At 43.4% G+C, this 72089-nt stretch overlaps 4 protein-coding genes across 4 annotated transcripts in view; 3 read left to right on the forward strand and 1 right to left on the reverse strand.

Annotated features, from left to right (window-relative positions):
- plxnb1b (plexin b1b) overlaps positions 1-10158 on the forward strand; it is an 89823-nt gene extending 79665 nt beyond the window's left edge. The window contains exons 30-39 of the mRNA XM_080786030.1: positions 743-908; positions 1373-1476; positions 2502-2586; positions 3127-3293; positions 4372-4532; positions 5391-5538; positions 5699-5763; positions 6134-6209; positions 6309-6383; positions 7166-10158. Of these exons, the coding sequence (XP_080642156.1) occupies positions 743-908; positions 1373-1476; positions 2502-2586; positions 3127-3293; positions 4372-4532; positions 5391-5538; positions 5699-5763; positions 6134-6209; positions 6309-6383; positions 7166-7270 (1152 nt within the window). The 3' untranslated portion in view covers positions 7271-10158. The remainder of the gene's footprint in view (positions 1-742; positions 909-1372; positions 1477-2501; positions 2587-3126; positions 3294-4371; positions 4533-5390; positions 5539-5698; positions 5764-6133; positions 6210-6308; positions 6384-7165) is intronic.
- Positions 10159-10357: 199 nt separating this feature from the next.
- LOC308336371 (putative peptidyl-tRNA hydrolase 2) lies at positions 10358-16262 on the forward strand. The gene is made up of 7 exons (XM_080793733.1): positions 10358-10545; positions 12479-12592; positions 13461-13532; positions 13673-13747; positions 14138-14235; positions 14460-14574; positions 14763-16262. The coding sequence occupies exons 2-7, from the start codon at positions 12485-12487 to the stop codon at positions 14847-14849; spliced, it is 555 nt and encodes a 184-aa protein (XP_080649859.1). The 5' UTR covers positions 10358-10545; positions 12479-12484; the 3' UTR covers positions 14850-16262.
- A 1864-nt stretch (positions 16263-18126) lies between these two features.
- setd5 (SET domain containing 5) lies at positions 18127-52802 on the forward strand. The gene is given in 26 exon segments (XM_080788761.1): positions 18127-18143; positions 29960-30085; positions 30087-30215; positions 31928-32030; positions 33190-33455; positions 33995-34053; positions 35517-35704; positions 37173-37211; positions 37375-37701; positions 38220-38368; positions 38527-38644; positions 38746-38855; positions 39002-39266; positions 39501-39584; positions 39708-39875; positions 39985-40368; positions 40520-40783; positions 41242-41359; positions 41465-41697; positions 41861-41917; positions 42036-42527; positions 42963-43055; positions 47870-48126; positions 49351-49481; positions 49661-49749; positions 50057-52802. Coding segments are annotated over 26 exon segments (4836 nt in total). The 5' UTR covers positions 18127-18141; the 3' UTR covers positions 50642-52802.
- Positions 52803-58704: 5902 nt separating this feature from the next.
- Positions 58705-72089, reverse strand: part of lhfpl4a (LHFPL tetraspan subfamily member 4a) — a 39077-nt gene continuing 25692 nt past the window's right edge. Inside the window, exons 2-5 of the mRNA XM_080781285.1 lie at positions 68162-68407; positions 64788-64816; positions 62584-62616; positions 58705-59110 (exon numbers count right to left, since the gene is read on the reverse strand). Coding sequence (XP_080637411.1) covers positions 59057-59110; positions 62584-62616; positions 64788-64816; positions 68162-68407 — 362 coding nt within the window. The 3' untranslated portion in view covers positions 58705-59056. The remainder of the gene's footprint in view (positions 59111-62583; positions 62617-64787; positions 64817-68161; positions 68408-72089) is intronic.

The raw sequence follows: 72089 nt of genomic DNA on the forward strand, positions 1-72089 counted from the left end.
CTCGGTTACATTTAGTTCATTGGTTCTCAAACTTTTTTTATTTTCAAGGACCCCTATAACTCTGAGAGTGTACAAATGTCCTGAATCTGTACACTCACAAAGTTACAGACCTGCATGGGGCCATTTGGAACCCACTAAAGGACACTTTGAGACCCACTGGTGTAGCAGAGTGTTTCCAGTGAGCCAACATGCACAATAGCAGCACTCTGACTCTGTTTGACCAGAATGGAACAGAGCCTTCATTAGTATCATCGATACCACCTGTGAAGGAAGTAGCTAGGGAAGGGGCCCAAGTTCTTTCCAAAATGGCATGTGTGCACTGTGCATAGAGCCCATTCTGTGGCGAGTCTGGTGACCCGACTGAATGGTTAGGGCACATGCCACATGGGCTCTAATGCCTGACAGCGTGTCCCAGGCTCAAAGGTTCTGAAAAAGCCCAGAATTGTATTTATAAAAGTGAAAGAGTGACATCATGGATGGCCAACGGGCTTCAAGGACCTATAATTCTGTGAAAACTCATGTTATAAATTATTATTACCCAGTACAGTAGAGAAACAGTCAGATAGAGACATTGGAACACGCACGCACGCTGTCACAAACGGAAAGCATGGTAGCCTATGTTTGACCTCTACAAGAATAAGTTTTATTAAAATGAGACCAAGTACAGGTACATGGACCTACAGTACATGATTGACATTAGTGCAACATGATATGTTCTAACATATCTCCTTCTTTGCCCTAGAATCTGAATGTGTTGATGCAGGGCGGTGGGGTAAACGAGACCCAGCCTGCGCCCTGCAAGGTTCTGGACTGTGACACCATCACCCAGGTTAAAGAGAAGCTGCTGGATCAAGTCTACAAGGGAACCTCCTTCTCTAACCGGCCACATACGGATTCCCTAGACCTCGGTGAGCACGCCTTTAGATAATATGAATAGTTTCTTCTCAAAAGGCCCAAACATGAGTCCAGAGACTAGTACCAACACTGTTTATACATACAACACACATCCATCCATATACCGGTAGGTACAATACATCGCCACCAGCCGACCACTCGTACATTACAAAAATCACACTGAGTGTGAGGCACGTTCTTATAATCATACATCACATTCCGTGCTCAGCCAATGAAATCATCACAAATGTCATTCCGGCCAATCACTTTTGGCGTCTTCACTGCTGCCCTCACTTTTTCCTCAATATGTACTTTGATCAGCCAATCAAATCATCGCTGTGGGGTGATCAGCCAATCAAATCATCGTGTTTGAGTTCACGCACACAGACAGACAAATCTGGGCATAGGATGCCTCAAAAACATACACGTACGCCAAGCACGTAACGTCTTGTCTTTCATCTGTCTTCTCTTACTTAAGAATGGAGGTCTGGTGTGGCCGGCCACCTCATCCTGTCTGACGAGGACCTGACGTCAGTGGTCCAGGGCAACTGGAAACGCCTCAACACACTGCAGCACTACAAGGTCACAACACAAACCTCTTCAACGATGCTTTAACCACTTTAACCCATTCTGGACGGGAACCCCTTTTGGTGTTTTAAGCATTATGTTATACTTATACTTACTGTATACTAGCTATTGAAAAATAGCTGATCTACAAGCTCATAGCGCATTTTTGAAAGATCGTGAAAATGTGGCACAAATCTTTGAATATATATCCTTTCGGAGCGAACGTTTTTAACTCAAATCTTTGCTTCAGGGTGGTCCCTGTCTGTGGCTAAATACAGATAATTCTGGGGGTCCTTGACATGAAAAAGGTTGAGCAATACTGACATAGAAACATAGGTTTTTCAGAAAACTTTTAGCATTTTGGAGGAGGACTTTTGTTTTTTAATCGGCCTCAGTAATCAAACCAACCACGTTGCTAATCTATACTCAATGGGAATATAAAAAATGGGATTTTTTTTTAACTTCTGGAACACTGTTGAGCTCTATAGGGACGCTACACTATTGTTCAAGTCATTAATTATTTTCTTTTAATTAACTCAGAGGTCTGTTATGGATAACCCAGGGATGGGAAAGGGTTGGGTTAACATTTAATGAAAATAATGCTTTGGATTTCTGCCATGGTTCCAAAATGAGGCAAGAGTGTTCTGAATTAAAAAAGCCTTTTAAACCCTTGAGGTGCAATGTAGTTGAAGTGACACGGGATCAATGGTCCTCTATTCACTGTGGGCCTTGACCCACTGGAACTTACTTGAATCACTGTTTATTTTCCATGATGTACTGCACCAGCACCACATATTACACATTTGGCTGTTTGGAGGGGCCGGTTAGAGGGAGTTCCTGGATAAAGCCTCATTTATACTGTATATGGATAATGCCTATTTTGGCTTATCCCAGCATACAGGAATTAATGGGCTCACCGTGTTTGGAACTAAGTTCACTAGTTTTTATTATAATGCATATTGCCATTTGCCACTCCACAATCAAATACATGTTTTGATGTCGTGTGTTTATGCTTATGGGTTATGTCTGTTGTTCCTCAGGTCCCAGACGGAGCGACCGTAGCACTGGTCCCACGCAATTCCAAACACATTCACCATGACAACCATGACTATGTGGCAGGAGAGAGTGAGTGTCTTTTCACAGTCAATACATTACCTGTACATTTCCAGTGGCTTCTGCTGTACATGAATGAACCTCCTACTCATTATTATTTATTGGCAATTACCGAACTGTTTTATAACCAAGGTTGTTAGATTAGAGAGTCACTTTATGCATGTGGTGGATATCTCCTTTTGGAATGGTACCTGGTCATGTGTGCTCAGTCAACAACACTGAACTGAACTTGAAAGTGTGGCCTTCAACATTATCTCTTTATATTTGTTGTAGGGCTAATGCTTCATTAGCCGTCATCAATAGCCATGCCATTGTCCTTGTTCACTGAGTTACTGCAAAATTGCCTTCAGAAAATATGGAGGAAATTGATGTAATGGCAGCCATAGACCACATGGGAAGGGTTCTTGCCTTCAAAAGGCATCATAGGATCACCAAAAACTTTAAAATACTGAAAATGTGTAAATATTGTTATCATATATGGTGTACCTTAAGTTCAAATGTGTCATTTTAACCTTCAAATGTGCATTTATTTTGGTCCGTCTGTCTGTGCAGAGACACCCATGCTGGAGGATGCGGATGAGGGTGGGGTGAGGTTGTGGCACCTTGTGAAGGCCAACGAGGAGCCAGAGCTGCCCAAACACCGCAGAGGCAGTCTGAGGGAGAGGGAGAGGGCTAAGGCCATACCAGAGATCTACCTCACACGCCTGCTCTCCATGAAGGTAGGGAAACACATACACAAACATGAAATGCACAGCTTAGATTATACACAGACACACATTTGCTTCACACGTTGTTCACTTTGTTTAGCAAGTAAGTGCTTAGCCTCCATATTATAACGGTGATAACTTGCTGCTATGCTAGGTTTTGGTTAGTAACATTACATTTTTGGTTTAGGGTAATTGCTCGTAACCATGATTTAAATGCCTGAGCAGTAATACACAAGAAGCCATGGTATTAAATTAAATTGTATTTGCATTGTGCCAACACAGTTGGAATGATATAATAACAATATACCATGTCCTCTTGTGTATTATTGCTGAACTACCACTTGATATGCATTAATATATCAATTATACATTTACATGGATGAACAGTTAATTAAACAATTGTATATATTGTCAAGGTCTGGTGGAAATCTATGAATAAAACTTTGTCCAAAACCATTATTTTTCACTTTTAACAAACGACCTGTGTTCCAGTTGATCCAATGTAGTTATTATTTCGTCACAAGCTCTTGTTCATACTCTTCATTGGTTAAATATGAATAAAACCCATAGACAGACTTAACCACTTAAACGATTCAAAATCTTTAAAAAATAGTAGCTGCTCACAATGCATCTACAGTCTATTTGTACAATTTGTACGACGAACGAAAACAAGCGGCCGAAATGAGTTGTCTCCGACGGGTGGCTGGCATCTCCCTTAGAGATAGGGTGAAAAGTTCAGTCACGCGAGAGAGACTCTGAATAGAGTCGCTGCTTCTTCACCTGGTAGGTGGTTCCCTTCGGGCATCTGGTTAGGATGCCTCTCGAGAGTCTCCCTATAGGGAGGTCCTCGATGCACCTCCCACTGGGAGGAGAACCTGGGGCAGACCAAGGATCAGATGGAGGGATTACAACGACTCACTGGCCTTGGAACGCCTTGGGATGCCCCAGGAGGAAGTCACTAATGTTGCTCTGGAGAGGGAAGTCTGGAGCTCTCTGGTGGAACTGCGGCCCTGTGACCTGATTACGGATATGCGGTTGAAGTTGGATGGATGGATGTTTGTATATTCTAACATTTTCTTTCTGTGTACAGGGGACGCTGCAGAAGTTTGTGGATGACCTGTTCACAGTGATCCTGAGCACCAGCCGTCCCGTCCCGCTGGCCGTCAAATACTTCTTTGATCTGCTGGATGACCAGGCGGCACACCACGGCATTTCCGACCCAGAGACCATCCACATCTGGAAGACTAACAGGTATGCAGTGCACACACATATGCACACACACACACACGCACACACGCACGCACGCACGCACGCACGCACGCACACACACACACACACACACACACACACACACACACACACACACACACACTCTCTCTTACTTTACTTAGTCATCCTCTTCGTCCCAGTTGGGCCATAAGGCCGCAATCTTACACTGCCAGTGAATCCTGTCTCGTGCTTTGGTCTGCGCTTCGTTCCAGGAAAGACCCATCTCCTTCAGCTCCATCATCACTGTCCTTCGCCAGGTGTTCTTTGGTTGCCTCTCTTTCTCTTCCCAATTGGGGTTCATCTCAAGGCACCTTTGGGCATCCTCAACACATGACCGAGCCATCTTTACCTTAAGCCATCTAACGTTAATCTTTATCTCAAGGGACATATGCAAGCTGCCCGTCTTCTTATAAAGTTTATCATTTGAGATTTTATTCGGCCAAAGGATGTTGCAGATTTGACGTAATCAGCTATTGTGGAAGACATCAACCTTTCTCATATCCTGTTTTGTTACTCTCCAGCACTCGGAGCAATATAGCAGGACAGCCTTAACGTTGCTGTTGTGTAGAGCCTGAGCTTGGTTTTGAGGCTATATTGTTTGGACTTTCAGATGTTGTGAAGTTGGCTGAAAGCACCTCCTGCTTTGTTGAGACGCGTCTTCGTGTCTTTTTGCGTTCCACTTTCACTGCTTATAAGTGATAAACACGAAAGTATTTCTCCACATATGTCTCCTGAACACATACAGTACATACTGATCACTCTCCTTGTCTCTCCCTCACTTTTTTAACCTCTTGTGCTCTCTCTCTTCTCTTCATCTCTCTCATTTTCTCTAATCCCCAGCCTCCCGCTGCGCTTCTGGATCAACATAGTGAAAAACCCCCAGTTCATCTTTGACGTGCAGGCCTCGGACCACGTGGATGCCGTGCTTTCGGTTATTTCCCAGACCTTCATGGACTCCTGCACCATTGCAGAGCACAAGCTGGGACGGGTAAGGTGACCCACAAATGGGTCCCAAGACTCCCAACCCAGTGTCTGGGAACCAGTGTCCTTTACCACCCCCTTTCTGGATAAATATTCAAAATAAATCAGAAATAGATATATAGATATATATTGATATTTTATATATATATTTTGATATATTTCACTAGGATTCACCCATCAACAAGCTGCTGTATGCCCGAGACATTCCCCGTTACAAGCAGATGGTAGAAAGGTAATGTCTAATTATTCATCCAAGAAAATAATGTTGAAGATTCCCTTCTTCCCTACATTAACTTAAATTATTCACTTGGTGTGCTGTAACATTGTTGTGTGTGTCTGTGCGAGTGCTGTAACATTGTTGTACGTGTCTGTGTGAGTGCTGTAACATTGTTGTGCGTGTCTGAGTGTGACTGTGCATGTATGCTGTAACATTATTGTGTGTGTGTGTGTGTGTGTGTGTGTGTGTGTGTGTGTGTGTGTGTGTGTGTGTGTGTGTGTGTGTCAGAGTGTGTGCAATGCATTAATGCTGTATCAGTGTTGCGAGTGTGTGCATGTGTGCTGTAAGAAGAAATTTGAGCTGTAACCTTGTGTGTGTTGTGTAGGTACTATGCAGACATCAGGCAGACCATCTCTGCCAGTGATCAGGAGATGAACTCTGCTTTGGCTGAACTGTCCAGGGTAAGTAGGGACAGAATGCCGTCCAGTTAGATTTGCTGAGGCTCAAAGACATTGGGAATTGGAATGATGGGTGAACTCTAACCCGACTCTCTGTTTCAGAATTATTCAGGAGAGCTCAATTACCTTGTTGCACTGCACGAGTTGTACAAGTACATCAACAAATACTATGACCAGGTGAGTTTGTCATCGTCTTTGTGTGTGTATGTGAGAGACTTTGTGCCAGCACATTATCACTCTTTCTCCCTCTCGCTCCAAACTTTTCTTTCTTTTTTCTTCTTCTTCTTTTTACAAATATGTATGATGCATCATGCATATGCCTTCCAGCTACAAGGTTAAACACCTCTAGTTTGTGGGCGGTAGTGTTAATGTTTATTGACAATGCAATTGATGGGTGCACAAGTGTGACACATACAGGTTCTCCAAATAAAGGGGAAGAGAGATGTAATATTTGTTTTGGCTCACTTGACAATCTTGGCTCTGAAGGTGCCAACAAGGAAATTATCAGCAATGTGTGCCAGTTTACGTCCCTCACTGGGTAGTTCTCGGCCAAATGCACCAGTTTATCTCCCTCAATCTAGCAGCCTACGTGTTAATGGGAATCTAGAGCTATTCCAACTGACTTCAGTTCAGTTGACATTCGACCAGCGGAGGCGGGCGCTAATGCTGCCTCTCTGGCTGAAACTTCTGACAAAAACTTCATAAGCTATGTAAAGCGGCTAAAAATGTTCTGTGCCTGTCGTAGCTTGCCTTCTATACCTTTACTTTTTGGAAACGAGACTGCAAAAAGGGTTTTTTCCACTGTTTTTGGACGGCTCAACCCCTACCCCAACTAAGAGCGTAGAGTGAGGTTCCAAACGGAGCTAAAGGGAATTCTAATATTTTTTGTGTTCTCTTTTTTGTCAATCTTCTTCTCTCCTAAACTCTTCTGTGTACCCTTCTGTCTCCTCCACCTTCAGATCATCGGAGCGCTGGAGGAGGACCCCACAGCGCAGAAGATGCAGCTGGGCTACCGGCTCCAGCAGATCGCTGCCGCTGTGGAGAACAAGGTCACAGACTTGTGACAGCGGGATCGCCCACCGACACCTTAACAGACGGGCGGGGGTGGTTGGGGGGGGTTGGGGGTGACCGACTTCAGAGACATGCACATCGTAGGAAGTGGCCAGATGGAGGGAATAAAATGAAGGATGGACTCTTCTTGTGAGGAGCTGATGGTGGGGGGTTAAAGATGAATTCATTCTTTGAAAGCACGCTTTTGTTGCCTCCCGATGTTGGTTGATGGATCAACTGTATACTTGGTGTGGAACATTAAAAGGCACTTGTATTCCATGGACCCAGGATAAGTACATGGTTAACAAAGTGATGTCTAACATATGCTTCTCTTGGAACACAATTGGAGGAACACAAAAACACAAAGAAAGGTCTCGCCTTTGGATGCATTTGGTTGGTCTTTTTATGCCAGCTGCCTCCCCTTGTGGATGACCTGTTCACAGTGATCCTGATTTTCTTGGGGCATGTAATCTTAGAACATGTGCTGGCAAAAACTCTGTTGTCTCATTAAAACTCTGTTGTCTCAGAAAGGAAACAGGCAGTCCATGGCTAATTAGCATGGAATTGAAGACTGATCAACTCGGAAGGGGGGCAAGTTGGGTCTATATTCTGCGGTGGACTTTTGTGATGATGACACTTTGTGTACCTGTCGTTGTTGTGGGGTCAAAAGTATTTCCCTGTCGTCGAGTGTGTGTATGGTATTGTATGTATCTGTGTGCGCGTACACACAATAATCCATAAAGCTCTAGATTTCATCTTCCACTGGTATTATTGTCCACACTGTCTATTTAGATGTAATTTTCATCATACATTTCTTTTACTATCATAGCATACCAATTTAAGAATTCACTCTTCTAGTACACATGAAGAATAAAAGGCTTATCACACGGAAAGCGACATATGCGGAAAGTAATTCATTTTCAATGAGAGGCGACCAGGCAGGTAGGGAGATGCGGGAAATCTGACAAGGCAAAGTGACAAGTGTGCATGTTCCAAGGGAGAAGGCAGGTGTGCCGCCGTGTAAAAAGACCTTTATGGTACAAGCTCCCCCTTCCCCGGATGTTTCTGCCATTTAATTATTTTGATCAGTTTTCTTACAAAATCTGGCCATTTAACATGTGATGTTGAGTACTATACCTTGCAGAATTATATTTTATTGGATGATGAGTGATCATGTGCATCAGAATTTAAGAGGGAAAAGAAATTCCACCAAAATGTTTGTGTGTTGAAATTATATCCTTCAAATGATAAAGACCACCCTTGGCAAAAGCGACAGTTTTAACATCCAAAAGACTGATGGGAGTTTCATAAGTTATTTCCACTCTCTACCTCAACTTGTGGTGTAGAGTCAACAAACTCTACCGTTGCGATACTTTCTTTGTTGTTGACCACCACCATTACCACAACTTACATCTTAGCAAACCACCATCTGTTAGCTTGCCAAGCACATGTCCGTCCTATTAAACAAGGATAAATGACTATAACTAATAACAGTGCTCAATAGACGTACCCACTTGACCCTATAGGCCTATGACGTATATGTGTGTGCACACACCTGCAAAGAGACATACAAACATACACACTTTGCATCAGTCCAAAATGTTTATAGTTTCTAAATTATATAGATACTTGTGTTCCTTTATTTACAAAATAGGGATGACTGAAAATGTGGTACTCACCATAGCATTGAAGGTACTTCAAACTGTGTGATCGTTTACTTCTACTTTTATTTCTGCCATTGTTTCTTCTTTTTATACTATTCATGTTGATGTTCCTATATGGTAAAAGGCACTGGAGAGACATTAGAAAGAGAAAGCAAACATTCTTAACTGTAAAACACTTGTAGATACATTTTAGAGAAATATGTAGCGATATTCTAGTGTGCCCCAAAGTGTATTTTATTTTGTGTGTATTTTTTTACATTTATTTTTTTCCCAATTTGTAACATTCCTTTGTTTTCAGTAAGGAAGAGTGCATTGAACCACAGTTCACTTTGCTATTTTCTAAGCCTCTGAATCTACTGTACTTGATTGAGATTTCTTTCCTTGTCACTTCATTTGCATCATTAATGCCGTTCAAATAGTAGACACAAGGTGGCGTATTTTCCAAATGTCCATTCAGAGACATTTGTTCATGTAGGCCTATCTATATGTGTGTACCTTGAATTCATTATATTTTGAGCACACTACAGTATAGTTTATATTTCCTGATGAATTGTTTTCTCACTTGTTGGTTAAGTAGATTTATTCTTGCCACAGCCATGTTCTCATACCAATTGAAATAGGGAGCATTTTGTAAACATTTGATTTGATAACCAAAAGTTCTCTCACCGATCTGATTCACTTGATAGGCTAGCTAGCTATATATGACTGATCTTAAAGGACAGCGACTGTTACACTCTGGGCTTTCTAATAATGTTGACCAAAAGGAGGCATACTGTGTGAACTCCTATAAATGTCTGAATTGTCTATGCAGAAGAAACTATAGGCGCTCAAATAGGCTAAATGGGCCGTTTGTGTGCATTCCCAGGTGGTCTATATAGGGCTCAGTTCAGTATGTATAATAGAATTAGCTCATGTTGCTACATTATTTCATTAACACACAAGCAACTTATGACTAGTTGTTGGATGGGGTGGTGCGGGTTGAGTCACTTGCTTCCAATGTACATGGTAGCCCAGTGATGAATGAGGAAGGCCGTTGAGGGAAAATTATGTAAATGTTATTAGGCTGTATAAATTCCGATATGTAGAGCAGGCTCTGCAAGGGGCAATTTTAAGGATTTTTATTATCTGTTAATATCATTGTACATAATGATTTAATAATGTAACTGTAGCGAATTAACCTGTTTATTAAGAGAGAGTGCAAATTGTTGCAGATGGCAAAGTAATAAAGTATTCATAAAATGATACCCAAATTGCATCTGAGTTTTAACATCAATATAATTCATACATACTGAAATGTAAGTGTGTGTGTGTCTCTTTTGTACTAGTGTATATTTTAAACTTGGAACATAATTCAGTTGCTGTCACGTCGTTGCTGTATAAACAACACGGTAGATAAGCATCGACGGACCGGATACAAGTGACTGTATCCGGTGAGAACCTTAATTGGTGACCAAAATGGAGTAAAATCGCTGAAACATAGCACGCCCATCTCCCATTAAGCGTTCTTTAAAAATAAGAATTCGTATTATCGCAGTTGGAAAAACAAATACGAGGGGATTATTCACAGAAATCGCTGGGGAAACCGAATCCGGGATTGTTCCTACCAACATAGCTGCGCAGCACAGGTAGCCAACATCATCAACTTGTGTTCTATTAGCTAGCATAGCCAGTCATAGCTAACGTTGTTAGCATCTCTAGGTAGTTATTAAAGAGGACTTCATTCGTTTTCAAGAATGTAGATTTATGCAATTCTTTGCGCCTGAGGACGAGTCTGAGGAGCAGTATTACTGGCCTTATTTTAGTTCTGAATGTAATGGCCTTGGTAGCACATTTGGCATCCCCAATAAACTGAAAGGGAGCGTTATGCAATTTGGAGGAGTTTGTAATATAACATCTTTGGTGTAGAAATGTGCTATGAAAGGTTATATAATTTGGTAATGCTAATATTGCTCTCGAGTGTTATAGTCAGTAGGAACGCCACCATCGCTTTGATTTTACGGGCATTTTGTGATTAGAGGGGACATTTTGCCACTGTTAAAGCTGCAATTCATATCCTTTGTTTTGCGTGAATAAAACGTTATTTTAAACAACAGTTAATACAATACAATAACGAATTGGTTGGTGGTGGTCTCTCGGCTCATCTAGGGTAGGGCCACTACTGCTTGAGGTAATAATGCACGAGGAAATAACTCTCCTTAAGTTCCAATACATGCTGTCCGTTATAGCTGAATGTTACTGACTGTACGTTCTACTTCTAACACTATTAATAGTATTTGTTTACCATTCTTGGATGTGAAGTAAGTAAACAGTTCGTGAGATGCCATTATGCCACTTATCAGCATAACGGTACCCCCTGTTGTTGTTACACTTAAAAGTAACAAGTGTGAACCGTGAAAAAACAGATTATATTGGTAATGCACATTTACCTATCATTTTATAATGATTTACCTTTTGGGCAAATGGTGCATGATCTTTGGGCAAGTAGAACATGATCTGTACTTGCACAATGGGCAAGTGCCTCTGAGACCTTAGTGTCTGACACTCTTATTATAAATACTGTATGATCATTACAAATAAGTGGATGGTGGAGTCCACAGCAAGTATGACGCCAATGATCACTTTCAGAGCAAGTTGATGAACAAACTGACAGCCAATGACTTTCAACACATACAGAACGTTATTGTTCATCTGTGGAGGCTGAGGCTCACATGATGGATAGATAGATTTTATTTCGGTTAATAAAAGGAGTACATACAGACGTACAGTACATACAATAATTTCCACTAGTGGTACCGAAAAGGTGAAGGCTGAAGCCGAGGCTTATTGTGCCTACCCTTGTTTGAACAAGATTCAGAATACACTAAGCAGAGTATAGTGTCAGATTTAGATTCCATGAAAAAAGAAAAAGAAAAAACTATAAAGTTCTGGCCATAGATTCAGAGAAAAATAAATCTAAGCAGGGCTTAGATTTGGCCTATATAGTAATAATAATAGTACTTATTATAATAATAATAATAATAAGTTGTCATTCTTGGTGGACAGCCTTACTCTCAATGTATCGTCTATATTGTATACCAATTAGTTCCAAATTGGCTGGTTTACTGATGTTAGACTATCATTCGTAATTTCATTTGACTTGGCTTAAAATGATACTTTCAGCCATGTTGACATTTGTTTCGATAGATCAATCTTCATATGACCACCGTGCTCTGACTATAGGTGCACCACCCGTTCAAAACATATCAAAATAAAGGGTAGTGGGTCGCACACACCAAGACTTCAGTTCAAATATAGACCCACTACCCTTTATTTTGACATTTGTTTCAACACATCAGAAAATTGTTAACCTCTGAGTTCATGCAGGTCTTACTCCCTAATCACTACTCCTGATGTACAATTGTACATGAATTAACATAAGTGGGTAGTTGCAGTATGGGAGGAGTGGATTGGACTTAATCTAGCATAATATACTGCATTTTCAAGTTTTATTGGTTTTTGAAAATATTGTGTATGGGCGTTGTATGCATGTTTTGAAATGTTTTCATTGTACTATTACAGCTTAGAATGGAGTCCTCGCAGCAGTCAGGTCCTGATGCGGGCTCTCAGGAAGTCAACCCTGTATACTTGCAGCAGCTTAGAGAGCTGGACATCCCAGAGGAGGCTGCCAAGCAGGTACAACAAAAGCTGTCTTCTATATACCATCCAAAACATAGCTGGTCTGCATCTAACAATAATAGCCTGACCTGTACATATTTTATGAATCTGTTAATTATTTGTTTTGATTAATTTGCATAACCATAATAAACCCTAACCAGTATGCACAAGTCTTTTGTTTTGTTTGTTGAGATTTTTCTTCTTCCCATTTGTATCTTTTTGTGCGCTATTATTTTCTTACAGGTGAAGCACCATGTAACAGTATTCTTAGAAATGTACACAAGTTTAAAGTTGTGAAACACACTACCACTGCACCTTAAAAGGGCGACCTCCCTTGGCATTTGTTTAGATTTATCTTGTGTTCATATTCAATGTTCTTTACCATTTTTTCTTTTTGTATTGCTATTTTTATTTGCTAATTTGTATATACTTTGTATATACTTTTTCGGCATTCCGCTGCTTGTCATTTGTTTTATGTGAAGCACTTTGGGTTGCATTTTATGTATGAAAGGTACTATATAAATAAAGTTTATTATTATTATTATTGCCCCGACCCCATCATTTAATTACGAATTTGGAAGTAGACCGCAAAGTAAGGGCAGAGGGACAAAGTTGAACCAGTGTATGTCATTGTTGCAACTAGGGCACTACATCTTCACCACCTATCCGTCTCAATAACTCAATTAAATTGCTCAGAAACTAAGGCGTTTCCTACATTATTTTTGGTACACACAGACGCACAAAGTTTTTGTGCATCTGTGTGTACCAAATTTGAGATGATTTGATTGAATGAGCACGGAATGTGATGTATGATGAACACGACACGACTGTGATTTTCATTTATTTATAACTTTTTATAAATTTCTGTCTTGTCTCACCACTCCAGGCACTCCTGCACACTCGCAATGTGTCTGCTGAGGAAGCGGCCATGTACTACTTCAACAAGCTGGAGAATGAGGTGCCCATAAGCTCCACACTACAGCACTATTTCCCCTTGAAAATACATCATTTTTGTCAAGTAACTATGTTGCAGATGCACAAATTAGGCTTTAAACCTTCACCTTGGCATATAAGCTCTCCTGGTCTGTGTCCATGCAGGAGGAGGGAGACGATGATCTCATGTTCAAGATGGTGTTTGTGGTGAACATGGACCTTGCCATGGGTGTTGGGAAGGTCAGTCTGATGGCACTGTATTATCATTCATATATATGTCTGTAGTGTGCTTATTGCTTAAATAAAATAACCATGTGTTGTTCCAGTTACATTGAGTAGAGTGAAAATAAGCCAAAACTATTTTCAAGGGTTTCTCCTTTTATCATAGGCTCTGTAATTTTGGGCTGGGATTCAACTTGTAGGAATTTTTTCAACCCACCTTTTCATTGTGAACTCATCTGGTGCATTTATTTCACCACTTCATTTACTTTAAGTTGAAAGGTGAAAGGTCTGTCAAACGCAGGAGGTTATACATACTGAATTTGAACATTGCTATTTTGGAAGCTGTGTATTGGACGGGCTTGCAAGTAGTGTGTGCCATGTTTCACAATGTATACGGTATGTCTATAGGTGGCTGCCCAGGTGGGCCATGCTGCTGTGGGTCTGTACCAGGCTCTGCAGGAAAAGAACAGCTGGAGAGAGATGGCCTGGAAATGGGACCATGGCGGGTAAGTCTGTGCCACTAGAGAGTAGATGGTTGTTTACAGGTGGCATCAATTTATTGGCCTAACCTTTCATTTGGTGGTTTCCACTGAAAACTGTTTTTAGTTAGTTTACTTTGTTAATTGACTGCAACATACCACATATTCAATAGAACACAATCACAGCTTTACTTTAAAGAAGTAGATTAACAACGGCAACATTGATAAAAGTGAAAATGTGTTTCTTGCAGAGCAAAGAAGGTGGTTGTACAGGGGACCAATATGGCTCACCTCCTAGAGCTACAGGCTCTGGCCATGAGCCTCAGCCTGCCTACATACCTGGTCCAGGATGCAGGCCTCACCCAGGTAAATGCAATATGCTGTCATTATAGCAATGACGTTATTGGAGCATCATATTATACAGGGCATGTCACTTTGACCGTGTTTATCTGTATGATAAAAAGGTAAGAGGTAGAAAAACGGTTCAAAGAAAATGTATCGTAATATTTAACAAACAATTTATTCATCCGTGCACTACGGCGGGTCTTTGGCAGGTGGAGGCGGGGTCACGCACTGTCCTGGCCATCATGGGCGAGGAAGAGATGGTGAACAATGTCACTGGAAGTCTAAAGCTGCTCTGACAGACTGTTACCCAACAATGCACATCCATGCAGTGCCAACAGGCAACCAGCAGAGGACAGCATTCCTCAGCAACAAGAGGGTCTTGGCATGCAAGTGTGCAACAACAACCTTAGAAAAAACAGAAAAAAGGGGGGAAACAAGACATGACACAACACCAGATGCTAAATACGCTCAGCCATTTTTTATTTTTTTTCACCCTTGGTTCCCAATCTGAGCTGGAAACATTGGGAGAGCAGTGGGGAAAGTGAACTGGAGCCTCATCTAGGAACTCGAAAGCATTTAAAATGATTTCTAAAGTTCATATTTATCTTTTCAAACAGGGACTTAGTTTTTGTTTAGATATAGAACAGAGCCATTGCTATAGCAAAAGGTTAGAAATAAAAAATAAATAAAATAATCTGAAGATTTAATCTGAAGATTTAAAACAAAAGCCCAAATCTGCTTTCAAATATGGAGGGGAGAATAGGCCATAGCATTTTAGTGGTTGTCCAATGTTGCTTTTATTGATATTCAAAGAGTACATAATAATTGTAATGAAATCCTGAATAGATATAGGATCTCCCTGTGGAAGTTACTACTCCTCAGTGAAGACTACTTTACTGATGAAACTTTAAAATCCATTTCAGACATTTAAATGATATTGTGTATGTATGCAACTTTTCTCCCAAAGATCCCTGCCCTATAGAAACAATAACATCACATATTGTCAGCAGGCCCTCTTTTGTGTTTACATACTGTATGTCTGTGAAGGCCATATACTGTATAATCTGTGGTGTGCCATCCTTAACGTTCTGCGCAATTACTGAACTTTACATATTGTTTTTCTTTATACAAAAGAAAAACCTTGATGCTATTCCCAGTTATAATTCCTGGAGTTTGTGAAGTTAAAGGTGAGGATCTCTAATGGAATGAAAACTGCTACTTGGTCAATGCTTGTGCTGGGCCCAACTTTATGCACTAATTGTGATTGATAACAGTTGGTTTACACTAGTTTGTATACTTTAGTTTAAAACTTTGGCAAGCGCAAATGTATTTTAAGAATGTGCGTATGACAATTGTGAAAGAGTAGGTAAAGATGGTCTTAAAGATAAATATTCTTAAACGCATTGTATGATGTGATGTACTGTTTGTTCCACTATGTTACTGCAAAGAGTACTACTATGTTGTGGGCATAAGGTGCCACACTAACTTTTATTTTTAATGGTTCTTTCAGAAAAGAAAGAAAGGAAAAAAGGCTATGTCACGCATGCAATATGAAATGTGTATATGCTCTGAGACCATGAAAATAACATAACCATATCCATTTTAATAATGTGTGCGCACATTGATACCTCCTGTGTTATAAACATTTGTTTTGTGTTTTACATACTATGGAGACTATTAAAAAATGCCTCCAGACCAACTGTTAAATATACGGATTTGTCTTTTCCTTGTGGGTTACTGGGGAAAAATAGCTCTTTGCACTTAAAGAGAAACAAACTAAAATAACAAATTAAACTGCTTTGTTTTATCCTAAACGTTGTGGTTGTGCCACGTTTATCACGGGGTGGTGGAGGTTGTTACGATCCTCCTTGGTTAGGGGGTCATGTGACATGGTAATTATGTGCTTTTTCGCCGCAGTAACAAAAGCACTGTTGTGAAACACGTCCTTTCTCTGTTTAGTTGCAGGGAAACTTGTAAATTGCTCTTTAATAAGAAATCGTATCACATGTCAATGTTAATGTGATAGGCAAAGCTGCAAGTGTTAGCAAGTTTTTATTTATTTAATAGTGCAATATCATAGAAAAATGAAAACGTCTGCATACCTATTTTGTGCTGTTGGGTTCAAATGTGAAGGGTCATAACTACGTATTAAATCCAACGGACCATTATAAATCGATGTTCGACCAACCGAGAACGTTTCACTATACACATGTAGATATGTCTAAATTGGCATGTTCATGGGAATGTAAACACTACCACAGCCTTGTGTGATAAACATGTCTATGGCCAACGTCACGGTGTTTTCACTATTCTTTTTTTTTTTTAACTACGCTGCTGCCGCTGCAATATCACCATTGTATGCGGCTTTCTAATCTTGTCAGATGTTGTCAATCTTGCCAGACCACTGCAACAAATGACGTGGGCATTTATCACCTCAGCCAATCCAAAGTCGTCCCCAAGTCCCATGGTATGGGAAATAACCAATGGCATGTCACTATGCCTATTCTTTAGGCACAGTGACAGACATTTAGTATTTTCTTCTATGTCCCAGTTTACTTTGCGTATTCATATTACTTTCTCGGTTTTACACAACCTTGTTAATCCAATGGTAGGCTAGTCGCACAGGTCGACTTGAAACGAATAGTACTGTGACTGTGAGTCTCTCAGCCTCCTGCTCTATGAACTAGGGGGGGAAAAATCACATGATAAACCATGATCACATTATTCCTGTAAAACTCACTGGAATAGAAAACCATTGATGATAAGGTTTTCGCTTGTGTCAGTCCTTAAATTGTGTAAGCCTTCAGCTTCAAGTGTATGAAAACGGAAAAGACTTATTTCTACAGCAGGGCATTAAGAGTAGGAGGGACCAGTAATACATAGACGCAACCAAAGAGCACTGGTCAATTTCCCTGTCCAATCCCTTACCAGATCCTACAAGAGCGACACCTCATATTCCATTCATTTCACTTAGGTGGGGCTGACCCAGTGGGCTGACCCTACCTCTGTTGTCCCTGGTGCTGGGCCCCAGAGACCCCGTGTAGCTAAGGTTTGCTACTATGTTTCGCTATGAACCGAAGGATTTTCCACGAAAGATACCCTCAAATACAAAAAAAGCAACATAATCCCACTATAGAATGAAAATCAATTCCACGGCATTTGCATTTAATATCGACCATTTCCCCAAATATGAAGGCACATATCCGATCTTTGTGTCATATTATTCCCCGAATCCATCCACACTCGCTGTCTTGCCTGTGTGCCACCACCGGTACACATTGCATGATTGAACTGACTATCTGCACCCCTCCTAGGCACAAATTCACGCCCCTGGTTGCGTCGAGGGGCAAAGAAAAAAAACGATGGTCCAATCACATTCTTACAAATCTATTTCGCATCTCGACTGACACTTTTCTGACCAATCATTTGAAAGAGGCTGGACTTCAACTCAAGGCCCGCCTAGAGCCCGCCCAACGAAGGAGCCCCTGCATGGTCGCCTAGGAAACCCCGTGGCTTGGTTGTGTGTCAGTTTCGCTGCCTGGGACCCGCGGTCGATGCCGGTGAGGAGGGGGATGGGCGCCTCTGCGAATGTAAGGACCCGAGACAGAATCAGAGCCCTATATCACATAGAGCAGCATATACCCCATTTATAAATATCGACTGTATATATATATAAAAACAACACTACAATAAATGGATTAAATCACGATGGATCTGTTTTAGACACTCAATGGAAGTGCTGTGCCCGACCAGAACAGGGAATTTAACTTTACGCCCGTGCGTGGGGGACACTGAGAAGTTTGTTTCCTACCCCTGGAGAGGGAGCTACTTTTAAGGGCAAAGGATACAGGACAGACCGAGGCCGAGGTACAGGCCTTGTCATCTGGTTGGATTTGATGTTGGATTATTCGAGAGACTGCCTATCACACATGAAAATATATTATTTGTACCGGGTTGGAATGTCTCTTTAGGTGAGTGTTTCAACTTACATATTTGTACGTGTTAATGTGTTTAATAACGGTATCTTGTCTGCAGGCTAAAACATAAATACAACACGCTGACCATATATTCCCAACCAAGCCAACATAGCCAGCGAGCTAACAACTTAGCCACTTAACTACTACACGTACATTTTAGTTATTTGACCGACTTGGTGGCTCTGACTGTAATTTCTCACAGTTCCAAGTGGATTGCTAGCTGACTGATAATGTTCCCATGTCAGGGTCTGCTTAGCAGGGCTACAGTTGACTGTCTCTGGCCTGATCTCCCATGGTTTTCGATTAGGTCCCCATATCAATGCTTGTCACCTGCCTTGTTTGCCAACGTATCCTGATACCAATGTCATGCAACCGTGTTTCATAAAGTCTTTGACACCATACTGCAACAGTTTCCAGGAGTTTTGAGTTTGACTCAACTAACGTTAGTTCAAGTAATTCAGTTGATGTTATTCACCTCAAACAACTCCCAACTACAGCTAATATTATTACAAGTAGATATATTGCATTCGTTTGGTTTCAAGACTGTTACCAAGCTACAAATGACGAGTAGATTGTATTTGACTCTAGTAAATACCACCTGGTTGGTAGTTAGGACTCTAGGTTTGGCCACGTTTTGATAATGTTGCTGCAATGGCCTAACATACCCTACCTCCACTGTCAAAACAACACGAGCAACACATCTTGTATTTTATTCACCTCAAGCTTCACTTGTTTGATCTGAGCATGATAGACATGCACCCCCAGGCTTGTTGCATTGGCATACTGGGTTAGATAATATGAAAACTTAGGTTACAAGTTATATATATATATATATATACACACATTATATACATATATATCAAAATTCAAAATAGATGAATTGTTTACTGCTAGTTATTATTTTGACCCTAAGAAACTGTCGAATTTAGGTGGTTTCTAGTGCATTCGGACATCGACATGCCAGGAAAGTTGCGTTTGTTTATTGGCGTGTCCATCTCAGGCTGTTAGCAGACATGGTTAACAATGCTACGCTAGCCGGTTAGCTAACTTTTTGGATGTTTTCCAATTGATTGTGTCCTTACTTAGAGCCAGTATTTCACAATACAACGAATGTGATCACATTCGTCTATAGGTGACATTGAGAAATCCCATTTAGCACCGTAGGGTTTAGATGTTGTATGCTATTTGTGATTTTTTTTTACACATGTAGTCGTTTTAATCATTTGGATCGTGTTCATTTGGTGATTGTAATATTCTTGACTTCACTGAGGATCCTGGTGGTGGTGGTGGTGGTGTGTTTTAGGGGTTTTCTTTCTGTGTGGGACTCAGTCTCAAATGAGCAGATATGTGGAGTGGTGACTTGCTTTTCTCATTCGTCTTCACCTCCCCCACCTTCCAACCCCCAACCTCTGTGGTGGTTCAACAGAAATGGGTGGTATGTTACTTTGAGGGGAGCTCGCGTTTCCTTTTTTAGACTCCATTTTTTTTTAAATTCAACATGTGAGTAGCTGGTAGTGGTGGCATGATTACGGCTTAGTTTCGGCTGAAACCTCTAATCGCCGTGTACCCGACCCGACTCTCGTTTTTTCTCTTCATATAAAGCATAACGCTGTTTGATAAATCACGGGGTAACTATGTTGACTGAAGTAGCTTTCTTTTAGATCACCCTGGTTGTCCTGATTTGGGTCTCTTCTCTTAAGGGCCGTTCACCCCACTGACTGAGTGAGCTCTAGAGTAGTAGAGACTAACTATACATCTATTGTTTTATAAGTATTGAGTTTGTGCTTGAAATGTACTGTAATTCTGCAAACTGTTAATACATATTCAATCAATCAATCAAAAGTCAAGTGGATGGTGGAGTATATGTAGTTATAGTTCTTCTTTACCATACTTTAATCAATGCATCATGGCCATGGCCCATGACTGCTTTTTTTCTCTCTTTTTTTATTTTTTACAACTAGGCATGGCAACATCTGTCCATCATTCAACTGACTGCTAACATTAGTTAACTTGCTCCATGGAGACCTGTCTGTCCAATGTGTCCACACTTGTTTTTCCTCCCTCTTTTCACACAGCCCTAGTTTAACCTGTCTAGTGGCTAGACCAATGAATGTGCCACCGGATGTGTGACGAACTCGCCATGACTGTTTTGTGTCTGACGTGTCATTAATATATATATATATATATATATTTAGGATATATGTATTCTGTTGCTTGCTTACACTCCTAATAAAAACGTGTCTACGTTGTCCCAGTAGGTAAATTAATGAATGTCCTCTGTGTAATGTAATGTGAATTCTGTACTGTTGCTAAATATTTGTACTTTGACCTGTGACCAGGTCACTACTCGAGTACTCGGGTGTGTTGTAGCTTAACTCCATAAACAAGACATTTCCCTTTAATAAACCTTTGTATGTCGGGAGGCGGTAAGCGCAATTTTACGAGAGCACTTTTTTTCTTTCCCTGAGCAGTTGTCGACCTTGATTGAAGAATACAAAGATTACACCCGTGGTCAGTGGGGAGTGTACAGCCTGCACCAAATGTTTTGGTTGATCTTGAAGCCTCTTGGTATCCAGATTGTAGTGCAGGGGGCCTTGTTTTCATTGGTCAGGGCTCACATTCTCTGAATATGTTTCGCATCTTTTAATAGCTTGTGTGCAGTGCAGCCTGCCATCCTGGCCACTCATAACCATTGGAAACATGAGCCCCCCAACACTCCCCCTGGCCTGACCCCTTCTTGTTATCTAGAACAAACGCTGTGCTCACTAGCAGAGACAAAGACGAGTACACAGCCCCTAAGAAATGATAGGAGAATTTGGGACGCAGGCACAATGGTGTGCTTTCTTAGCTTAACCTACTATACTGGGAGCTGAGAATGCACTGCCTGACTTGCTGCTGCGCTGTGAATAAACCAGCCATATGTATATATGGGCCTATCATCAACCAGCCTTATGTTACGCAACAGTTTAGCATAAAAGTGCTAGGAGTGTTAAGTGAGAATGGAATAAAGTCAGTTCACTTTACTACATTGTCTGGTAACGTGTCTTTGAGAGCAACACTGTACTGTTGAATAGGCTAGTGTGTGTGTGTGTGTGCGTGTGGGTGTGTGCGTGTGGGTGTGGGTGTGTGTGTGTGTGTGTGTGTGTGTGTGTGTGTCTCTGTGAGAGAGTGAGTGATGTGGAATTCCCCCCAATGTGGGCCTCAGAAAACTTTGGAGATCTGAGGAATGTGCAGACGGGCAAGGTTACTGTGGCCCAGTTCTTCTTAGATCTTCACTAAGGAAGCATGGTTTCTCCCTTCATGTCATGTGCATTTCATGCCAAGTTGTCATAAATTCAACTAACCAGGTGCTCAGTTAACATTCCCTTTGAAAATGAAGTAGTTATTATATTGTGAAGAAGAGATGGTGTGTGGTGTGTGTGTGTGTGTGTGTGTGTGTGTGTGTGTGTGTGCGCGCGCGCGCGCGCCTCTTGCTTGTACAAGAGGGAGTGAAGCAGGATGCTGGCCCATTTCCAAAAGAGGAAGGCAGGATTCTATCTCAGTGCAGTCTGCTCAAGGGGAAAGGGAGAGGGGGGATGTTGCTGTGAGGAATAGGAAGAGCGGAGAAAAACGTCCTCTTTTTAGCTTGCTATTTGCATGCTGATGACACTGTCATTACATGGGGGGCAGGTGTAGCTATTGACATGTTAATGATGTGGCATGTGTGTTTTATTTGTCAGTCAAGTCGGCAGTTGTCAATCTATAACTATGTGGATATGGGTGAGTGATTAAAGAATAGCACAGAGAGATGAACTTGCATCTACATGAAATCTCAAATGTCTAACTTGATGATTGTAGGGTGGCCTATTGGCAAATTATGCTGGCTTGAGAAACTTTTTCAAAAGCATTGTATGAATTTAATCTGGGCCATGGCAATTTAGTGTGTTCTTTAACTGTTTTATTTTCACGACAACAGAAAACAGGGCATTCATATTTGGTATTTCCTTATTTTATTCCATCAAACGTTTTGCTTGTGCCTCTGTTACGTTATCATTCCATTTTCATTTCCTTCTGATTCTACCCTCTCTTGAGTCTCTTCAGCAGCTTCTCTAGTTGTGTGACTGACTGACTGTGTTGCTGGCTGGCTTGTACAATGGGGTTAAAAACAAGTCGCTGTGACGCCTGCCTCTTTAGTGCCGTCCTATTGGCTCAGACACGCTGGAGCTGGTCCAATGGGGTGTGTTGATTCCTCAGCACAGCCTCTGCACAGGGGGAGCAGTGTTGCAGAGTGCTCTGCTGGGTAATTCTGTTTTGTGCCGAGGAGCAAGGCTTCTTGGGAGAATAATGGAGGAGGAGGAGGAGGAGGAGGCTGGGAAAAAAAACAAGGCTGGGAGAGGCAGGCGAGCTACGTAATCATCTCTCTCTCTCCCTTTCCTTATGTCCTTTCTTTCCTTCCTTTTTATTGCACCCTCATGTTCTGTCCTTCACTCTTTTCTCTCTCTGCCTCTCAGAGAGAACATGGTCTTCCTTTGGTAGCTAGCCAAATGTTAGTGCAGGGGGGGAAGCCTTGCTGTAAGAGTTTCCTCCTTTGAGAAGGAGAGGCAGCCATTTTAGGTTTTTACCAATTCTATCCATCCCATAAGACCTGTCTGTCTCCCCTGTGTATTGCAAACAGTACAGTAAAGGAGTTGAGGCTGAACATGATAAGATCAGCTTTATGCTAGGTGACACGAAAGATGGTCAAATATAATCACTTTGATCTGCCTCATGCTTGCAGAGTGTCCTCAAAACACGACGACTGCAAAAACTGCAGGCACATTTCTGAGCTTGTTTGCTCAAAGGGTGTTGTCAGAAGGGGGAGGGGAGCAAATAAGGAAATAGGAATGAAGAAAAACAACCCAGGAGAGCTTAATTTGCACCGATGTCAAGCTACTCGCCTAACCCTTTCACAGTCAGCTACCCTATTTTATAATGCAAGACAGCAGCGTTAAAAGACGAAAACAAAAGGGGAATTGGCCAATGCCAAGTCTTTCCTGTGTTCCCATTCCCAAGCCTACCCCCTTCTGACTCCCATCACCTGGAGCCAAAATTATTCCTATTGGGGAAGAGAGGGATATGATTGTTTTAGTTACCCCATTTCATTTTATTTTATTCAGTTTTAGGTTTCAGTCATGTAACCTATACAAACTGGTTGAAACTTGAATGGCACACTACCTGTGAACCTTTTGAACCCAGATTTGTTTCCTCACCAAAACCTGGCTGTTGTTCAAAGCACCATTTTGCTCCAATAAAGTCCCCTAACCACAGCCCTGTGTGAGTGTGAGAATGAGAGAGATACGTAGGTAGGTAGCAGAAGAGAGTGAGACGACAGAAGCTGCAGCTATTCAAAATGGTTGCCCAGCCTCAGTTATTTTTTTCTCCTTAACTGAGTGACACCTCCGAATATTGTTAGTACACGTCTATGTACGTGTGTTGAGTGTTGCGTCGAGGTGGAGCCAGGCCCGACCCCTCTGTCCCTCTGCCAAAAGAGGAAATGGAAATGTCATGTAAATGTGTTTGTCATGCAGTGTCACATGGTGAAGAAGAGACGATCTGTATGGCTGGCTCTGATGTGTCTCTCTTATGCCAGTGCAGGAGCTTATTTTACACAATTTTCCTCATTCATTACTTCATGTCAAAAATAAATCCAGCCTCTCCACGTTTTAAGGGACAATCCAGCTTAACCAACCGTGACATTTCTTGAGTGCTAACTGTGTGACCTATCACATTGGAAACTAAATCACTAAGTCACACATTTTAATATGGCATTATGGTGCGGTACTCCTTTTTTCCCCTTTCGTTAGCCTTGTGATTGCGTCAGTCTCGGCCAGGTTCTCTCTTCAGTAGCAGGGCAGCCAGCTCTGTTGTTGTGACTTGGTGGGGGATTGCAAGTCAGACGGGGCTAGTCAAGTCCAAACAGGCAGCGTTAGCTCATTCATACCTCCCTTTCCTTCCCTGCGTTACTTCGGAGCCACGCACAGACAGCGACTGATCTGTTTGCTCTGAAACAGATGATTGATTTTGTGTCACGCTGGCCCTTCTGTCCACCTCTCTCCCTGTACCCCCCCACCTCCACTCTATGGCACCCGCTAGGCCTTTGTTTTCCATTGTGCGGCTCTCATCCACGGTCTGGTCCCGGTCCATTCAGGCAGCTGGACATTGTTGTGTTAATAGGAGGGCCGCAATGCGCTCCCAGGACGTTGGCTTGACCGCTCGCTCACCATGAGAACAGACCCATCATGGCTACAATAAAAAAATTATAATAAGAAGAAGGGGGTGTAGTGATGATATATCATATAACCCCTAGAATGGTCCCTTGAAATATGTGTGTCAGTGGATATGGTATCGCTCATTCACATTGTTAGTTGTTACATAAAGGCAGATGAATATACCCTTACAGCCTAACTATACCTATGTATTCACGGTTCAAACGTCAAAGTAGCACACAAAAGGACGTTTTACTGCAGATCGAAGTCTTTGTGTTATTATTTAGAGTGGCCGCCCACACATTCTGACATGTGGGGAGAGATTTTAGATCCAGTATCTGCTGCAGACGGATCTTGCGCTGTATAATTGTTGGGGGACAAGGATTGGGCTACTGTGGGAAGGTACGGTAGTCTTCCCAAAGCATGCAGCTATCATTTAGTCTGGTAGTTTTTTGTTTTTGTGGAGAGCACTGGCACGAAAACTTGTTTTCAGATAGATGTATCACTGCTCTTTTAGGTCCATATGCATGTGGTCTGATTTCATGTTTTTGAAAACACTTAGATTTTATTTGTTAATTTATTTAGAGTCATGAATTAATTTGGAATACAATACTAGTCTACAATACATTGTAAGATTAAATTCGGCTGTGCCTGGTAGGCTGTGTGCAGGCATTCTCGGAGTCGTCAGTGTTCAGTCACCACACGATCGCACCAACACATCCATCATGTTTTTGGTTTTGTAATCATGATTTTATTAATTGTTTTATTACCTAAACACGTTAGTCTTCCAGATTGTTCTTGACAATAGCTTGAATGTGTTAGCAGTAGCACCTTTGTGATTGTGAAATTGTGAATATGTTTCTGAGTTGAGTGTGAATAATCTAAAATGAGCCATCTTTTTTTCTGTGGCCATCCACAGATTTGTATTGAAGCCAGGGCATATTCATTTGTCTGTGCTCCATATTCAATTTCCTCCCCCTGTATCTCAGCGAGTGCAACTCGACATTCACAGAGACCAGGCGAGGCAGATGTTTTCATATCCTGCCTCAATGGTGTGCGTGTGTGTGTGTGTGTTATTGGGGGCAGGGGCTTTGTAGACGTGATGCATTATAGAGTCCTGCTTATAGATGCGTGTGCTCAAATTCTTTACCTTTTTGGTTTGACTGTATTTACAACTGTGATGGTTGTTTCACTTGCCAAAACTAGATTTGAATTGGAAACTATAACTGAAATTGTACTGTTTTGTACCTGTTTGTTACAAGATTCTCAATAAACAAACATTTGGAAAACCCACTTGTACCATAGACCCACTAACAAATCAGTGTGCGTATAAAAAGGTTGTTCAGATGCGATAGAGAAAAAGTGTGTGTGTGTGTGTGTGACTGTCTGTGTGTCTCTGTCTTCTTGGTCTTCCACTGTTTGTCTCTCAGGGGAAGGCATTATCTGCTTCTAACCTTCTGTCTTATTGGCTAGTAGCACAGCAAGGTCATTGAGCCAGCAGCAGTAGTAGTTGGTGAATGACATGCTGCCTTAGGCTATTTTCCTGTTCCCTCTCTGTTACTTCGGGGGGTTTCCCAGTGGAAAAAACCCTGTCCTCTGCACCTATATGAATGAGTAGGCCTATACGCTTATGTTCTCCTGTTTCAGTCATTCTTTCAACTCCCATTTGCCTGCATAGAGAGGTTCGCTAATGTGTGTGTGTGTGTGTGTGTGTGTGTGTGTGTGTGTGTCCCTTATCTATGCAGCCTACTACTGCCTAGTAGTGCCTGCCTACCTATTTTTAAGTGGTGCAACCAGTCCTAGAACCAGGTCTGTCTCTGTCTAGGGTACCAACAGTTGGCGCTGTTTCACCACTCACTTCAGACAGGTCTGATTTTTGAGTGGTGTTTTTATTCTATCAGTACTTTATTTTTGTCTACCAGGTTAAGGTGAGGTGTGGCGTTCACTTTCGGTATGCGTGTAGTGAGTGCCTGTGCATTTTCTTGTGTGTTGTAATTAATTGTCGGTCCGTCCCTCCCGCGATGACGACACGCATACACTATATCACCCTGGGGACTCATTTACATATTAAAAGGAATCAAATAATTTTATCGCAGGGCGGTACAAGGGGTGTTACTGTTGAGCAGCATCTGAAGAGAGTGGCGTTGAACGAAGTGTGTGTGTATGTGTGTGTGTTGTGTGTGTGTGTGTGCGCGCGTGCATATTTGTGTCCTCAGGCTGCTCTCCAAAATGGCCTCTCTTCTAGTGGAAGTGAAAAGACTTTGTAGAGCCTGCTCGTAATATGAGCCCTGTATTCATGGTTAGAAGAGCAAGGAAGGGAGGGAGCTAGGGAGGCAAAGAAAGGCTTTCCTTCTTCGGAATTTACCTCCTCGGTACACCGTCTGTCTGTCTTGGAAGAGGCCCAAATAGTGAACTCCCTTTGTGGGCCAGAGTAAGGAACACTCGGCAGCTCTATTTTAGTGAGGCATGGATCACCCACACGGCTAATAACCAGCCAAGTGGCTTTTCATACGAACCGGCTTTGGTTGGACACATTGCACTTTGATGCTATCTTGGGTTATGTGTCACTGTCACCAACTGTGTTAACTGTTTATATTGACCCTCCTGCTCCAAGCATGTTGCATAACCAGTCCCTTTGTCTCTTTTCCCCACTTAACAAACTGGATGTCTTTGAGGAAGGTAGTGCTGAGACACAATTAGACTGGGGCGGTATTATCACGGTATTTACGGACTACGCTTGTTCCGATTGGCAATTAAAAACACTCACAGATGGAAGGGAAAATTTGCCAACTGGTGTTTTCTTATGCCGCTATGAGGGCCATTTATTAAGACATAAAGAACAGGAGCAATGAGGGTGGCGAATCAATCGTAATTCATAATAAACGGTGTATGTGACAACCACCACAGTGCTGGCGGTGTTATCGTGTATCACCGATTTATAATGGCCACAAATGGACCATACACAATTCCGAAATGTAGCCCCATCTTCTAAATTTTATAAATGTCTATTTCCCAAAATAGGATTGTTCTTGTGATACAGTGATACATCTTCTGAATTAGCCTAATAATATACATGTCCATGCAGGCTATGCATAATAAAGTGCTACTTAGTTTTTATCAGATCCTGGTATTTGACTTGTTCCACACAATATCTTTCTGAGTGTTTTGCCAGCGCTCGTGTGTGTGAAGCAGGCAGCAGCACACCTCAGCTTTTCCTCAGTGTCCAACTCGGGGCACTGCCTTAGATTAACTTAATAAAGCATGTGTATTTTTGCTTACCCCACTCTGTCTGTCTAATTAATAGAACCAGGCTGCCATTCTGTGTGCGCTTCACGGTGACTCAGTGAGCATGGTGAAGTGACCTTGACGTTATTGGAAGTCTCCAGCCCTGCTATGGTTGCCTTGGCAGTGGAGAGTGAGATTGGCAGCCAGCTCGTAGCTAGGGGTACTACAACAGAAATGTCATGCATCTTTCTTGACGCCACTGCTGTGGATAGTTTCTCCTCATAAACCATTATAATCGTCTATGTCTCGCGGCTTTTGGGCAGGCTGGTTTTCTTTCGAGGGGTGGGGACAGGGGGAGGGTATGTCAGGCTCTTTTTTTCCCCTCAGTATTGTACTCTCAATTTTCTGTTGTGTAAGGTAACCACATACTTTTGGCCCGGTGTTGTAGTGAATGTGAACCGGGTAGCATTTGTGTGTGGGACCGTGTTTCTTTGTATGCGGTTTTGGCCGGAGGATGACCTCAGTTCGCTCCGAGCCAAGTCCTCTTCCTCACCGAGCGTGTGAAAGGAGCATGGAAAGCCCTGTTCCTCCTTTTTTTTTTTTGCAGCTGGAGTTGGAGCTCGCTAGCTGTGCGTCTGCCTGAGCGGATGAGTGAGTGAGTGAGTGAGTGAGCGAAGGAAGGACAGCGACAGAGAGAGATTGGATAGTGGAGTGGAGTGTGGGTCAGTGTTTCAGCAGTGCGCGCGATCACATGACAAGAGCCCAGCCTCATGCTGGATGACTCACCCCTCCGGGCTGTCTGGGAGAAAAAGCTACCCCCGTTGGTTCTCCATGGTACTGCATCACCTATGATACAGGCCCAGTATTGGCGGGGGGAGGGGGGGTCTCAGTCAGGCAGCCGCTGGTTGTTTTTCTGGCCTCTGAATAGTTTTCCATTGTCACTGGAAACCTCTGTATGAGATGCACCTATCACTCTTTGTCTTGTATCAAGTTATTGTTATTTGAAAAGAGAGCAAAAAAATCTCCCTGATACTCTATATAGAAAATCTTCTTTGTCAACGTGACTCAGCAAATTTGGATGTTCACTACGGTGTACATTAAGATGTTTGCCCATGTACATTTATGTTCTTTGAGATTGTATTGACTGTTTCCCTGTCATGTGTTCTTCAGCTGAAACAGTCATTGGTGTAATGGGCCAGAGCTGAATCCAGTTCACTAATGGCAATGTGGTGTTTTCTATGCTCCAACCAGTATAGAACTTGGTTTCAGAGTAGCGAGGACTAAAAACAATTGATCACTTGTCCAAAGAGCTGTTTTCTGCTTTTGAGTACTGCATCTTTTAACGTTGTATATTATGAATTCATGAATCTGTATTATTCATTGATAATTTGCCCCTACTGTACCTGTCTTGGTGATGGCCATCGTTATTAGTTATTGATAAATACCGGTAAAATAAAACCGAAATGCATGGAAAAGAGCAGTGAAAGCACAGTGTTTGTCATGCCACACAACATGATGGCTCATTCAGCTTTCTGTGATAATTTGCCTATACCAGTGGTCCAGGGACCACCAGTGGCCCTTGAGGGGGTTCCAGGTGGTCCCCAACTAAATGATGGAGAGTTGGTAACCAATTGGACCCTTATAGATCAATTCTTTAAAAGAAATCCGCATTACTTAATTTACAAGACGTCTACACACTTAGAGAATTATTTTGAACAACATTTGCCTGTCATCTCTCCTATGGCGCCACATTAATATAGCATGGAATTATGGACGAAATCGTATCCAATGACCAAAATATTCGAAGACCTTGGGCTAAATGTCATCAAATGATGGTCCGTGGCTCAAAAATGTTGAATAAATTGTGGACCTTCAATATGAAAACGGTTGAAAACCACTGGCCTATACCCATTGCCTGTGTGTGTGTGTGAGAGAGAGAGTGTGTGTGTAAAGCTAATAGTCTCTCGTCCTGTCCTTCAGGTCTCCCCATGTCCGTGAGCCGTGGGCTGCGGCTCATCGGCGCCCCACCCCTGGAGTGGTCTGTCGCTGCGGTTGGGACTCCGTGACCCCCAACCCCCTCCCCCCCCCTCCCTCCCCCCATCCCTCCCCTCCCCTCTCCCCTTCCCCTCTTCCCCACACTCCCTCGCGTCGCTGTGCTGGACGTCATGAGCATAGTAATCGCGCTGGGAGTCACCACACCTGAAACGTCTTACTCAGATATGGCTGCTGGATCAGAGTGAGTATATCCTACCTGGGTGAAGGAGTGGGGTGGGGCCGGGCACAGTTGTCATGAGGAAATCTCGCTTTACAGGCTGTAGGAGTTCTGTGTGTAATGTTGGACATCCTGTTATTTTCCCCTGATCTACTGACCCTGACTCGTCATCAGTCGTCATTTTCCACTAATTTGGATTCAATTTGGTTGCATCATTCTGCTTCAAAGGACACATTTCCATTGAGTTCAATGTAGATTTTTGCCCTTTTGCATTGTTTTTTATGCCATTCAAGTATATTCAGTCTACACATTCCCCGCATTTGGCGTAGATCTACGCCATTTGTCTTTATAATGCTTTTGATCGATCAAGTCGTAATGCTACTCACATTAGCATTGGGTTGCTAGGTGATGATGTCAACAAGACTGAATTTTGAATTTCTCGTGCACCCGTGTCCGTTCTATCTGTTTTTCAATCGCATTTATCTCCAATTCCTTGTCCCAGATGGCATTTCTGGTCAAAACAAGGTTTATTCCACGGCCCATAGCCGACACTGTGATCATCGCGATCATGTTTCTCTGCCCTCATCGCAGCACCGGAAGTGATATGCCACAACACACACACTAGTTAGAAAACATAACAACCCTTATTTCTTCAAAATAAGGGTTGAACGGGGGAAAATGCTGGCAATACGAGCAGGGAATGGGCAGGGAATGGGTTTAATAGAATGTTGCAGCAGATACGCTCACTTTCTTAAGTACCTCTAAGATGTTTTGTTGTCTCACAAAACCTGTTTGTCCACCGTGAGCGTAGTATGAGAAGAAGAAATTAGTACTTTATATACTTGATCAAACGGTACCACACTGACTGCCCAACATTGACCAGGGCCAGGCAGAGATAAAGAAATTACAACTCTGAAGGATTTAAACTGGCAGGTATACAAATTACAAACTAGTATACAAACTAAAAAGGCCGCCTGGAATACAGAACCCCTCTACAATAGGCCGTTGACCCCTGTGTAATGAAGGGAGAACTTATCGGGTCTCTACATCAGGGCCTTGCTGGCCTGAGCAGTGTCTGAGGAAATAGCCCCAGACAGTTGTAGATGAGAACACAGACAGTCTAAGTAGGACCAGGCGCTGCCACCATGGAGGTTAGCCTGGTGACGTGATTTGAGGTCCCGTGGAATGCAGCTAGCTGGTATACGTTTCCCTCTTCTCCAACCCCCTCCCCAGCATACTCCTCTCGTCCACCCCCCTACTAATTTTGTCCCAGACCTTAGATGCAGTCAGGAGAACTCTAAATTGGGGTGAAAATGGGCATTGCTCGATATGAATCTCAGATCTCACGTGTAACAATTTCTTGTTTGGATTGTTCTGACATTTGAGCTTACTTCAGCACTACAGAGGGCTGGAGTCTGTTAACTGAAGGCAAGGTTGTGCTCTCTGACCACCAGACCTCAGCTAAAGGGCAATGGCAGTTGCATAACATAATGGCGTCCCACATTCCATTTCCTGAATTGTGTTTCACCCAGGCTCCCTCTGGACAAGATGTATTGAGTTGTGCTACCATCTAGTGGTCAACTGAAGGTTTAGTCTGTGTTATGAATATGAATTAGCTTTTTCTTTTAGTTGTTTACATTGTAGTTGCCATTATTGAGGAGCTTATTGAAGCCGATTCGTTGACCACCAACCACAGATTCGTGTTTGGTTCATCAACTTTCTTTTCTCTCTCACAGCCCTGAGTCAGTGGAAGCTAGTCCTGCCGTGAATGAGAAAAACTACAACAGCCAGAGCTGTGGCAGCGCCCAGAGTCATGGGTATCGGGGACTACCATATGCTGTGAGTTTACACGTCTCTTTGAACCTTCAAATGCAACTGCTTGTGCATGTGTATATTGACGGATTAAGGTTGACTAGTGCAAGTGCAACAAATATCACTGGAACAGTGGAACTTAAACTATTCTAACAAAAATAATCCGAAATGTCCGTGTTTAGAGCACTGAATAGTGAATACACCTCTAACTTCTTCACCTTTGGCAGAAATAACCCATGTAGACTCGATCTCTAAGAACCTCTGATGTCAACTGGAAGGAATTTCCACCCACTTCTCTTTACACAACTTCAGCTGTGTGCTGTCGGAGGGCTTTCTGTTTCTGGCATGCTGTAATCGGGTCAAGTCAGGCTGTAGACTAGAGTCTCAATGTGTTTTAGAGGATCAAGATGTTGGCTTTGTCTCCGTCATTTAAACCTGACTTGGTTCTCTCTGAACCATTATTAGACTCATGGACTGTTTTGAATCATTGGCTAAGGCTTGTATCAGTCGAGTCCATTTACATGCTTGTCGGGCTCTCTCTGTGTGAAATTCATGGTAGACTGATGATGACAGGCAGGGCCCTGGGGCAGAATATGGCGATGCTGTTAGATCCCTTGATGTTACTCTGTAGTTCTTGGACACCATTTTAGCTCTTGGACTGAAGTTGGTGTAACATAGACCTGCCAGTGATCTAGAATCAATATTGTTCTAATTATTTGCACCTGCTTTGGTGCACCTGATTCTAATTATAGCCACTTGATAGTATGACAAAGGTTCAGGTATGCAACTTTTCTGTATGCCCACAGTGATTGCATTTATGACAGCTTCGATTGCATACATTATTAAAGTGATTTTGCTTTTCACATTAACGTTTTACAACACAAGTTATTAATATGCTTGAGAGAAAGACAACCGCTTAAAACTTTGAAAGATAGAGTAGCCTATGATGAATAATAAACGGTGGTCTTATTGCCCACAATAAATTAGAGGTAGTGTTGACTGGTGTCTCATGAATGACATGACTCCACATACAGGTGATGAGCCTCTGTGACCACAACGCGTGAAACTGCCCTTTATTAACAGCTGTACTGTTTCGTATGCCTTCCTTTGCCCTCATTTTCATTCGTCTCCATTTTTCGTTTTCCCTTTTCTTTTGTTTTTTTGCCTGAACACCCGTTGTTTGAAGATGCAACAGTCTTCCGTTGTGTGTTGTCAGGATCACAACTATGGCGCGCCCCCTCCCCCCACCCCGCCCGCCTCCCCGCTCTCCCAAACCATCATCCCCCGCATGGAGCTCAACGGTGTGGTGCGCGACCCCCGCTACCGCCATGACAACATTGAGGACAACTCAGCAGACAGCGACAGCTCCTCCGAGGACGACGGCACTGTGGCTGGCTGGTGTCACTGCAGCCTGACGCAAGATGGCCTGCTCATCAAGTGTGACAGTTGCAGGTCAGCCTTCTCTACCAAGTCGATACTTACCAATGCCATGGTGAATGGGCTCTATGCACACATGGCATTTTAGGAAAGAACTTGGGCCCCTTCCCTACTTCCTTCACAGGTGTTACCGCTGACACTAATGCAAGCTCTGTTCCATTCTGGTCAAACAGAGTCAGGGTGCTGCTATTGTGCATGTTGGCTCACTGGAAACACTCTGCTCCACCAGTGGGTCTCAAAGTGTCATTGAGAGTGGGTTCCAAATGGCCAAATGGTGTGTAACTCTGAGAGTGTACAAATTTGTACACTTTAGTTAGGGTCCTTGAAATTAAAAAGTTTTAGAACCACTGTACACTAAATGGAGCAGAGCCTTAATTAGTATAATCTGTAACACCTGTGGAGGAAGTAGGGAAGCAGCCTTGAAGTAGGAAGAGTTATTCTGTGTTCACAACTTCACATAGCCCATTTCTGAACATGTTTGTTTGCTGAACATTTTCCACGGTCTGTTGATGGGTGTGATTCAAGTTTTTCTTGATTTTTCTTTTGCATGTTAGGGGGCTGGACAGGAGGAAAGGTGCAGAGGGCCAACGCCGGAAACCGGAGAATGTCTCAGGTACAGCTGAACATTTAATGTTTTATTTTTATTTGTAAATACACATAACATTTCAATTAAATACAACTCCTTTGACATTTATGGAGAGTATTGAGTAATAAGTAAATAACCAAAATTGTTAGAAGTAGTCCAATATACTGGACTAGTATTTGCATTTTATACCTTATCTGTAATATAATGGTAGCGGCAGCTGTTTCTTTAAAAAAAGAATTATATTTTTATATTATTATTTTGAATGCTCAAACAATAATATTTCATGTAAAATTAAATGGGGTAAACGATGAACATGCCTGACCACTTCACTGATTTTCAACCTATCTTCATATAATTTGTCCTGTAAATGCTCCGTCTACTTGGTCTGTGTCTCAGAAAAGGGAAGTGGACAGTTAAGAAACCTGCCTGCCAGTGACATCAGCAGTAGATAGTTTTGGTGATTTCAAACGAGTTCAAACTTAATTTATTTTGTTGTATTAATTGTTTTATTAATGCAAGTACAATGGCTTATATCAGGGGTTTTCAACTGATTATGAACCAGGGACCACCACCCGGTCCCTGACTGAGAATCAACCTGGGGACCACTGTTGTGTTGGGAGGGGGGATATGGGCGTGGTGTGGGGGAAAAAAATTAACCTTCCATATTAAAATCATGTTGCTGTTCATTGTAACTTGTATGAGCGAGCAGACACATGCAATTAATTATGGGCACATTTCCTTATAATGGTGACTCAACCAGGCAAACTGGTACAGTTTCCCATGATATTCCACCTCCCTTTTCTGTGGAAGTTCGATTGAGCGCCAGCGTCATCGTATGTCACCACGTCATTTACTGCATTGTTTCTCAACTTGTGGTCAATACCATAAATTAAAATACAAATCTTCCCTTTCCTACATTACTAAATGCATGGTCAGGGACCACATGCAATACCTTCACGGACCACCAGTGGTCCACGGACCACCTGTTGAAAACCCATGGCTTATATTATAGCATGCTAACTTTCTAGGAAGTGAAAGTCTATAGTTTCTATTTTGGAATCCCCATTGGTGGTCATTGGTAGGCAGATTTGGGAACTGTTCATAGCCCACCAATGAGTCGCAGAGAGAGTAGACGGAGTGAGGACCCGTTATGAAGATGAGGTTGAAAATCGGTGTAGTAAAGTAAAATAGAATACTTCTATTGGCAACATTTAAAATACATACATACATCACAAAAGCACCCAACAGACGCATCCGAAGCACCCAACAGACTATACAAACGGTGAAAAAACAAAGGAATAAATATATACATTTAAAAATCAAGACAAATGCGATGTTTGAGATGCACAAAACGGGGAGAGGGTGGGAGAGAGAGAGAGAAACACGATAACCCGGCCAATGGCAGGTACCGACACCTGAACAGCAATGCCGGGCAAGCTGCTTATACATACAAACTGTTACCGTTGTTCTCTTTCAATCTGTGTCTATAGTCGGGGAGAGCAGTGCGACAGAGAGCGGCGATGAGGAGGTGTCCCCCTCCACGGTGTCGTACACGGCTACGCAGCACACGCCTACCAGCATCACGCTCACGGTCAAACGTGTGAAGAGGAACAAGTCCAAGAAGCGGAAGAAGAGCACGGAGAAGACCCGTGGAACGCCCAAGAGCAAGAAGGTCAAGGTGTGTGCATGACTACAGGCAAATACATGCTATAGTTTATGACCTCTACTGCGTTAACGCCTATACTTTGGCATGGTCCGACACCAAATGAAATACATGTAATGTATGTATGGTGCACAGCAGTGTAGCTGCAGCTTTCTTTTGTATGTTTTGACTTGCAATTTTCAGACCTGCCAAACTGCTGTAAATGAATAAATACGGGATGCTTCACAATGCAAGAGAATCGCGCGAGAAAAAATCTAGAGTGTTAATTCAACTCTGAAAGTGTAAAGAGTTTCAGAGTAAATTTCTACACTATTAGTTATAGTAATTTGAATACATCTTATAGAGCGTGTTTCCTGGTACTCGAACAGCAATGTGGAACCCTTTTCAATGAGGCCCAGGACCCACAGGTGATCTTTCAAGACACAGACATGCCACTCCAAATACCTGTATTTGTGTCTGAAACAATAGTATGTCTAATGCTGTCAACTAGATTAAAGAGGAAACTTGGCAGAATTAATCAACCTTAGGATGCAGACAAAAACAAGACAGATTATTTAGAGGGCTTTCTGACAGTCATTGTAAATATGTGGCGCTCGTTTTTGATTTGTTCTTTACAATGTAGCATTAACAGTAAAGATATGATGAGTACGACACTTTGATAGCCAGTTACCTGTGTTCTTCCCAGGTTACTTTGTGTCACAGATGCAGGACACGTAATATTCAACATGTTTATATTAAATCAAAAGAAATGGAGCCTACAAAAAAAAGTTACAATTAAATGCATTAAGGCAAGTCTCGGTTTTGAGGATGGTTTTAAAAGAATAGAGGAAAGGTGCTGCTTTGCATTGCGTTACACAGAGAGGGGCTGGCAACTGAGAACACCTTGTCAACCCAGGTTCAGCGCTCGGTCCTGAGGATTTCGAGGAGTTTGGCGTCACCGGAGCTGAGGGAGTGGGAGGGGACATGATGTGGAGGAGGTTGGAGAGGTAGGGGGGAGCTAGATTGGATGGATCGGGTACTGCTTAGTAGTGGGCAGTGACGTTTTTCTTTTTACATACTGTAGTAGTTTATGGATGACTAGTGGTAGTACCCTAAAGAAGACTGTTGCAGTAATCAAGCCAGGATGTAATAAAATCATTAATGAGTGTTTCTGCAGCAGTAAATTATAGTTTGGGTCAGGGGCAGGGCAGGCAATGTTTCGTAAGTGAAATAATTTATATTTTGATGATCTGGTTGGGGCTAGAAGGAGAGGGGGGTGTTGAGCATGATACAAGGTTAAGGATTTAAATTAACACTTTGGATTATGCTGTGTTGACATGCCATAGACCTTGGTCTTATGAACATTGACAATGCTCTGTCACCCACAAAGGGAAGTGCTTCAAGTGGCATGAACTTCCTCAAATGTAACAGAGGGTATGCAGAGTGTTGACATAATAACATTGTCATGTATATACATGACTTAATTCCATGTTCTCTTCTTCAGGCCTTCAGAGAGGGTTCTAGAAAGTCCATGAGGATGAAAGTAAGAGACTTGGATTTTCCACTTCTGCCTTTCAGTCATCATTAAAGCCACAATATTTCCACCACGTTGCCGAAGCTGCTTGTCCTATAAACTAACTCTGGGTCTCGACTAAAAGTCCACGTTGACCTCTTACAAACCTATGTGCAACCCTCTCTCCCCACAGACGTCTACAACGGAGGCCAACGTGCTGGACGAAAACTCTGCTGAGGGCTGGGAGACCAAGATCCGCCAGTGGACGGACCAGTATGAGGAGGCGCTGGCCAACCAGTACAGTGCTGACGTTCAGACTCTGCTGAAGCGCCACCGCTCCGCCAGCGCCACGCCCACTATCGCCAAGACGGAGGAGGAAGGCGACTCCATGACGTCCACGCTGGCCTCTTCTTCCTCATCGTCGTGTTCCACCGCTGGGCAGGCCTCTGCAGACACCACGGACACCATCAACCACACAGAGCTGGCCTGTAACAACACAGTGCTAGGCTCCCAGATGCAGGTCAGTCTGACCGACAAAGAGAACCGGGTTGTATGAGGGCAAATACTGTAGCACTGCATTATTATAGCTGTAATGATAATGCCTTTTGTTATGCATTGTGATGTGTGTAATGGCCTCTATGATTTTATTATGACTCTGTGAGCTTGGGGGATGTGGCGAACTGGAGATGGGATGTACAATGGTCTGGATATTAACCCTTGTGTTATGGTCCGGAAGATGAGGGCAAGGTGCAGCAGCTGACTAAATAAGATGTTTGAATCATTTGCCAAGTTTCACAATTACCTTATTGTGATTGGGTTTTTATAAACGGCCCTTCTAGAACATAGGGTACATGTTTCTCCATTACTCGCCCAGTTACTGCTTGTATCAGCAAAGATGTCTCTCTGTCCTATTTTGAGTAGCTTGTAATATTGTTGACATGATTGGAGGGAAGGTGCAGTTCATGCATCAATGTGACATGGCGGCTCCTTCCTGAGCCTGCTCTTGTTGAAGGTAAATAACGGCTCTGTTCGTTCCAGCTCCAGCTGGGACGGGTGACGCGTGTTCAGAAACACCGGAAAATCCTGCGAGCAGCCAAGAACCTAGAGCCCGACACCCTGGTCATCGAATACCGTGGCAAGGTCATGCTCAAACAACAGTTTGAGGTCAACGGGCACTTCTTCAAAAAGTAAGGAGATGCAATAATCTGTGTGTCTGTTCTAGATGGTTAACATTTCCATTTCTCAAAGCTTTGTTTGTCTTGGATTTTTAACACCTGGCTTGTCTTACTTTAATATTTTGTCCTGTTTGTCCAATTTTCACATGGTTTTGATTGTGTTTTTCAAGGCCCTACCCTTTCGTGCTGTTTTACTCCAAATTCAACGAGATGGAGATGTGCGTGGATGCACGAACCTTTGGGAACGATGCTCGCTTTATCAGGAGGTCCTGCACACCCAATGCTGAGGTCAGTTAATTAGTTTCTAAACTGTACAAATCAGGCAGTAAGCCTATAAATGTATTGGAGGGTAATTTAAATAGATTTCAATGATCTGCACTTTTCCCTAGGTGCGACATATGATCTCAGAGGGTATGATCCACTTGTGTGTCTATGCTGTCAGTCAAATCACAAAGGATGCCGAAGTCTCCATTGGATTTGACTACGAGTTCAACAGCTGGTTAGTAATGCATCCCATACCCCCCTCTGTTAACACTGGGTTTCACTTCTACGTCAGGATTTCACAATGTTTTAAATTGATGTTTGTTTTGACATTTTGTCACAATGTCAATTCTGTATTTCTCCTCTCTCATAACAAACTGGCAGCAACTATAAGGTGGACTGTGCTTGTCACAAGGGCAACCAAAACTGCCCAGTGCAGAAACACAACCTGAGCCCCAGGGAGAGCCTGCTCTGCTCCCCTTCCCTGTCCAGCCCGCCCTCGCTGGCGGGAGCAGAGACTCGGCGGAGGAAGGCCCGCAGGAGAGAGCTGGAAGGTGGCCAGGCCGCGGGGGGCACCTCGGACGAAAGCAGCCAGCCCCTGGACCAGCACGGTGATGCTAGGGAGATGCAGGGAGCCAGTGACACAGAGGTGGGCGGCTAGATTAGTAGTAGTGTCACTTTGTGAGTTAATGTGAGTGGGAGTCTGCAGATGCAGTGAGTCACCTCCTAGTGGCATGTTTTGTTCTGTTATGGTTCATGTTTGTTTGTGTGGTCTAACCACATAGTACGTGTTGCCAGGGCGTGTGACTTTTTGAATATTTGTAATTTCCTGCCGGGCTGAGCTTTTCCTCACATGCTTTGTGTGTGTGTGTGTTCTGTGCAGGAGGGACTTCTGGACAGGCTGAAGCATGAGGAGGGAGAGGAAGGGGAGGTGGACGAAAATGGGGTCCTCCTTTCCAGCAGAAGAGTATGTCACTTATATAAATCTAACATAATCAATTAATTTTATCACTGGCCCTTAGTGGTAGTTTTAACACAAGCTTTGTAGCCCAATCCCCGCTTCTCTATATTTCTTTCTCTATTTCTGCAGGCTTTGGACAGTCTGGAGAAGAGGAGGAGGAGGCTGGGTGGAGCAGAAGAGCCCAAGGAGGAGGGTGTAGAGCCAGAGGAAGGAGCAGGGAACCCCACCGGGGGAAACTGTGCTGGGCCCCATAACACTGCGGTGGGAATCTGTACCCGTCGCACCACCTACGTCACAGTCAGTGGAACTCCTTTCTGATGTCAAAATATTTTTTTTTCTCTTCTTTTTTTTGTGCTATCAAATGATTCTATGTCTGACACTAACGCAGCAACCCCCTCTCCCGCAGGAACCCTCATCAATAGAAGGTGAAAGAGCGGCATCATCTTCGACCTCCAACCTCCCTGCCCCTGCAGGTCCCCCTAAGCCTCCCCCGGCCCGCTCTACCAAACCACGTCCCAAGAGCCGCATGTCGCGCTACCGCTCCAGCTCATCACAGCGTGCGCGTCGCCAGCGGCAGGCCCTGGCCCAGCAGGCCGCTGCGGCGGCGGCGGCCGCTGCTGCAGCCGCCGAGCAAGGATCCGTCCTGGACGAGGAAAGGCTCCAGGGACCAACCGGCGCTGAGCTCGGACTAGGGGAGAGCAGCCTGGGGCTCAGTCAGCTCCCTGAAACGGAGAGCCAGGGTCCCACATGCCTGAATAAATCGAATATGCGCTACCCCAAGACCAAGAAGGTTAGAACACGGGGAGCAAAAGGGTTGAAATACAGGGTTTGGTTAATCGGGGGTCATAAACCATAACCACACTTGGCAATCGACGCCATGCATGGTTTAGTGTTTTGGTGAAGTACAAGTAAAGTAATCTCAGTTTCTCCTCCTCCCCCAGTACCTGGTGACGGAGTGGCTCAATGACAAGATCCCTGGCGGGGATAAGTTCCAGCAGGAGGTGCCCATAGAGCGCCCGCTGCGCATCACCACGGACCCCACGGTGCTGGCCACCACTCTCAACATGCTGCCCGGCCTGTCCAACTCCTCTCCCCTCATATGTACCGCGCCAAAACACTACATACGCTTCGGCTCGCCGTTCAACCCCGAGAGGCGCCGGCCTCGGCCACTCCAGATGGACGGCACCTACGGCTGCTACAAGAAGGTCAGAAAACAAGGGGATAGAATCAAATACAGAATATTGTTTATGCCCATGTGCAGTTCATTCTCTAGTTCGTTAAAATCAACGTGTGCATGTTAGATGTTGCTTTTCTTTTCGAGGTAGATTTTCCATAGCATTTATTAATAATAAAAAACTAATTTAAGCTCAAAATTATTACAAGTAATGAGAATATACTAGTACTATTAACCCATTTAGACATGTTGTAACCTAACCTATACGTCTTTATACCTTTTCAATCCGGGACAGCATTTGTTATAGCTATATGTACACGTTTATTTAGTTTTTTGAATTAGTTTACGATGTAGAATGCGTTTTTACAATCGGCCTCAGGACAAGCTTTCAAAACGTGAATAGTGAATGGATAAGTAACAAGACCAGCTGCCGTACGGCCGGTTAAATGCTCAACGTTCCTGTTATGTGTGTTGCTGTCCGAATCACAGAGGTGGATCAAGCAGGCGGAGGACGAGAGCTGCTCGGCTAGTCTGGAGGATGGCACCGAGTCCACCTCCTCGCACCAAAGTACCAGCAGCAGATCCACGCCCAATCCCCTGTCGAACGGTACCTACTTACCTCCGTCCAGCTTAAACGGTGTGTTTTGAGCACCCATAACCAGTAGGTTTAATGTGTCATCTATCCCTGCCCCTCCCATTCTCTCTGTTCCAGAAGTCAACGCGCCCTTCAAGAAGCGGCATTCGAAATGTGCCGCGGAAATGGCCCCGGTGCCCTCGGAGCACCTGCTTCGCCCCTTGTCGCCCATCACGCCCCCACTCCCAGAGGACGCTCTGCACCCACTGCTGAACACCTCGTGTCACAGCTCCCTGCTGCCCAACGGCCTGGTCTACTCGCCCCTGCCCTCACTGCCCACCAGCCGATGCAACACGCCACTGCAGTTCGAGGTACACACATGTACACAATTGAGTTGAAGCCATTGGCACTCCCAATATATCTTTTAGACTTTTACTAACATTCAGATGCACATGCCCTTTACTTGGAACACAATTACTTTCCGCATTGGGAATACTTTGGTCACTAACCATGTTTTTCTGCCCTTCTATCCAGAATATATCATCACCCGAGGCCTCTCCTGTCCACCGACCAGAGTCCATCTCTCCTGAGGTAGCTATTCACCCTCACCAACACATAATAAAGCATTGAGATGTACCTTGCTTGACGCTAGTGATGCATTGTTGTTTGATGCCAACAATTAATTTGGTTTGTTGTTGACTTCCTCCAGCCCTGTCTGCGAACAGACTTTGACGTCCCCCGGCCCCAATTTCCTGACCTCTCCCTCCCCTGCTGCTCGGAGAGCCCTGTACCTATGACCTCGGACGACTTCTCCCTCTCCGGAGGGCCGCCAGGCCACGAATCCCTGGGTTCGGCCTCCTTAGGGGCTGGCTCTCTCACCCCAGCTTCGTGCCCACCCCCAGACTCTGGCCCACACACCCAGAGCAGGGAGCAGGCCTTCAGGACAGAGTTCAACCTCATATACACCTGCTCGCCCCTCAACGCCAATTTGGGAAACCCTGCAGCCACAGACAGACGTCTCTCCCAGTCGGAGGGCAGCTTCTCCCCGGCAGACTCCTTCTACAGTACCATGAGCGGCCAGGGACTACTAGGAGAGGCAGGTCCTGGCTCCATGTCGCCCTATGGCGAGCCGCATTACGGAGGAGGCTACCCAGACAGCGGCACACCACCACACACCAGTAACCCACCACAGAAGAAGAAGGCAAGTTGTATGGCTGTTATTACTATTGTCTCGACGAAGCAGCACTATGAAGGTGTTCGTTTTAAGGTGCAGTCGGGTACCTCATCACAACCTTGAGTGACTCTTTTAACTGTGATACCTGCAAATTGTGTAAAATCAAGATACGCAATATGTTCTTTTCCTTTCTTGCTCTGTTTCTGCTCATTTACTTGTTTTACTGTTAAATTATATCAATTGGCCTCAATTGACCAACAATCAACGAAACCAACGACGACGCTAGGAATGTAAATCCGCAAAACATTTAAAGTGAATGAAATTATTTAGACTCTGTCGCTTTTACCCTTCCTCCCCATCCCTCCTCCTCTCCTTCGCTCCCCCTTCCCTCGTCCTCAGTGCACCTTGAAGTTCTTTTTTTTTTTTTTGCCAAGTCTCTCTTCCACTTTTCTTCCAAGGCAGAGGGCCAACCAGTCTACCATTAGTCTGCTGACAGGGAAACCAGATTACCAGGCTATAGCTGTAAGAAGTGAATACAAGCCAGTACAAAATATGGTGAATATTCTCCCTATACAACTACATCTATAGAAGTGTGCATGTAAATATGTTTTTTGTTTTGTTTTTTGCATCCGCATACGACACCCAACTCCATGCTCCCACAATGCCACCCTCTTACGTACTGCACAGTTTTGAAGAGGGATCTTTGTTATCAATTCAATTTAAGTTATTTAGTGCGGCTGTCTTGGAGCGTGTTTGGATCCATCCATTGCTTCAATGCAGGAGGCCGATGATTTGTTGATGCCTGCCTGAGCTTAGACTAACCTCTGGCTCCTTTATTTAGGCCCTATTTCATCCATGGCTCTTTCCTATGTGTGATCCTGAGTCCATCTATCAGTCATCAAACATGATCCACCCAGCTGAAAGTCTACCAAATGTAGAAATATATGCTACCTTGAAATCTTCACTGAAATGTGTAAAAGTGTACACAAATATCTAATTGCCTTCACAGGCACGCAGTAACTCTATCAATGGCCATTCTCCTGAGATTGCAGCTGCCTTCTTCAATATCTTCTCAACTCTTTCAAACATCTATCCATCCATCTCAGTATCTGCCCCCCCCCCACCCCACCCCTCTCTCCTTGTTGTCCATCTGTCCCACACTGTTCCCTCCAGTGTCTTGCTTGTGCCATGATGACATTAAGCCAGAATGAGCTCTTTCATTCTCATTTTTTGTCTAGTGTAGGCGTATACATACATTGTGTGTGTGTACTGGGGGGTCTGGATGTTGACTAGATTTTGTTGTGCGTGTGTGTGTGTGTGTGAGTGTGTGTGTGTGTGTTGTGTGTACTGTTTTTCATTTGAAAGTGGTTGCATCGTGGTGTGGTTCATTTCAGAGTTGCCTGTTTGCTCAGATGATGTGTGTTACTAACGATGGACAAAAGCAAGAGTTACACAGCTGCGGTGTATTCATTTTGGATGACTGCCCGAGGTGGGGGTTTTGCAATTGATGCTGCCATCTCGCACAGGTCAAGTGATTATCCCAACAATGTCACCTGTGATCTGGGATGACGGCGCTTACACCACCAGTATATCCTAAATCCTAGGTTCATCCCTTAATCTGTCTCAAAAGAATCTCAACGTTAAGAGTGGCAGAGAACTTTGGCGGTCATCCAGAATTCATGGGATCTCTGTTACATGTGTAACTCTCGTTCTGTTTTCATTCTTCCTGACCGCCAGAGGCTGTACATCTAGCATTGGATGACACTTATGCCAGAAAAAGGTCATGAGGAAAGCTCACCGTGCTAAGGGACATAAGCCGTTGATAAAATGGCTGTTGTAACCACAGCATAACTGGGTTAAAATGCATGATGAAGCACAGGTAGCAGGGGCATAAATGTGAACTCTCCTCAAGGCAACCCATGATGTAGACACAATCCTGATAGAGTGGCACTTCTTGGGCACAGGAAGACACTGTGATTTGTATGACTAAGAATGTGCACTACGGTAATTTTACTGACGTTTAAGAGACTTAACTAGTCTAAAATTAAGAAAACACCTCTGGCCACATGGACCCACACGGATTGTACCTTCTGAGTGGTGAAGAATACACTCTTGATTGAATTGTGTGTGGACCATTGACTGGTCACAAGATGCTAGAATTGGGTTCAAGCATTCAGCTATAACCAGGATTTTCAGGTGCCATACTGTTTGTGCCCTGAGACAGGGGTGCCACAGCACTCACTCAGGTTGGATTCTCCGAATCTCCATTTCATCCGGGCACACGCACACCATTCGGCACACCCACAAGATGCACAGCCCTGAGCCTCAAAAAGTTAGGGAATGTCCAATTCACCTATAGCTAAGACCTGGCCTCTCCCACTTAGACACTCCCACTTCGACACTTTCCAGCCGGGCTCATTCATTCCAATGTAAATATCAAGGATTTTACACATTTAAATACTGCAACCAGACCTTCAAAATCTCTTCCGAATCCGTCAACAAGGCCTGCCATATGCGCTGGTAAAATGTGTGCGTGGTATTTCTCTTTTAAAACACTGTTCTATCACATAGGAAAACTATTGGTGGAGAGGTTTGTCTAACCCATGTTATGCTAAGCTGTGATTGGATCATAGCAGTATGGGGAGGTGCTTAGCTATAGGTCAATTGAGTAGCTCCTGCATTATCTGCAGACACTTGATGGTTGATTTGTGTTGTCTGTCCGGATGAGAACATGCCAATTTCTCAGGGCGGGTGTAAAGTGCCTGAGTTCTAAGAACACTGATAGTTTCAGCATCTGAAAGGGAGCAGGCCTAGCAGAACTACCATGGATTCAGCAGTCAGTATGCTTGACACCCAAAGGAAAAGGCTGTGTTTCTTAACCTTGTCTTGCTGGAAGCGATGTAGAAGCTGTACAATGGCATCCACATGCTTTAGGTAAAGGGAGGCTCTGATTGGCCCACGGTAACACGCAACTAGGAAAAGTTGTGCCACTGACCACCTACTCCTGAGTTTGGGAATCAGGAAACATGTACACTGAGGATCTACCATCTTGATGGCACCATTCCCAAGAAGGGCAGTGACGACCTGTCGACCTCGCTAACTAGGCTAGGGATTTGTCTGGACCTTTGACTACAGACATTTTGACATTTTGATGAGTTGAGAGCTGGCACCAGAATTGTAATGCATAACACACAACCAGCGAGGGTACATGGTCTGCTTCTAGCAGAGAAGCGTCCGATGGCCGACCCCAGGGGTTCAGGTCTTGGCTACTGGGTGCTGGGCACAGTAGTTGACTAGTTGGTGAAACCCTTAGCTGTGACACCAACTATGCTGTGTGTAACGTAATGCATTGGTTCTCAAAGTGGGGTCCAGCAGGGACCCTCAGGCGTCCTTGAGCGAGTCCCAGCTAAATGATAATTAGAAACAAATGGACCCTTATGGGTCTGTAACTCAGATGGTGTACAAATGGAACCAATTGGACCCCAACGGGTCCATTTGTACACTCTCAGCGTTATATTAACATTTGACTTTCGACTTGACTTGACTTTGGGTCCTAGAGATAGAAATGCCATTAAATGGTGGCCCGTAACCTAATGCATGTCAAACTGGGGGTCCTTGAAATTAAAATGGTTGAGACTGCTAGAGCAGTAAAACCCTTCTCTTATGGGAGTCATTGGCATAACCTTTTCAAATGTGGGTCTATGGGCTAATGCATGTCAATTGTGGGGTCCTTGACATGAAAAGGTTTGAGAACCACTGACATAATGTGCTGGATTGACCACACTGTAGTTACAATAGCAGTAGCAGATGTGCAGCAGCTCCTGGTTATTTTAGTCGGTCCAGCAGCAAGGCTTATTTAAGCTATACTAAATGGAAATAAAACATTGAAAAGCAGCAGTCTTCAAGCTGAAACACTATAGACTCTGCATAACTTATAGAGGCACATAAGAACACTAACCACTAATGGTCTTCTAACACATAGTTAAATAACTTACCACAAAACATGTACAGGTACAATGCCAGGAGATAGTGTTTATGCCCAACCATTTATGGCCAGCCTCTCCGAGAGCCGAGGGCAAGCACAACGCAGTTCTACAGAATAGCACTTACTGTAGTGTACCCACACATGGTGAAAACACTGGTTAGCGGTGAAATCAAGCTTATTGAAAGTTGTGAGCCAGCTTGAGCTGGAACCACACTGCAGAATGGATGATAACTCCAGTCCCTGCATACAAAACCACTACCAATTAATTTGTAGCGTGCAGAAAATATGAAATTGGAATAACTTGTCACAGCCTCTAGTCTAGTGGATGAAAGTATGAAACTAGCGATGGGATCATAATCGTTATTGTTTATCGTGATAAAAAACGCTCACAATTGTATCACAGATACTGTATATCCTCCGTCATACACTAGAATGAATTGGCTTCTGTTGAGCTGCAAATTCATTACCACTAAACCCTCTGTACTAGATGAAACTGACCTGTAAAGAGCACATTTGGTACGCTCTTATTCACTCTACAAATCGGTAACTTGCACAAATCTGCATTCTCAACTCGTTGTGAGCTTGTAGATCGGCTATTTTTGGCGAACGTTCCCCCCCAGAATAGGGATGCTGGGCGTTCAAGTGGTTAACAAAATTAGCATTTTAAGTTTTAAGCATATTTTGATTATAGCGATAATAGTTAATCACTATTATTTTTGCCACAATAATCGTGTAATTTTCATATCATTGACCTGCGATCTTTAGTCCACAATCGGAAGAAGATGGAAGGAACATACTATTGGACATTGTAGTTTTTTTTACTGGAGGCTTGCTCTTTGTCATCCCATGTCACAGGTGAGTTACTGTGTTGCTATAATTATTAATTACTTACCTGCACATGTGTGAGATGGACGTAGCCACTGCAAGAAGGTGGTCAGGAAGAATGAAATGGATCAGGGTTTGTGCTCTTGTGGCATGTGCCACAAGAGAGAACTTCGGTAAGTAAGCTTGTGGAATGCAAACCGAGTTTACATCCAATATCATTCTCATACCAAAATGTCATTCCCATGTTGTTTGAGGTTTGGTTACTTTCAGTCAAATGAGGTATCATTGACATTTAATACAAGTGCTTTTTCCCAGGTGAGTTTATGTTGACTTGTTGCATGTGGTTTGAGTATCCTTCCATGCAGTTTCGGGTGAACACAAATGTGATGCAATGCAACCCGTGTTCCAGTGTGTGTGTGTGTGTTTGTGTGTGTTTGTGGGTGCTGTTTATGTCATGATGACATGAAAGTGTATGTAGTATTGTCAGGGCTGAACTCAAAGCTATGCATCAGCACTCAAACTCAACATGTCTGATGTGAGTGGTTGTCCTCTTTCACAGGTGTCGTTGCTGGAGTACCGCAAGAGGAAGCAAGGGAGCAGCCGTGATCCAGAGCCCGGGGCCAGCAGCTCCTCCCTGGGGAACACCCCAACCCGGCCAGGCTCCCACTACAGCCAGGATTCCCTTCACCCCCTCCACCAGCTGCAGCCCCCAGCCTCGCCGCACAATTCCTTCAACTCCCCGGTCCACTCCTCCATCCCCCAGATAGAGGAGGTCAGCCCCCCAGACCACAGGGCTCAGGAGAGCAACAGCCACTGGTGAGTGACGGTCAGAAGTTATACATAATTGCTACTGTCGGCAGGGGCATTCAGAACGTGTATACATTGGGGATTATTAGTGGAATGAATACAAAAGCGTCCAACTGGAAGAGGGCGGCTGAGGGCGGACCAACGTGGCCGCTATCCACATTCTGTTGCCCCCAGAAGCTAATTCAAAGGAAACAAACGGCAGAGGGTGCTGCTTTTGTATAACCCAGACCCTTTTACAGCTCATTACATATTATTTGATGATCTCTACAAAAGGGTCTTGGTATTGAAAGTTAGTATGGAAACTAGATAAGATTTATGTCTAACCTGGTTAGTTACAAATGATGCCGGGCCTTTCTATGGTTGCTGTGTTGGTTATGGTTGTATGCTATGTGCTGAGCCTGACGAATTAGACCGTTCCTCACCCAGGAGTCAGCTCAGCTCCTAATCCAGACAACAGTCTTGTCAAAACTTGACTATTGTAACTCCCTCCTTACTGGCCTACCGGCATGTGCACTTAAGCCTCTCCAACTGATCCAAAATGCCTCAGCTCGCTTGATCTTCAACCAGCCAACATTCTCACATGTCTCCCCCCTTCTCCGCTCCCTCCACTGGCTCCTGGTCGCTGCCCGCACAGAATACAAAACTCTGATGCTGGCATTCAAAGCAACCAAAGGTATGGCTCCCTCATATCTTGCAAGTATGATCGAACCCTACAAACCCTCCCGCTCACTCAGATCAGCGAACGCAGGGAAGCTGGAAGTACCCTGACTACCCTCACTAAAAACGCCGGGACAACGCTCCACACGTCCCAAACTCTTCTCCCTTCTGGCTCCAAAACTATGGAATGAACTTCCCATTACAATCAGAACTGCAGCCTCACTCCCAATCTTCTGCAGTAGTCTGAGAAAACTCACCTTTTCAGACTCCGTAGCACTTACCCTACCCCCTTAGATAGCACTTTTTGTAGACAGCACTAGAATTGCATTGTATGTAGTCATAGCACTTCATAGTACATATGTATAGCATAGTATAGTATGTATAGTTTATATGTATAGTTTCATTATATAGATATATATACACTGTTACGTTCTTAGCTTACGCATGTTTCAAGATAACTACTTTTTATGTATGTGATCAGTATTGCCATGCTTTTTGTTCTTGCTTAATGTAAGTCGCTCTGGATTAAGAGTATCTGCTAAATGCCTAAATTGTAAATCGTTTGCTCTCCGTTAGGATGGTGCCCACCAGCGTGGAACGACTACGGGAAGGCCAGGGCGTCCTGGAACGAGTTCTGAGAGGCAGCATCAAGATGGAGCGCATTTTAAAAAGGGGGGATGGCTCGGTGCCGGGAGACAAGGAGCCTGGTATGACATTGACTCACACTCACCATTTTATATTATGAACGTTTAATCTTACGTGGCATTTTATAATTACTACTGCAGCTTAATTGCCCTTTCACAAATAACAGGTAGTAAAGAAGAAAATAACCTTGAAACAACTTCTTTGGTAAAAGTGTTGCAGTGATGATGTACGTGTTTAACAGACGGAGATCGATATGATGTCCAGCCAGGCACCATAACCTCTCCCATGAGGAGTCCACACAGATACAGTCCCTCTTTGTATGCCCACCAGGTAGGCTGCTTCATGCTAAACCTCACTTGAGACATCATTCACAACTAGTGCTTAGGTTTTGAAATTATGAACAACATTATAGGCTGCTATGGTGTGGTGTCATACTGTAGATCAGCGCACCAATGGCATTGCATGATCTTGAGTGTATCAATGTGATTATACCAGATTTATTATAAATTGTTATGATTGGAATTCAATGCAAAACAAATGGTAGATAATGCATCCACTTGTTTTTCCAGAGTGATATTATTGGGAGATAGTTACTCCTCAGATTTGGTAACTGCATGTTCTGTTTGGTTGTGTGCAGTCATCGGAGAGCCACGGTCAGACAGACAGCCCATCCTTCCTCCAGCAGAGCTCCTCCTCTCCATTCCGTGGTTCATATAGTCCCTCTGGCCCCCCCTCTTCCTCAAGCCAGAGCTTCTACCCTCGACTCTCCTCGTCCCACCCTGGCCAGTCCCAGGACCTCTCCTCATCTTCCTACTCCAGTCAGACTCCCACCTCCTCGTCCTCAGACTCCAGGCCACCAGGCGGTTCTCTACACCACCAGCAAAGCAGCAGCAGTATGGACGGAACTCCTGGCTACAGCAACAGCCACTTAAAAGCTAGCCTCTTGAACAGCAGTGGCTTAGCGGGCTCGCCCAGCCCAGGCCCTCGGACCCATGGCCAGACTAAAACAGACTTGGGTAATCAGACCTCTAGACTGAGCCAGCAGCAGGCACCTCGGAGCCTGAAAACGGGCAGTCCGGGACAGGCAGTGCTGCAGGCAGGCTCCAGGCTCCTGGCAGCCTCTGGAGCCCCACATTACCCGCAGCGCGGGCCGCCCCTCACTCAGTTCCAGCACCCGCCTCTCCAGGGATCAGGAGTACGGACACAGTCAGGAAGCTTTTAGGACCTTGTTTGAGTGCATGTGTGCATGCGTGCGTGAGTGAGTGTGAGCGAGTGTGTTTGCGTGAGGCAGTGCGTAGCTCCTCAAGCCCTAAACCTGTGGTGAGGGCTCAGTGAGGGGAAATGTGTACAGACCTAAGAGGAGCCAGGACTTCTTGTATGGATCTCTCCTTTTATTTTCTGTGTTTTCTTTCTTTATTTTCTGAGAAACTAAATTACTGCATTCTGCACAAAGCTAATCATTGACTTTCGACATCATTAAGGAATCAATGGAGTAAGCGATTTAAAGAAGAAAATAATGGACAAATTCTGAAAATAAGAAATCATAATGTAACTTGAAATTGCCCCTGGCGTTTCCTGACATGTTGGACTGTGCAAACAGGTTACGTAATGTTTGAAAGTAAAATCTTCGACATGAGTATCTGTACAAAGTTTTAAAAAGTGTACCTGTTGTCTTGGTACCTATGTTTCATAAATATTGAGATGTAAACATAACTCAAATCAATGTTTTTTTGTTTTTTTTGCCCTGTTCCCCCCTCCCGCCAAAGTTAACTTCTGGGATTTGGCAAGCAGCCCAGTCTGTCCTGCGGTATAGAATATAAGCGTTTCATTTTGGAAGGGGAAACAAAACGGACAGTGTGTATGTCCTTCATCCGTTATAAAGATGTATCCAAGAGTTTTGGAGGGACAAAAGCTTCCCGATCAGGATCATTCCATGTGATTACCAGCTTTCTCAAAACGTTTTACTCTCTCGAGCCTCCATCTTTTCTAATGAACATTGATTTGATTCCCCCTCTGTTCAGTTATTTTATCCCCACTTGACCGTTTGTTTGGTTTTCACTTTAGTACTACTTCACTGTAGACTTGCGATATTGTACTTGAGACGTACAGGTCTTATGATTCATGGTGCTGCAGTCTTGTTTTTCCAATAAATTTGAAATCCACTTATGTTCCGTGAGCGGCTACGGTCATGTTGTCATTTGGGATCCGTTTCCAAGGTTGGATACAAATTGTTACACAAACGTTATAGTTTTTGTTCTTTGATAGTATTGGAATGCCGGAACAAAAAGAGAAGCTAAGAATCTGACATAATTTCTTTACTCTGTTGGGTTTGTCTCCTGTCTTGAATCCTGTAGGATTTCTTTTGGAAACTTTATTGAGAGTATATATGTTTTTTTTTTTTTTTTCCTTTTTCCTTCTGATCAATCTTGCATTCCGTATACCACCTAACAATGGGGGAGGGAGATCTTTGGGGATCGTGTGGATGGTTTATACAACTAGAAAAAGCTGCTGTGTTTTATTTTCTTGTTTTTGTATTTTTTACGCAAGTGCTGCTTCATAAAGTTTCCCTTTCCACAGAATGCTGTAATGTAAGCCCTGTTTAGTTTTCACTACGGTCCTCACCAACTGAATTCTAATAAAGGAAAAGAGAAACAAGTCCAGTTATATGGAGTCATGTGCCACGACCACTGCAGTGGGACCTCATACCAATGCTGTCACCATCTCAACACGAGAGTTGGAACGCAGAACATTTTTGTAGCTCATTTGGACCACACGTTTTTACTGTTTTGACTGTCATGACCCAGAACGAGCACTGGGATACTGGGAAGTATTAACCAGAGACACTGGTCATTTCTTGCCCCCCCACCCCCACCCCACCCCACCATGCCTCCTTGACCAACAGACAGAAGGGTACTCACACATTAGATGAATGTTTTGAAAGAAGACTTAAGAAAAACAAATATATAGACTCAAAATTAACCAGCACCTTAAAACGTAAGAAATACAAGCTAAAATGACACAAATGCGACATGTATGAATATGTGTACTTGTATAGAAAGAAAAGTAATAGAAACTAAATTTACCGCATGATATTTGCTTTCTTTTCTTTTTGTTCTTTTTTGGGGGTTTTGAGTGACCACATGGATGGGTGTCTGGGAGTTAATCATTGTCTGTTCCCGTTTTAAGTTCTTGTTCCGGAGTTTCTTGAAAAACCAGGCGCTGCATTTTCTTTCTTTCTTTTGTTGGTTTGTTTAATTTTTTTTACACAAAGCATAGTAACTATTTCAACCACACCCCTCCCCCTCCAAAAGATTTAAGAAGCAGAAGAGATGTAATGCATTTTGATAATAAAATAATCATGATGGTAATGTATTTTGAAAACTGCCCTTGTGAAATTGTTTTTGTTTTTTTTAAATAAATCCTAGTGAATGACTAGACAGAGTTCAGGTTCACACATAAAGGCAGGTTCATTCAAATTTGATCAAATATACTGGTTACTCAGCCAGTTTGTGCATGTCATGGCTCTAACGTACTGGGTACCTCTTTAGCGTCTCTAGAAGAAACGTCACGCCAAACCATCCTCTCGGTTCTGCCTTGACAATGTCGTTTGGGGGCAGGGCCATGGGCACTTTGGGCACATGCCCAGGGGCCCTTGGGCACCAGGGACCCCTTAAAAAAAAGAAAATCCCAGCTAATCGGAATGAAATAAATGGTGTCTAAAAAGATTAGTGTTTTATTGTTTGTGAGAAGGGCAGCTGAAAAGTGCAATTGTGTGTAAAGCAGCAACAATGTGCTAGATTGGCTGTCACTCTGGCGACCGGAAATGGGCCAATATAATGGCATAAAACTGCCCCAAAACGGCTCCAAAACAGCACAATGTTGCGCACGCGTGAAGGGGGGCCATTTGAGCTTCAGTGCCCAGGGGCCCTCAGAGGTGTTAATCTGGCCATGTTTGGGGGGAGGTAGAGGAGATAAGAGAGAGAAATACAGTAAAACTATGGGATGACCTTTTATGCAGAGCCTGGTAGTCGATCTGAGGGGCACTTGTTTTACAGGCGACCGGATTAAGGTTGGTGAGGGTTCTGTTAAAACGACAGGATTAAAGGACAATCTTCATATAATAGGCCGGGGTCCTCAATCATGATAAAATAAAATAAAAATCCTACTCAGTCTGTGTCTCATAGGAGGTCTGTGGGCAGTTCAAAAACGTCCTCCAGTGACGACATCGTTAGGCAGATATGTTTTAAAACAAGATTTTTTTTTTTACAAATATTTTTAGATTTTTATTATTGTGAGAACGATGGCTTCCATTTTCGCATTGCAACTGTTCAGGACTAGAACACCTGCAGTTTCTATTAGCTTGGCTTCCCCATCGATGATGTCACTGGACTCTGGAGGATGGGTTTCTGAACTGCCCACAGCCCTCCTATGAGACACAGACTGAGTAGAGTGGTGGTCCTTTAAGGTTGGCGAGGGATGCGCTGCTCCGTGCTTGCGGACGGTTATGGTTAGGGTTTGACGTTTGACTAGGTAGGTATAGTAGCCGGCCCGGCACTGTAAAACAAGCGTCCCATCGAAACCGAGGCTCTACTTAAAACGTAAGGTAGTCCCTAAAACTATAACTAAACCTAACCCCAGTAAAACCATGAGTAAAACTATAAAACTAGTGGCTGGGGGGCTTGGGGGCGTTTCAAGGACCCGGAAGAACGACGGAATCCGCTGAAGATACCATGCAAGCGTGAGAGATACAAGTAAGTAACTGCTAGGTATTGACCCGTTTCCTAGGCCTCATTAGGCCTACAACTACAACTAGCCCCGCTCGGAACCCTACGTACAGTTTGTTTACACTACACTTTAGCCTACAACATAAAATGCAGGATTTTTGGTCTACCTTACCTGCACAGACACTCGCTCGCTCACGCTCGTACACACACACACACACACACACACACACACACATTTCCACATAGATATATATCACCTACGCCTACGGCATATCATTATCATTCATCCATTCATTCATTCAACATTTATAGATTTTCTTGGGAATACATCTGAAGTGACCTAAACTGGGACAAAATAACTACCCTACTGCACTTTTAGCCGTTATTCAACGCGACCACTAGATGGCGATGTGAGTCTTTACATACTATTTTGCATTAGCAATTTTTCCCCAACTACTTTATGTGTATACTACATGATCTCACTGATACATTCCAACACATTTATTTATATTCGCTATATGTTGCACAAGAGACTCTCTTGTGTCTCTCTACATACTGTAGGCCTATAGCCTACTGCAGCCTATATGGCAGTACCATTCTTGTGACTGACTGTAGGGCTTACACAGTGTATGTACGTATATTGTATTATTTTGAACTCTTATTCTCTTCATTTAATGTAACTGCAGTTCGGAGGAAGCTGTTTCATACCTGATGTAAACATGTGATGTTTGGCTGACCCAGCCAGCCAGGGGGGGCCTATGGTCATTCAACCAAGGAGCACAGCACTGATATATTTCAGGTCAGTGCCTTCCTTACTTTGGGTATGAGACAGGAGAGAGCAACAGAAAGAAAATGACAAAATGAAATGGGGCGGGGGTGAGTGAACTCTGAGGCAGGCACATCACTATGAATCTGTCTTTATTAAGCCCCCTCTAGCCCAGCAGTCTGGCTACAGTGCTTCACAACAAAAAGGCGGCAATCTCATCTGACGTCCCGTTTTTGCCCACCACCCCCGACCCCCCCAGCCATCTTTTAGCGCCACGGTTATAAATAGCCCCGCCTAGCATGATCTAAGCGACTCGTGGGGTGGAGAGATGTGTGGTGTGTCAGGAAATGTTTCCACAAGGTTGGGTTTCAACGTGAATGTGTTTTGCAGAACGGCCAGTTCCCTCTCCCCTCTCTACCAGGTTATGTTGTTGTTGTTGTTGTTGGGGGCCAAGCCCAAAGGGGAAAAAAGCCCCTATTGTTTTTCTACCATTTCTTTCTTCTTCCGCCACTGTTTGCAGTTCTGGCAAGGACCTCTGATCTTTAGATCTCCCAATTATATGATTGTATGAATTATATGATCCATTCTATCCACTCCTGGGATTTTCGTAGCCTGCTATTTGCATGGTTGGCTCTTGGCTGCGGGGTATACAGAGTTGACAGACAACCCCTTCAGCCAATCAGCGTAACAAATAAGGTGATGTCATCTCCAACCAGCTCGAGCCCTATTGCTTTTATGGCTTGGCTTATAGATGCTTGCAGCTATATTTGTTGTTGGTTGTATGGGTGTTGCATGATGTGCTCACCTCACTCTGAAATGGATGCTGTTCATCTGTGTTGAACTGTAGGCCTTTGTGACGCACATGCGTGCGTGCGTGCAGGTGTGTGAGTGCGTCCACGTACAGCACGCCACGCACTGACATTATATGAAGTCAGAGGCAACTTCACCACTCGGTCAGCTACCGACTGACATATTCATAAAGGACACATGTGTGCCATCTGACCACTTAACATGGCTTCTGTGTTAGATGGGTGGGCCTGGTATTCCTTTTTTGCATTTACCCATCCAAAGTACTAGACCGGTGCCCTACCCGAGTTCTGACCCACTGCATTGCATGAGAAAAGATCAATATTACTGTTAATGTCAGGAACATTTCCCTGCTGTGTCCGACTCCTAACTAACACAATGTATATTGCAGACTCTGCAGAGTGTTAAAAAGGTACTCATTATCATGTGAATATCCAACCAATTTATTTCCATTATTGTTGAACCGGCAATAAAGATAAAGTGGTGTGTGACCCTGGCTACCACGTTGGACTGTGGCAATTTTACCAAAACATCCCATTTTCAACATTGATAAACATCACTGCATTTCATTAGAGAAAATTATGTTACAACCACAGCAAAACAAAGAGAACATATAGAGGGATGAAGTACTATACCGTGGCTTCTTCGTCTTGGCACAATTTGATAGCGCTGAACTAACCATCTTTCATTGGCTGGTTTTGGGACCATGATGTAGCCGAGTATAGTATCTGTTGCAATTCTATCGAAGGAGACATCACCTGGCACCAAAATCAGCCAATAGCAAATGGCCAGTTCAAAACCCTGCATTTTATCATCAGGCCTACCTCCTTGTCAAGTTGTCAGGCTTCACATTGTTTGGGGTTAGCGCTGCACTTAAACACTAAGGTGAGGGACACCAGTACTACTGGTAACTATACGGTAAGCAGGTTCCAAATAGGTTCTAAACAAACTAGATGTGATGATGCATACAACTGAAATTAGCCAAATGAGAAATGTGGGACCAGTGCAAATGTTAGCTCAGGCCATAAAGTATTCCAGCCAAAGATATTTCCTGGGGCAGAGATAAAACCACAACAAATGTTATAACTTGGCAGCAGTTGGTTCACGTAACCAATTACATCACCCGTTGATCTCCCCTAGATGTGTGCAAAATAGTTAGCGCAAAGATTATCTTCCATGGCAATAAGGATAAGATATTTCGGTTTCAAGAGGCTTTTCGAGAAACCCAGCTGCAGTCCGTAATCTAACTACTTGTTGCTTCATCCTGAGATTGCTGATCTGCAAATTTGAGAAGATACAAAGATGCAATCTGTAAAAAGCAGATTCTTCTTTAAGAAAAAGAGAACAAAAACAGCTACTAGTATACATTTCTTTCTATGTTAAAATCTGCGTAATGCCGACATCAAACATGATACCCCTTGGTTTTCGAAAAGAAACCGGTCCTATTTGGTTTGAGAAGTAAATGTGGGAAGAAGGCTTCTGGTGCTGATGAATAGTACTGTCTGTCCTCTTAACCAATTTCTTCCTGCTATTTTGGGCATGTCATTTATAGGCAAGTTGTTCAAAACGTTCAAAAATAGCAAGTCTACAAGCTCACAATGCTTCACATTGTGAGCTGTCACATTGTGAGCTGTCACATTGTGAGCTGTCATATTGTGAGCTGTCACATTGTGAGCTTGTAGATCGGATATATTCACTATTCGTTTTACAACCAAGTACAGGGCTGAAGTTAAAGAGAACATGTCTGCTTTCCCCCCCACCCTGTTGGACTGAGCATCACTTCACTCATTGTCACTGAGCCTGAGATAGATGCAGCATGCAGGGCCTTTCCTGGTGGCGGGGCATACTAACAAAATAGAACAACATAGTTTTAAAAGGGTAATTATATTTAAATCTAATGAAATGCAAAAGTAATGAGTTGGTTTCCAGCCATCAGGGCCCACTAGAACACCTCAGAATTGTTCACTGCCCACCTATCTGACCACTTAACATGGCAGCCGACAATCAACCGATTGTGTCCTCCTTGGACCAATGGCAGTTCCTAGTGCCTATTTAAAGAAAACATACCATGACCACGATTTATTTTTTACATTAATGTCTTGACGTTGACGTTGGCCAATTATTGAAGGCCCACTCGCAGTTTGCAAGTGGGCCCCAAATAAGTGCAAGTTGCAGTATCCTCACGGCCCACAGGTTCAGAACCATAGATCTCCCCCATGTTGTGGCAGTAACGACTTGACGGAGCTGTCCAAACTAAGCACAGTAAAATATTTTGAAAATACCAGTTTCCAAAAACAAAACGGGTTTGCAATCACATGTTATGTCAGGCAAGAAAAGCTTGGAGTCCTTTTTTAAACCCTGTCTCCATAGAAACGTGAAATATACAGTGATCAGTACACACATCTCAGTTTTCCCTTTGTGGTTCACGTCAGACCTCATCATATTTATACAAAGAAATATAAAATATTAATTTATTCATTTGTATTATTTCAGAAGTAGCACCTTGTGTGCTTTTACGTATATGCACTTTGTAGTGACTCTTATTTAAAGCTGGCAATTGCTTGTTTGCTCGTGAATAAAAAATCACACCAGTGTGAACTGAGTGGTGCAACTCCCCCCCCCCCCCCCCCCCCTCTTCTGTCTCTGTGTCTCTCTCTCTCTCTCTCTCTCTCTCTCTCTCTCTCTCTCTCTCTCATTAGCAGGCAACATTGCAGCACTATCTCTCTCTCTGTTTCTGGCACAACAGAACAGCGCCCCTACTGGTACTAATAGTCATACTCGTGCTCATAGGTTAACGTCACATAGTTAGGCGGACACGGACATTGCTGTTCCTTGGAGTGGTTGCACCACTCAAATATGTAACCAACTACTGTATATTTTCATAGAATATGCCTCTTTTTTGCAAACTTTAATCATCCTCGTCAATAACTTCAGCATCATTGTAAAAACAACATTCACATGTTACAGGATAACACTGTATGCCGTGAATTACGTTTCTTTTTTTTATCCCAGAGTTTTATTTAAAAAATAATAATAATCTGATCATAAGGTGTCCTTTCTCTTCAAATGGACATATAGCTTCTCTCTGTTAATATGTTCCACGTCAGTCCTATAGACTTAGTAGTATGTTCCAGTCTGCTGGACTCACCTAAGAGCCCAAATCAAGGACCTGAAAAGCTTAGCAGGGTAACTCCACGTTAAAATCTGGAGCGTTTATTTGAGTCTCTGTGTTACAAAAGTTTAAATGAACACTGAGGATTTGCACTGTGTGGGGTCTGGGTTGGGGGCTAAAGTAGCAGAGGAGGATGAGGCAGGATACAGATGAAAAGGGCTGATAATCTCAGTGGAACCGTTGCGCGCCAAACCTCGGATCCTTTGGGTCCCGGAGTTCAATCTGGAAGACAAAGAGTGCGAGAGAAGAAGAGGTGAAACATTGTACCAGCATTGTTAGGCTATCACTTTAATGCCAACCACAGATATGAGTGGAGGAGCAGGGCAGTCACATGCAGCAAGGGGGAGGTGTTTACCCAGGCTAGAGGGCAGTCGCATGCAGCAAGGGGAGCATCAGGGCACATATCAGCAGAATCTAAAGACAAAGTGTTCTTTTAATTCACTGATTATTAAGGACCCCCAGTTTGATATGCATTAGGCCATACCAGCTTTATCTCTGCGACCCCAATCTCCAACATCCTAACTTAACACCAGGACCATTTGGTTCCATTTCTGGACTCTCTGAGTTACAGACCCGCAAAGGACCAACTGGATACCCCCTGTAACTCCCTCAAGGATGCCTGTGCCTATGTCTGGGTCCCCGGATCCCACGATGAGAGCTAGGGCTTTAGTTTAACCTGATACCGTTAAACTCCACCGCACAATGGTGTTCCTTGCTGAAGATCTGATATAAAACAGATTTTCAAGCTAACAATGTGCCACAGTTCTTTTCTCCATAACATTATACTTTGTAGTATAAAGGCTTATTATTAGCTAATTAGGCCATAGGAGTTTGCTGTGTCAGGCCAGGGGGAAGACAAGAGAGAGGAGGCTCAAAGCGTTGACATTGTTCAGTTTAGCTTTACATTGTGTTTTTAGTAACGGATGATGTCAAACATCGACCTCTGTAGTGTATGATGCATTAAAACGATGTGGAGCACACCTACAGTAAAATGGGTTCTTTTAATTACGGGAGTGCAGAAAACGGTCCATGTTTGCACTCTCAGAGTTACATGAACATTGAGGATTTGTGTGTGTGTGTGTGTGTGTGTGTGTGTGTGTGTAGTGTACGCAGCATTTGCCATTAATTGCCTCTGTCTGTCAGTAATTGAATGAGGCAATGTTTAAGCCTGACTTATACATCGTCATAGGATGTATGTCGTGCCATTGTGAGCTTGTAGATCTGCTATTTTCGACAGACGACAGCATCCAATGATGTAGGCCTATATAGATGAAGCAGAGCGCATTTATGATCCGTCACATGAGTTGCGCACCGAAAATAGCAGACCTACAAACTCACGACAATGCATCATGTTTTGAGCTTGTAGGTCAGCTATTTTGGACACGTGACGTGGCACATCGTGTAACAAAGTGTGAATCGGGCATTAGTGGGCCCTGACATATGAGTCATTGTGAGCTGGCATAAGATGTGGAATATAAAAAGGACTAAGAACAAACAATGGGGGGGAAAACATACTAATGTAATAGACTTGAAAGGTCACACCTCAATACATCTTCTTTGACATTTACAGACCCAATCCCAAGAAACAACATTTTGTTCAATTTGTTTTGTGTCGCAGGCTAGTTCTCTGAGTGGAAGGAGTACTCACCTTTACTTAAAAAGTAGACAAAACACAATATAACTAGAAAAATGTGCTCCTCAAAGCACAAGGTAGCTTTATTGTTATTTATATATAAATAGAACCAGTTCCTAACTTCTATTTAAAGCCAATAAATGGACTTAATCTGTACTGTAGGATAATCGGAAACATCAGAAGAAGCAGGTTTCTTTGTTCATTTAAAAATAAAAGTCTTGTCAACAAATCAACACAAAATAATTTGGTAACACTTGCTTTGCTTTCCATGTCTATAATGCCTTATAAACGGTGAGCTTGTAGATCTGCTATTTTCACTATTTAAAACGACAATCGTTCATTAATCGTAATGGAGGCAAACGTTTGAAATAACCGTGATATTGATTTGAAGTCATATTGCCCAACCCTATAGCGTCATAATGAGGACTATTTCGACCAGCGACTCAATTAAGCGGGCGGCAGTGTGATTTTCTAAGCCTCTGTTGTTAACCCAGTCACAGCTGCTTCTGTATGAACTTCCTGTTTGTGAGGGGGCGTGGGGACGAGCCTACAGTCTGTGTGGTGGGGATATTAATAGCTGTAGCACATTGTGATGACTCATCCACCACGACAGCCAATTTAATGAAAATCGGATTAAGCCAAAAGTGAATCAATAGGGGTTTGGAGGGGAGCCAGGGGCGGAGGGAGTAGGTGATGGAGGGGAGGGGGACTAGTAGGCGATTACAGTGTTATTAATCTATTTATGGGTCTGCCCAGCTTCTGCCTCTCTCTATCTCACACCGAGCAGGTGTCAAATCTGTCTTGACCAGAAGAAGGGCCTCTGTGGCGCAGGCAGAATTAAGTCATCGCATTTTCTCACCTTAGAGAACAGACGACCTGGGTGTCCGAGACACCACCTGGAATGTGAAATTGGCATCGGCTATTGTCGCCCCCTTCCCCCAACATCCTCAGCTCCCCGTCAACCCTGACAGTGTTTACACGGAGGTTGGGCTTCATGCCCAGAAGCAGGATGCTGTAGACCTCTCTCAGGAGGCCATTACTGTAATTGGTGGCTTTCCTTATTGTGTGACCATGGATCTATGAGAAACAACTTATCACTTGGAAAAAGTCTGTGGGTCTTTGGAATTTGTGTCTTTGTGTGTCATGCTTTATGTTTAGAACTTGGAAGAAGAAAAACAAGTGTTTGGAAATGGAATGGTTGTTTGGAGGCAGCATTGTTCTTCCACAAATTCTTCACTGGCTGGTTTTAAAGGACCGCACCAGTGGTAACTCTTTACATCACTGGTTGAGCCATTATATTTTGTTGTGAAAATAGCCGATCTACAAGCTCACAACGCCTCGCAATGCAAGGCGTTGTGAGCTTGTAGAGCAGCTATTTTCACAATGTTGTCCTCTTTCTTATATAATTTTACAATTTGGCCAATGTTTGACCAGTTTGTATAGTCAAGTTTGTTCATTATACTTTCGATGCATTAACAGTCTTTTCTTTCTTTCTTTTTTTATTGTAGGTATTAATACATTTATTTATTGTCACTTCACTGTCATCTGGGGACCCCACCAAAATCATGTGGGGTCCCTCCCGACCCCCAGGCTGAGAACCCCTGCTTTACATCTAGTTGTCTCTAGTTTAGTTGTTTCTGTATCCAAGCATGAACTTTTAGTTGACCACAGTCCTCCAAGAGTTTATAGGCCCTCCATTTCCCCGTTGCTGTTAGATCTGTTATTTTAACCTCAAAATATGGATGATATGGTTCACTGTTAACTACAGAAGATGTCTATGCCTGTACACTGTAAGTTAACACCTAGAGAATAACACAACACAATTATTAATACTTAAATCTGTGATTATGAATGCCACTGACTGTAAAAGGATCTCCTTTTTTCCCCTTGTTTTTCAATGTTTTTGCGGGTTTTATGAAACAGAAATTAAGGGATGACATTGCACATCTGGACGACTCAAATCTTATATTCAGAAACCGTAAAAGGTTCCAGTGCATGCAAGGGTCACACATGCACAAAGGTTGAGGTGCATTAACAAATGGGGGAGGCTGTTTGTTCTTACTCCGTGCATTTGTAGAGTAGAGCCAAGGTGTAGCTATAAGGGGATAGAGAATAAAGTGTTAGATGCTTAGCTAAGAGGCCTCTTTGAAGATTGACGATGCCTAAGGCACTGTAGTTTTCTTAAAGGAAGATAAAAGGTCCCGTAGTCTGTTTGCACCATGTACACTGTAAAATCCTGAGGGTTCATTTAACTTTGAGAGTTTGTACACTTACAAATAACACAGAAAATGTCCACAGCATTCTTTGTGTTTTACATAGTGAGCTATTGATTGTGGCATTTAACCACTTTTTTCCCTTCAAATGTCCTTGCAGAAAATAGCCGATCACTCACAATGTGTCGTGTTGTGAGCTTGTCTGCTATTTTTCCCCAATGTTTGCCTATTTACGACAAATGTTCCCCTATTAGGACATAGGCTATACCCCATAGGGACGCAGTTCTTCATAATAGATCCGAAAGCAACTGGCAAAGCTGAATTAACTTTCAGTCTTTTTCGTACGTTTATATTGCTTTGGTTCTGAATGAATTCCCTCCAGCACTGTGAAAACCATGACTTCCATTCACATTGACTAGGTGGGTGTTAGGGAGTAGAAAATGGCGAGCCTAGCAGTAAATGTCCTCTGTTGTGTGAGCAGACTACTGAGCAGTGTAATTTGCTCACCTCTGCTGTACATAAATCACTAGCCTTCTAGCCATAGTGCGCACACACACAGACCTAGACATGGACTTCAGAGCGGAACCCTTCTGTGTGCAAATAAATTAGGCACCAGGTGTCGATTCGCACCAACTGCATGCACTTTGGTGATGGGAACCACCTCATATATTTTGTGAGATACAGAACAAATAATGTAGCACTAGCACTACTGAGTGTTCTTTCTCTCACGAAAAAAATAAGAATATATATATATATATATATATATAAATATATATATATATATATATATATATATATATATATATATATAGTTTTCATTTTAACCACTTTCAACCTGAAGTCCCTGACAAATCTATATGCTCACAACGCATTACATCACATCGTAACATGTTGCGAGCTTGTAAATCATCTATTTTTTTTATCTTGTAGATTGGCTAAGCAATACAAATAAATCTGACAAAGACATTTAATACATAAGGGAAAATATTATGTGGTGTATTAATAGAGCACCAAAGTAAGTCTGACAATCAATATCGCTAGAGGGCGCTATTCCACGGGTTGTATTATGATCCCCAAAGGGGGATCTTAGATCGCCTCATATAAGAACTGTTTGAAAAATAAACAAATCATCCCGGCGATTTCACTCATATGGATATGAAGAATCAACTGACTGCGAATTAGTTACATTTTCGCTAGAAACGGACTGTATCAAATATGAGTGACTGACTGTCATAAGCGCAGTGGGGTGCACAGATAGACACTAGGTGGTGCTAGAGCACCTGCCCTTTGCCCTCTGGACAGCAATGTACCCCTTTGTTTTTTTTAATAGTGTACACTGTGCAGTATGTGGACATTGATCAATTCTTGATAAAAAGCTTCTAATATATTATTTATTCCCCAAAATCTATAAATCTCACACTATTAAGGCAACCGACCGGTTCCACATGCTGCACAAGGTGCCCTTTTTTCCTTTGAGCACCTGCCCCTCTAAATGTCTGTGCACACCACTGCGTAAGCGATACAGTGACACCTCCCCGACAATATTGTCACACACACACACACACCCCCTGGGTACACGCCAGACAGACTGCTCCATGAGAGCCATTCATTTATCTGACGTCTCCCTTCCATTCTCGCTAAGCCTCGTTCCTTTGGGAGAACATTCTGCCCCAGGCATTCTAATGTAATATGTTACACCACTTATTATTACAATGTTTTATTCACAGCAATCTCAGCCAAACCCTATCACTTCTCTTCAGACAAACTTTGAAACCAAATTAAAAACATATATAGAATGTTCGAGTTCCGACAGGACCATGCTTATGAACCCTGTTTCGGCAGACTCGGCACAGTCCGAATTGCATTCCTGGTGGTGGGAATTGGTGTTGAAATAATAAGACAAGTGGAAGTGAGAATGCGTATCCTAACATGCATGCACATACATCCACACACTAGTATACATTTCTACAACACAACACATACGGTATCTCACAGCCACAAGACCACACACCACATGATAAACACTCAATCCATGATAGGATTAGGAACTTACCCTGGAAGTGGAACTGGAAACTGCAAAATCTGTGAAGAAAACGGAACAAATATGGGTTTAGTCGTTGTCCAGAATGCAAATATCCATTCCATTATCCGTTTGTAAATCCATGTGTAATTTGTCTGTGGCTTGTCTTGCAGCTTAACTTTCTGTGCCACACTAGGTGGCAGAGAGTACAAGCCCTGCCAGGGGGATTCTTCTATTTTTGCTCATGTTTATTTCCTGTTTTCCGGCCATTGTAACGATCGGCTATTATTAGCTTTTTTTTTTCTTTCGCCCGAAACGTTAACATGTCGGGAGCTGAGATGAGGTACAAAATCACAAATTACATTAAAAAAAAGAGTTAACATGGTTGTGTGTACTCCACATGATGAGTAAACAAACGGGACATATTTTGTAGGTTTTCTTGCTCAGTTTGTAGCTTCATGTCACTGGCTTCCATTGAAAATGACTTGTAGTTGTAGCCTACCACAAGTCATTTCAAGTGGCATTGTTGACTGCAGTAACACCTGACTCCTATATTACAACTGCCTACCATCTCCCTGGACCCCTGGGGGGGTCATTGCCATACACTAACGTACTGTAATTAACCCTGAAAGGATAACCAGCAGGACTAATGTGTGTCGGCAACGGTTGGACATAAAGTTAATGAATTCCACTAAGCAGCTTTCAGACAATAAACGAGCAAGCTCGCGGGAAATGAGGCATTCTTGTTAAACATGGAGCACACAGGGTTCAGGGCATCTGTATGATGTGTGTTGGAAGATATGGTACGTTTCATCTGGTGACAGCCTTTCCTGCCACGCTTGATGTCGGAGCTATAAATTAATGAATATAAGTAGACTCTCTCGGGAAGGTGAATCAAGTGGACTGGAAGGGATAAGGTTTATTTAAAAAGCCAAAGGGGGCGTTGGGTGTGTTTGGCGGGGAGATGATGCACACAATCACAGCAAAAACAAATGGCAGCATCTGAGTTTCTGGCACGCATCCACCCGGTCTGTTTACTGATGCAACTGCGATCCGAAGGCAGTCACAGCACAGACCCTGTAACACACCCTCACAGCACAGACCCTGTAACACACCCTCACAGCACAGACCCTGTAACACACCCTCCATCCTGTATGCAGTCACAGCACAGACCCTGTAACACACCCTCCATCCTGTATGCAGAAGTGGTGGAAAAGGTACTCTATTGTTTTACTTGAGTAAAAGTAATCAGTTCTGCAATGTAGAACGGTACTCCGTTACAAGTAAAGTCTGGAAATTAAAAATGTACTTGAGTAAAAGTACAAAAGTATTTGCATCAAAATGTACTTAAAGTACTCACTATGCAGAATGTCCCATTTCAAGCTCACAATGTGTCGCGATGCGTCACATTGTGAGTTTGTAGATCTTCTATTTTCAAATGGCTGAAATGTATCATAGGTAGTTACGGTATGTTTTGTGATAATAATCAGAATCTACAAAGTAACTAGTGACTAAAGTTTTCAAATAAATGTAGTGGAGTAAAAGTACAACATTTGCCTCTGAGATGTAGTGGGGTAGAAGTAAAAGTACTGGCAATTGGAAATACTCAAGTAAAGTACGAATACCTCAAAACTGTACTTAATTACAGTACTTGAGTAAGTGTACTTTACACCACTGTCTCTGTATGTTTAGGCCTCTCTTCTTCGCATCCTCCTGTGGGCTTCTCTCTGCATATGGACCCCATCTGGATCCTATTTCACTGCAGACTCTCCCTCCATCCAACCATCCCTCCATCACCAAAGACTGTCTTCTACCTTTTCCAATGTACCTCATCTCTCCTCTCTGCTTCCTGGTCCAACTAATATAGTTCCTTTACTCACTCACTAATAGTTAAAAAAGAATGCCATCCAGAGAGAGTGAGAAAGATGGATACAGGAAGGGAGATAAGCCTGGCTGAAGGGAAGGTTGAAAAGAGAAGAGGGTTTGGGAGGCAGAGGTCAGCGAGTGGAGGAACATTGAAATAGTTCATTTCCGAGATAAAGTGAGGGAGAGCACGAGAGAGAAAAGAGACGGAGCAACAGAAGGCACAGCTGTGGAAGTGTGGAATCACTGAACTGGGAGAACAGACAGACGGAAAGAGAGAGCGGCGAGTGATGCCTGGCTTATACTTCTTCGCACAATGGTGTTTCGCGTGCAGAAAATAGCGGACCTACAAGCTCACATTTCATTGCATCCGTGAGGCATCTTATAAGCGTGTGTGGCTATTTTCGACGTGCGACACCATTGTGCGACAGAGTATAAATCGGGCTTCAGAGGAAACTGCAGACGTATCCTGCTGGAATCTGACACGTAACCATGGAAACTTCCTCAATAGAATAAGAGGGATATGAAAGAATGGGGGATCTTAACACTCTTCAAGTCTTTGCCTACTTTGATGATGCTGCAACACCACGCATCATGATGTCACTTTAACACTTTTCTTCTCTGTTAACACTGAGAGAGCAAAAATGGACCGGTACAGGATGATATTACATACAGTAGCTGAAAGGATGAAATTGCAGAACTGCATCCTGAATCAATCAATATTTCATGAACGGACAGAGAATCGATGGTGAAAACCACAGTGGCGGAAAACCTGGAAGATGAAACCGGATCAGAGATTGACTCCAATGCCACACAGCATTGAGGTGATTTTCTTTACTGTATATATTCACAGTATGTTTAAAATAGGATATACCCCATCAATATGGCACTACACTCTGGGTCTACATGTGTCTACAGCCAACCAGTTTTGCATTTGTGACTTGGAAAATTACCTCTAGCTGTTAGTCTAGGTCAGGAACCTTAATGGCTGAGAACTTACAATTTACAATTTAGGAATTTTGCAGATGCTCTTAATCCAGAGTGATTTACAGTATGCGAGAACTACACATAGTCATCAAGGAGCAAGCTAAGGACCAACTCCGACTAACAGTAGAATATCTGTACAATGAAACTACTGTATGAGTATACACTATAAGGTGCTATGTCTAGTTGTCTACATAAAATGCTATCTAAGTTACATAAGTTTCGCCTTAGGGTTGGATCAGACTTTGAAGATAATGGGGTGCCATACCTTTTGGTTGCTTTGTAGGCCAGCATCAGTGTTTTGTACTCTGTGTGGGCAGCAACCAGGAGCCAATGGAGCGATGGAACTTGTGTGTGCTTGCATGCATGTGTGATTTTAGCTTTTAGTCCCAAATGGTCGTTCTTCCATCATGCTATATTTCTTATGTTTTACTTTAGCATCGTCTTCCTTGCCCCAATAACAGCGTAAACAGCAGCTCAGCTTTGAAACTAATTTGCAGTTGTTTTAATTAGTTTAGACTTTAGAGGTCCTAAAGCATAGTTTGTGACGTGTGTCTCACCTTTGTTCTCAGCCATGGCCTTAAGCTCCGCCTGGAGGAGCTCCTCGTTCTGCCGGTTGCCCAGCACAAAGGCCAGGAAGGAGAGGATGAGGGCATCCAAGATGCCGATGATGGCCAGGATGTAAGCCCAGCGCACCGAGCAGTTTCCCAGAGTGTACTTCCCCGTCTCCTCGCCGCACATGTCCCGAATAACCTCTGCATCCCAGCCATCAGGGAAGATCATACAACCTAGCACCAGGCACACAGCTGGAGAGAGAGAGAGAGAGAGACATCAGGGTAGATCATACAACCTAGCACCAGGCACACAGCTGGAGAGAGAGAGAGAGAGAGAGAGACATCAGGGTAGATCATACAACCTAGCACCAGGCACACAGCTGGAGAGAGAGAGAGAGTTATGGAGGAATGCTCATATAGGTGGAACCCCAGGAGTATGACGGAAGAGCTAAATGGTCACTGTCTGAAGCTTTATTGGAAGATGCTCAATGGCTTTAATTAATTATGTTATTACAATCAGATAAGCCAAAATATATTTGTAAATTAGATGCCTTTTTTAAAGAATGTTGTTCCTTTTGTTTAAGTAATATTTGTGTTGTATTCAGCTATGTTGTATTCTATCGTTTTTTGTTATTTATGTTTGTGCTCATGGTCTTGGGTCACATACAGTAAATAAAAAATCACAACTGTGTGAAGTGAGGGGCGCTCACTCATCGTACATCATTTCATCATGCATCATCTGACGAGGAATTTCCATCATCAAAGCTCATTTGAAGCTCATTGAATACACTAGGTTCGTCTAGACAACCTGACATCCTGTGAGAGGCAACATTTGGCGGTTGTCACTTAGATCCTCTCCACAGCTCCACCTCACAACCCCCGTCTCTTCCTGTCCATGTTGGGAGAGCAAGTTCCCCCCCCCCCCCCCCCCCCCCCCTCTTCCTCTTCCTTTGTGTGTAAACAAATGGTCCTTTGCGTATTCACCTCCCCATCCTGTCTGCTCTCATTCTGGTCCGCCTTGTGGGTGGGACTAAGACTGTATATAAGGTATAACTCTGTGATTGTTATGTTATGCTTCTTGGGAGGACCGGCCTGCGAGCCAGTGGCATCCGTGTATACTGAGTGCACGTCAAATAAAGATCTACAAGGGAAGTTGATGTCTCATGCGTTTAGTGTCAGAAATTCAGCCATAACATTTGGTGTCGAGAAGTGGGATCCTGTTGTCGTCTAAAAACTCCGAAAGATCAAAACTGACTGATTTCAACAAACGAACAGATCTACAGAAGAGTCAAATGCTGAATCTACGGAGTTCAAAACGCCAGGATTTAAAAAAAAACCTGTGGCTACACTGAAACGGTGAGAACCTTCCAGATTAAGTGCTAATTCTCATATTTTGAAAAAAAAAAAAAAAAAAAAAAAAAAAAAAAAAAGAGAAAAGAGAGACCTTGTTAAGTCGCAGCCGAAGAACCGTGCTTGCCAGAGACGCAGCCAAAGAACCGTGCTTGCCAGAGACGCAGCCAAAGAACCGTGCTTGCCAGAGACGCAGCCAAAGAACCGTGCTTGCCAGAGACGCAGCCAAAGAACCGTGCTTGCCAGAGACGCAGAACCGTGTTGCATTAAGAGAAGTCGCAGCCAAAGAACCGTGCTTGCCAGAGACGTCGCAGCCAAAGAACCGTGCTTGCCAGAGACGCAGCCAAAGAACCGTGCTTGCCAGAGACGTCGCAGCCAAAGAACCGTGCTTGCCAGAGACAGTATTTCAATATGGGAAACAAAAAAAGTGCCCCGGCGGCCACAGAAAAGAAAGAGATGGTTGCAAAATATGAGAAGAAAATTAGTAAGAAAAAGTCAGTAAAGACAAATCTGACCGCCACAAAAAAGTATTTTCAGTGTGGATGGAGGAAGAGACAACTGGGAAATCATATAGAAGAACTTCCAAGGACACAGAGCAGACCACTGGCTCCTCAGAAATCTCCTTTGTCTTCACAGCAGGCACTGACTCTCGACCTGGGCTACATACAAGCCAGTCAATGCCCAGACGGAGAGGAGACGGTGCCTGCAGGAGCCCACGTGGACGGTCCACAGCCTTCAACCAAGAGGAAATCGTCTGACATCGAGGTGGGGAGAACGGAACCAAAACCAGCAGGAGCAGAGCAGCCAGCGACAGACGTCAACGACAAGGGGACATCTCCTGTGCACAGCGCAGGAAGGCTCCTGACTACAAAGACGGAGGCTCCTGCTGAGCAGTTCGGGACCGGAGACAAGCCAGCGACAGACGTTGAGAACAAGGGGACATCTCCTTCGGAGGCCCTGGAGCCTACCTACACAACCCTAATCGTCAAAGCAGCGACGGACGTCGAGGGTGTCAAGAATCTGCTCGTTCGACAGGCGGTGGGAGAGGAGTGCACACTCATGCGCCCAGAGGGGGTTCCGGCGGGCCGGCCAGTGAAGGAGGAGATCACCAAAGTACCGGCAGTTGCGTTCCGTAAGTTTTTGCACGCACTGTCAGAGTTGGCAGGAAGGGAGAGGTTCACGCCTCCATTCCTTAAATCTAAGGCCAGAAAGATGCCTTTATTTTCCGATCCCGATGGGAAGAAAAAGAAGGTGAAATGGAAATGGAAAGACACTTTTCGGAAGTCTGCTAAAAAGTAGCAGCATGTGACTTGCCCACCGCCTCAACAACACACACACACACACACACCCCTATCAGAAGATGGCCGCCGATGCAGCCAGGGGGAAAAGTGTCCCATTGCAGCTGTCAAAACAGTGAGAGGCAGTGGGATTGATCTGTGTTGTTAAAACAATTGTATTGTGTAAATTGTGTTATATAGAAAATAACATTACCAAGTACAAAATCTCCTAACCAAAATCAGGCACACCGAAGATGACCTGACTCATAGGATGAAATGGAAAATAATGTCTATACCATGTTAACTTCTTTCCTTCAGTTAAGGTAGGTAGGTGTAAGGTGTGAAAATCGACACCTGCAGCATGCCAGTTTGTTGCTAAAAAAAGCTAATGCAATACCTGGAAAGAAAATATTGTTTGGAATATATGATGTTCTCTGGGCTATTTGTTATGTTATAGTTTGCCGTGCTAAATCAACAGGGTACTGTATTAGTATCATTTTTAGGGATTTCTTGGATCCTTTGTAAATTAGATAAGATTTGGATTGTTAAGCCTACAGGATTTTCTTATTAGTCAAAATATATAGTCTCCATGTAAGTGATAAATGAGCTAGTGATTGAGTGCACATCAGTGATTTTTTATCAGTCTAAAAAAAAAACATAGACATAGACATAGACACTGCACATAACTTTATGGAAAGTATTGCTACAATTACAAGTTGACTTGAAGTTATGTATTGCTACAATTACAAGTTGACTTGTAATTGAAGTTATGTGAAGCTGCTCGAGAACGAGGACTGAACTTCACGACAACATGCACAAAGTTCAACAAAAAAATCGCATTGACGCAGCTGCTTAAACCATGCTTACAATGTATTTTGTTCAAATGTATTATGATGTATTATTTTGATATTGATGGAAAATTCAAATTATTGTTTAATTAAGCTGTTGTTTTAATTAACAAGAGGAAGGATTTGACGAGGAATTTCCATCATCAAAGCTCATTTGAAGCTCATTGAATACACTAGGTTCGTCTAGACAACCTGACATCCTGTGAGAGGCAACATTTGGCGGTTGTCACTTAGATCCTCTCCACAGCTCCACCTCACAACCCCCGTCTCTTCCTGTCCATGTTGGGAGAGCAAGTTCCCCCCCCCCCCCCCCCCCCCCCCCTCTTCCTCTTCCTTTGTGTGTAAACAAATGGTCCTTTGCGTATTCACCTCCCCATCCTGTCTGCTCTCATTCTGGTCCGCCTTGTGGGTGGGACTAAGACTGTATATAAGGTATAACTCTGTGATTGTTATGTTATG

The sequence above is a fragment of the Protomyctophum bolini genome (assembly GCF_963924005.1).
Source record: "Protomyctophum bolini genome assembly, chromosome: 2".
NCBI lineage: Eukaryota > Metazoa > Chordata > Actinopteri > Myctophiformes > Myctophidae > Protomyctophum > Protomyctophum bolini.

Coding starts and splice junctions, on each gene's coding strand:
- LOC308336371 (XM_080793733.1), top strand. CDS start 12,485: ATGGAGTCCTCGCAGCAGTCAGGTCCTGATGCGGGCTCTCAGGAAGTC. Junction 12,593..13,460: donor CAGAGGAGGCTGCCAAGCAG/GTACAACAAAAG, acceptor TCACCACTCCAG/GCACTCCTGCACACTCGCAA. Junction 13,533..13,672: donor TCAACAAGCTGGAGAATGAG/GTGCCCATAAGC, acceptor GTGTCCATGCAG/GAGGAGGGAGACGATGATCT.